Source organism: Phoxinus phoxinus, assembly GCF_949152265.1.
Source record: "Phoxinus phoxinus genome assembly, chromosome: 18".
Classification (NCBI taxonomy): Eukaryota; Metazoa; Chordata; class Actinopteri; order Cypriniformes; family Leuciscidae; genus Phoxinus; species Phoxinus phoxinus.
In genome coordinates this window covers 23,638,873-23,697,998 of record NC_136893.1, presented here as the reverse complement: position 1 = coordinate 23,697,998, position 59,126 = coordinate 23,638,873, and the positions used below count along the sequence as shown (strand labels likewise).

The following is a 59,126-nucleotide window of genomic DNA, read 5'->3' as shown; positions in this document are numbered from 1 at the left end:
TCTAATTGCATTTTTATGTTCTGATAGTCTGATCTTTAATTTTCTTGTAGTCATCCCTATATAGAAGCAGCCACATGGACACTCCAACCTATACACCACAAATGAAGTATTACAATTGATAAATGATCTAATTTTCAATTCAGAACCAGAGGTTACATCTCTAAACATGTCAGTCTTAACCATATTGTCACAGTGATTACAGTTGCCACACCTGTAATTTCCTGCTCTTAAACTTAACCAAGTATTGGATTTCTTAGAGGGAAGATGGCTTCTCACCAATTTATCTTTAATTGTAGGTGCTTTTCGGAACACAATTGAAGGAGATTCGGGCATAACTTCTCTCAGATAAGGATCACTCATAACTATTTCCCAATTACTTTTTATAATTTTCTTAATTCTATTTGCCTCTGTACTGTACTGTGTCGCAAAATAAACTGAATTATCTGAATCTTGTGATTTACATTTTTGTTGTAATAGCTCATCTCTACTAATGTTTCTTGCTTTATCATATGCTTTATTAATCACTCGATTTTTATACCCTCGTTCCTTAAATCGTTGAGTCATGTCTTGTGCCCTGATATTAAAATCTTCTTCCTTATCGCATATTCTTTTCAATCTCTGAAACTGACCAAAGGGAATATTTTCAGTCATCCATTTAGGATGAAAGCTGTCTGCTCTTAATATGGTATTTCTGTCAGTTTCTTTCCTGAAAATGGTGGTATGTAGCTCCTCATTACTTCCTTTAAAGATGTTAATGTCTAAAAAACTAATCTGAGTATATGAAAAATCTAGACTCAACTTCAAATTTACATTAGTGTTGTTCAGATATGTATGAAAAGCTAGCAAATCTGGCTCTGAACCTCTCCATATCAATATAATGTCATCTATGTATCTACCCCACCACACCACATATTTCAAATATGAATTTAAATCTGAAAATACAAATCTCTCTTCCCAGAGTCCCAAAAACAAATTTGCATAATTTGGGGCAAAGCAGGCACCCATAGCTGTACCTTTAATTTGTTTATAGAATTCATTTTGAAACAAGAAGATGTTGTTGTTCAGTGTCCATTCTGCTAATTGTACAATAAAACAAGCAGGTGTCCTTTCTGTAGATGATCTCATATCTAAATAGTGTGCTAATGCTTCCAAACCATCCTTATGGTCTATGTTTGTATACAGTGATTCTACATCCATAGTAACCAATATAGATGACTCAGTGATTTTAATTTTTTTGATGGTATTCAATACATGTGTTGTATCCTGAATAAATGATGGAAGTTTACCAACAAATGGTTTAATAAAACTGTCAACAAATTTGGAAGCTGGCTCTGTAATAGACTCATTTCCACTAATTATAGGTCTCCCTGGTGGATTTTCAAGATTTTTATGTATTTTCGGAAGCATATAAAAGGTAGGGATCCTAGGATTTTTACAAAATAGAAATTCACACTCATTTTTTGAAATCCATCCCTCTTCTTTAGCATGTAATAAAATGTCAGTCAGTTCATTTTTAATTCCTTCTGTTGGGTTGGATTGCAGGCGCTGGTAATACTCACAGTTCTGTAGTTGTCGCAAGGCTTCTTCAATGTACTGATGTCTACCCCATACCACAACCGCACCTCCCTTGTCCGCTCTTTTTATTACAAGATCATCGTTATTAGAAATCCAATTCAAAGCTTCTCCTTCTTCTTTTGAAAGGTTGTATTGTTTTCGTTTTTTTGATGCAAAAATCTTGTCAATGTCATACGTTACTTTTTTGTAGAAGGAATTCAAGGTTGGATTAGATGTACATGGCATAAACGTTGACTTAGGTTTGAAGGTTGTTATCTTCTTATCATACGTGCGAATAGCTGCTTCAGATGTATAGTACCACACTTTCAGTTGAAGACTCCGATGAAACTTGAATAAGTCCACTTTAGTCTGGAATTCTTTTGCTGTATTAATTGGGGCATAAGTGAGACCCTTTGACAAAACAGAAATGCAGCTGGCCGGTAGAGTAACTTTTGAAATATTGATCACTTCATCTCCCTTGTTCGGCTCCTTGTGTATCTGCCTTGAATTGGGAATCTTGGTCGATCTCTTTCTTCCTCGTCTCGTCTTCCGCTGTCTTGTCTTCTGAAACTCTGATTTGTTCTGGACTTGTTCTCTAAAAAATCTCTTCTAGGTGAAGTTCCTGCTGCTGAACGGTCCTCGTCACTGCTAGGTATATTGAATGACACTGATCTCTTTCTAGGAGTCTTTGCATTAGGAGCATAAGGTATATACCTGGTCACAATGGAATGCAAAGACTCCTAGAAAGAGATCAGTGTCATTCAATATACCTAGCAGTGACGAGGACCGTTCAGCAGCAGGAACTTCACCTAGAAGAGATTTTTTAGAGAACAAGTCCAGAACAAATCAGAGTTTCAGAAGACAAGACAGCGGAAGACGAGACGAGGAAGAAAGAGATCGACCAAGATTCCCAATTCAAGGCAGATACACAAGGAGCCGAACAAGGGAGATGAAGTGATCAATATTTCAAAAGTTACTCTACCGGCCAGCTGCATTTCTGTTTTGTCAAAGGGTCTCACTTATGCCCCAATTAATACAGCAAAAGAATTCCAGACTAAAGTGGACTTATTCAAGTTTCATCGGAGTCTTCAACTGAAAGTGTGGTACTATACATCTGAAGCAGCTATTCGCACGTATGATAAGAAGATAACAACCTTCAAACCTAAGTCAACGTTTATGCCATGTACATCTAATCCAACCTTGAATTCCTTCTACAAAAAAGTAACGTATGACATTGACAAGATTTTTGCATCAAAAAAACGAAAACAATACAACCTTTCAAAAGAAGAAGGAGAAGCTTTGAATTGGATTTCTAATAACGATGATCTTGTAATAAAAAGAGCGGACAAGGGAGGTGCGGTTGTGGTATGGGGTAGACATCAGTACATTGAAGAAGCCTTGCGACAACTACAGAACTGTGAGTATTACCAGCGCCTGCAATCCAACCCAACAGAAGGAATTAAAAATGAACTGACTGACATTTTATTACATGCTAAAGAAGAGGGATGGATTTCAAAAAATGAGTGTGAATTTCTATTTTGTAAAAATCCTAGGATCCCTACCTTTTATATGCTTCCGAAAATACATAAAAATCTTGAAAATCCACCAGGGAGACCTATAATTAGTGGAAATGAGTCTATTACAGAGCCAGCTTCCAAATTTGTTGACAGTTTTATTAAACCATTTGTTGGTAAACTTCCATCATTTATTCAGGATACAACACATGTATTGAATACCATCAAAAAAATTAAAATCACTGAGTCATCTATATTGGTTACTATGGATGTAGAATCACTGTATACAAACATAGACCATAAGGATGGTTTGGAAGCATTAGCACACTATTTAGATATGAGATCATCTACAGAAAGGACACCTGCTTGTTTTATTGTACAATTAGCAGAATGGACACTGAACAACAACATCTTCTTGTTTCAAAATGAATTCTATAAACAAATTAAAGGTACAGCTATGGGTGCCTGCTTTGCCCCAAATTATGCAAATTTGTTTTTGGGACTCTGGGAAGAGAGATTTGTATTTTCAGATTTAAATTCATATTTGAAATATGTGGTGTGGTGGGGTAGATACATAGATGACATTATATTGATATGGAGAGGTTCAGAGCCAGATTTGCTAGCTTTTCATACATATCTGAACAACACTAATGTAAATTTGAAGTTGAGTCTAGATTTTTCATATACTCAGATTAGTTTTTTAGACATTAACATCTTTAAAGGAAGTAATGAGGAGCTACATACCACCATTTTCAGGAAAGAAACTGACAGAAATACCATATTAAGAGCAGACAGCTTTCATCCTAAATGGATGACTGAAAATATTCCCTTTGGTCAGTTTCAGAGATTGAAAAGAATATGCGATAAGGAAGAAGATTTTAATATCAGGGCACAAGACATGACTCAACGATTTAAGGAACGAGGGTATAAAAATCGAGTGATTAATAAAGCATATGATAAAGCAAGAAACATTAGTAGAGATGAGCTATTACAACAAAAATGTAAATCACAAGATTCAGATAATTCAGTTTATTTTGCGACACAGTACAGTACAGAGGCAAATAGAATTAAGAAAATTATAAAAAGTAATTGGGAAATAGTTATGAGTGATCCTTATCTGAGAGAAGTTATGCCCGAATCTCCTTCAATTGTGTTCCGAAAAGCACCTACAATTAAAGATAAATTGGTGAGAAGCCATCTTCCCTCTAAGAAATCCAATACTTGGTTAAGTTTAAGAGCAGGAAATTACAGGTGTGGCAACTGTAATCACTGTGACAATATGGTTAAGACTGACATGTTTAGAGATGTAACCTCTGGTTCTGAATTGAAAATTAGATCATTTATCAATTGTAATACTTCATTTGTGGTGTATAGGTTGGAGTGTCCATGTGGCTGCTTCTATATAGGGATGACTACAAGAAAATTAAAGATCAGACTATCAGAACATAAAAATGCAATTAGAGTTTGTAACCTTTCATACCCTATGGCCGTACACTATAGAGATGCGAATCACGGTAGCCCAAGTACATTGAAAATAATCGGTATTGAACAAATACCAAAGTCAATAAGAGGAGGAGATAGAGTTAATAGGCTCTTACAGAGAGAGTCTTTTTGGATATATACATTGAAAGCAACTACATTTCCGGGCTTGAATGGAGAATTAGACTTTTTGCCTTTTTTGTAAAAAAAAGGTTTTTTTTTTTTTTTTTTTTTTTTTTTTTTTTTGTGGGTTGCGCTGTGTATTTATATGATTTACACACTGTATGATTTTTGATTTATGTATTTATAAAAAAAGAAGCTATGCTATGTTTACAATGGTGTTTGGAGCATTTTTTATTTGCATACTTTAGTGGTATTTATGATATTGGTGTTTTTTTTTTTTTTTTTTTTTTTTCATCGTATGATTTATATAAAGTTTAATTGTTTAATTTCAATTTACGTAATTTGATTTCTAAAAAAATGTTATGTATACAATATAGTTTGGCGCATTTTTGATCTACATACTTTATTGGTAATTTGGATATTAGAACAGAATTTTTTTTTTTTTTTTTTTTTTTTTTTTTTCCTCTCTTCTATAGGTCTATTTAGGCCAATTGTCTTGATTGTCTCGTTACACCGAGTGACCAGGTGTTTTTAATTTGATTAATTAACTGATGTTAAAAACAAACCTGAAATGCTGTTGGTTACACACCCTGACGAAGGCATGTAGCCGCAACGCGTAGGTGGATCTGTCACCATTTTTAATGTTTAGAGCCATCCATCAATAAAGGCTTTTTAACTTTTTTTCACATATTTCGAGTGCCTTGGACTTCCTAATTTAACTAACATTGCATACAACATTTAGATGCTCTGAGAACCCAAATAAAGTGTCTACGTGTTCATTTTTAAGTTTTCTAGTTTAAGTTTTGTTTATTGTTTTATCCATTTCTGTCAGCACTTTTCGGAGGTGCGTCTTTTACGCATAGGCTACTTTAGCGCCCCTGGGAACGTGAGGTGAACATTCATTCATTTGAACAAATACTCATTGATAACCATTTCCCTATATGCAGTTTGGAAGATGGATGGATTTCAAGAATCAAGGTGACCATTACACTATAGTAAAATTATGAAATTAAATAATGGTGAAAATTATTGATCATTCATGCAGCATGCGTGCAGAATTATTGAGCACGATTTTCTGATCATATTTTTTTTTCAGGCACATTTGACTAATTCCAACTGAAAAGTCCAAAATTATTAAATGCCCATGAGAAGGATATATACTTAAAGGATAATTCCGGTATTTAACACCTTGAGTCTATATTGTAGTTTGTTTTGGATGAACAAGAGTGGTGGACAACATTTTTTTGACAATGGTTCCTCTCTCGAGTTTTTGACTATAATAGAATTGGCCATGGACCCATTTAACATTGGAGTCAATGGGCATGTCCGAAAATGTCATTAAAACAGCCAATAATGTTCGTTTACAAAACTGTTAAACTCACCGAGTGATTAGTGGTGTTAGTTGATGTTCCAGAAACAAAAAGTGTTGCGAAATACAGTTTCTGTCGTGTTTTATTCGTCATTTTCGAGCACTCAGTCCTTCAACAGAATTCAATGGGATTTTACAAAATGACGAATACAACACGACAGAAACTGTATTTCGCAACACTTTTTGTTTCTGGAGCATCAACGAACACCACTAATCACTCGGTGAGTTTAACAGTTTTGTAAACGAACATTATTGGCTGTTTTAATGACATTTTCGGACATGCCCATTGACTCCAATGTTAAATGGGTCCATGGCCAATTCTATTATAGTCAAAAACTCGAGAGAGGAACCATTGTCAAAAAAATGTTGTCCACCACTCTTGTTCATCCAAAACAAACTACAATATAGACTCAAGGTGTTAAATACCGGAATTATCCTTTAACTGAGTAAATTAAAAAATGAATAGTAGTTATTTAGATTAATGTGGTTTGGAATTCGTCAAATGTGCCTGGAAAAAAAATATCAGAAAATCAACGTGCCTAATAATTCTGAACACACTGAGTAAGGTGATGTTAAATCTGGTGAAATGGGCCAGACACGTGTGGGGGGCATGTGCTCAAGTGAGAAAAAGGTCACCCCTTTCATAATTACTTAATTAAAAATTCATAAAAATAAAGTTAGTTACATACAGATTGGTGACTGACATTACATCCATGCATAGGCATAGCTTTGCATAAAATGAAATGGTTTACATCACAGTAGCCTAATAATTTTATAGATAAAATAAAATGCAAACATTTTACAGAGGAAATGCACCAATTCGATGGCCCTGAGAAGTTGAACTGCTCTCTTCTGAACACTAAAAAAAGTTGCTGCCTCAATTTTTTAAGTAGGCCTACAATCAATTTGGATGTTTAAGTTATTTCAACTTAAATTACAATAACATGACTTTAAAAAAATGAGTTGAATCATGTATAACTTAAGATGATGCACAAAAAAAGCATAAATAACTCAACCGCTGGGTTGTTACATCTGACCCAGGAGGTGGGTAACACAAAAACTACCCAAACAATGAAAAAATACTCCACTCCAACTGGGAGATGACAGACGATTGACATTCACCAAGCCATGCAGTTAAAATAAAATTTTTAAAATAAAAAGCATTTATCAAAATTTAAGTTTCAATATTTCCTGTGACTGTGTGACCATGCGCGTTGACCTCGAGCCTACAATCATCCGAAGGACTGAACTGCATTGCATTTCAAGCTATTTTTGCAACTGCTGTGATGAAATAAATCTGCTCTTCCACTTTCCGAGGATTGTGTTTCATATTAAATAAATCCAAAAGGCATATTTCCAATGGTTGACATTATATGCACTAGGCTAGCTAAATTGAATGAGCTGAGCTCATTTCACAAATATTTTCAATAAAAGGTAGCCAACAAAACATTTCACCTCTCACATCCATACAGGCATTTTAAGACTGTATGACAAAGTGAGGATTGCTTCTGCTGGAGCAAAAAAAAAAGACAGTGAATCAGATCAGTGAACAGGCAAGAAACTACAATACCCACAATGCACCTTGAAGTAAAACCGCGCGTCGGTCGCACAATGACGTATGCACATTTAGCGGGCAGAATCAAAAACAGGGGCTGTGTGTGTTTAGTGTTCAGCGTTCACAGTTTAGTCATAAAGCAAAACGCGGCAGTAACAACACTAGTAAGTCAAGATATCAAGGTAAATATCTCATATGATGGTCAATTAAATTATTAGCTTCAGCTAAAAACTGAGTTCGCACGCAGTCTTCATAGATAGATTAAGTTAACATTGGGCTGCTTGTAAGGGGAATGTGCCATTGTGTATTGTGAATATGGCAAGTAAGTATTGTTCGCTTAATAACCGTGTCGTGTTGATTCAGACTGGCGTTATGCAGAGAATCAGTCGCCTGAAGCGGGAGATGCAGCTCCTCAGCGCTGAACCTCCTCCGGGAGTCTCGTGCTGGCAGGTCGAGGGACGGCTGGACCAACTACAGGCCCGTCAGTCTGCCTTCACTTCACATCACATGCCATATCTAAGTACATCTTCAATACTGACAGCGTCCTCACTCCTGCGTTACTCCTGTGTTTGATATAGAGATTGTTGGAGGTGCAAACACTCCCTATGAAGGTGGCCTGTTCACACTGGAAATCAACATACCTGAGAGGTGAGCTTACAGAAGTTACAGTACACATCCTGATGTGCCACAAGGCAATATATGTAACTTTGTTTTCTTATTTGTTTATTTATTTATTTTAAATGAAAGCAATGTGCTATATTTTAGTTCAATACTAATTTATTCTGTGTTGTTTCATATTTTGAACGGATTTCATATATGGTATTAACCTTTAAAATATGCACAATTTATTTCTACATTAAATAATACAGACAGTATAAAACGTTTAAAATAGAGTGCAAGGAGACTAGTGTAGCATCTGATGTAAAAGCCATATGAAAATCATATGTAATACCATGGTTTAACTACTAACATAGGCTATATTAGAGATGCACAGATTGCAATTTTCCTTCAAATAACTATTGACAAACAAAAAGTTTATTTTCTTCAATGCACAATTTTATTTTCTTAATAAAAAATCACAAGATAAAGTCAGTAATAAAAATAAGAACAAATAAACTAATTGCAAATAACAGCACAAATAAAAGCAATAGATAAAATAAAGACAGATATGAAATAAACAGATAATTTTTTATGAAGGTTTTCAGGTGGGTCTAACTGTACGTTAGTATTCTGGAAAGAAATACTACAGAAATGAAAGTAATCAATTGTAAAATAACACTTGGAGAGTCTTCATTGTAAATATTAAATACAAGATTAATGCTTGCAAATAAATTTACAAAAGTTATTCAGTCGAGAGCAGTAAGTGATTTTCTGTTTGTCTTTTGTTCATTGATTAACATGACAGACAGCTGCTGGTTTATTAGGCCACTGTCACTTTAAGAGCTTATGCACAGATCCAATATACTGTTACACAACATGTTTTCTCAAATATTTACGTTCCAAAACTGACTGTTTAATACTCACCAATTCAGGCATTTTGCAGGCTTGTACTAATAGTGGATAAAAGCAAGATGACAAATTAAGTTATAACCGTAATTGAACAAAACTATACAATTATTCTATCTCCACACAGCATATATTCTCTGGCTCTGTAGGCGTTGTTGTCCCACTCCGGGTCGAACTAAACACAGCTAGAGTTACTGACGGTTTCTGTTCATGACATTTCCATTCCGTGAAATGAGATTGTCCTTACACACAAAAACGTGCGTTTTTGCTCACCCCCCAAAATTTGGCAATTTTAACTTGCTGTATAAAATGATCTGTGGGGTATTTTGATCTAAAACTTCACATACACAGTCTGGGGACATGAGAGACTTGAGAAAGTGGCATAGCAGGTGCCCTATAAAACAAAACGATTAAAGTCTACCACAGGGTTAAATGTTCTTAGCATCATTGTGCAATTTTATGAAATCGATTTTAGACGCGTTTAACACTTTTCTCACGTTTGAAGGTATCCGTTTGAGCCGCCGAAGATGCGTTTCCTGACACCCATCTATCACCCCAACATTGATAATGCAGGACGCATTTGTCTTGATGCTCTGAAATTGCCACCGAAGGTAAAGACTGAAAACATTTAATAACCTTTAATATAATTCTAGTGTGAATTATATATGTTTTGCAAAACATAATTTATATATGACACTTGTAGTGATATTAGCACTGACAGTAGACCTTTTCTATGCATATTTGTTGCTATTGTAAAACCATGCATTTTCTTTCAAAGGGAGCGTGGAGGCCCTCGCTCAACATTTCTACATTGCTGACTTCCATACAGTTACTGATGGCCGAACCGAACCCCGACGACCCCCTCATGGCTGATATAGTGAGTTCAGCTGCTGTGTGTTCCCTCAGTTGTTTTTGTGCTGCTTTCTTTACTTCACGAGGTGTTCTGACTGTGCTTTACATACTTTCCAGTCCTCAGAATTTAAATACAACAAACCACTTTATCTAGAGAAGGCAAAGAACTGGACGGCTGAACATGCTCTCCAGAAGAACAAGGTATGATTTGTGCTTTTTTTAGGTCTGTTGTGTTTTAACTGTCTGGCAAAGCCTGAGCTCAACACACACTGTCGTTACACACATGAGCCACTGCGGGGAGCCATTGTTATTTCACTCTTCCCTCTTGTGTTTGAAGGGTTGTGTGGAGACCGATGAAAAGACTTCAACCGAGAATAAAAATAAGAAAACTGCACACAAGAGAGAAGCACTTTCTGCACAGGAGAATTTAGAGCATACCAAGAAAGTATGCATGCAGTAGGTTTATATTTTACAAATGACTGATACTCGATGATTAAGTTGTTTATTATACAAATTGTTTATTTTTAGTATGGCTATTTTTCTTGTTTACTTTTCTTGTTGATTATGTGAATGTAATAAAATATATTTAAAGTTACACAAAGTTTCTATCTTCTCGAATTGTTCATTAGTCCTTAATACGTTTATAGCATCTGTTGTCTAAAGGGCCTAAAAATGTCAATATAAAATTATATCTAATCTTACACATTATACTTTACAATCTGTAAAAGATCCTAACAAAACTATATTGCAACCTGTTTAAATCACCCGTGGATCTGTTTATATCTTCAGTTTATGGCACTGACTTAAATGTTTGCACTTCTGCTGAGCATTTATTCACTTGTCTGAAAACAATGTGATTATTACAATAATTATAGCTGAACAGTAAAAAAAGTTGTAACCAATAAACAAGAAATATGTTTTGACAATGTAAACATAAATATAAACCAAACAGTGTTGGTAGGCAATACCTTTCAGCGCTGTTACATGATTATTTCTGAAAATGCATGACATGATTTTAAAATAAAAAAACATGAAAAAATGGTCATAGACTTATTTCATATTGTGTCATAGCAGAGTGAAATGGATTTTGACACAAGAAAAACATATATATGGCTGGATTTGGTCCATGGGGAATTGATTAGATGGTTGTGGTTTGCTATTGGTGGATCTCATGTGAGTGACAGGTCGCCCCGCCCTCACGAAGGAGCTCACCATCGGAGAAGATATGAGATGTTGCTGCAGGTAGGAGGGGAAGTTGTTTTGAATAAAGATTATGAGGGCACACGAATTAAAAAAAGTGCACGGATGCATCATTTATAATAAACTGCAACATTCAATAAAAAAAAAATAAGTATTGTGAATATTGATTTTACTGTGACTTTAAATGGCTACTTCTCGTAGGGACTCCTTGGGAACCTACTACAACAGTCAGAATGTAAAATATAATTTTGCTAGATTTTGGAAATAATTAAGCACTGTTCCAGTTATTTGGGGTAAGTAAATAACCTTTTAGAATATGTCTTATTGATGTTTTTGTCGTAACTAAATCAATGTATGGACGCTTCAGACGTGGCTCGCGCGGTCGCTGGAATTTTCACACGGTCCCTTATTTACTGCAGGAAAGGAAACACACACACACACACATCATACTGCCGTTTTATCAACTTGAACTCGCGTAGACTGTGTTTGATTAAATGTGTTAACTATATTTGTAGTAGCCTATAGCTATAAAACCGTCAACGTAAGTGTGCTATTACTATTTTTTTGTAAGACAAACTCGCTCCCAGCCCGTCCTGAAGAAAGTGAATATCGAAATAAATGTTACTTTACTACACTAAAGCCTTTAACCATACAACTATTTAAACATAGGCCTACATTTACCTGTATGGGTTTAAATTAGACTAGAACGCAGAGAATGGACATTGCCTTCTCATTTCATAGTCCAGCACATGTGGCAACTTTGTGTGTGTAAATAACATTACTATGTCCAGAAACCAATTTCAATACAAGCCTACATTAAGTTTAAATTCACGACATACTGTAGATCTAATGGGTGTTTAAGATTTATAGTAGCCTGCTACATTATTGATACTCGAGTCTAATACATTTTCATTAGGCCTAAAGTATTAGTACTTTTTTTTGCAGTTTTTATTAAAGCAAAAAAAAATAAAAAAAAATAATTACACACAAACACAATTATTTGAATTGCGTTCAATTCTGTTTTGGTCATAAATGTTTGTGTGTAAAATAAATGTTTTGTTTTGTGTGTCTAGAAATGCTGTCTAACAAAGTGGGCAAACAGCTGGGTCACCCCACATATTCTTTAACTGGATGGTTGGTGAGCAAGTTCTTTAAATGGCACAATCTGATTTTGGAGGAGAATGCAGTGAAATTGAGCAACATACAACCCAACGACACCGTGCTGGAGCTGGGTCACGGGCCGGGCTTCGGTCTTCAGGAGGCCTCGCAGCTCCTCATGGGCCCGAGAGGGAAACTGCTCGGTGTGGACTACTCACAGTACATGCATCGGATGGCCAGCAAGCGCATGCAGGAGCAGATCTCCAGAGGAAAGGTTGTGTTGTATTACAGTGATTTGGTGAACATGCCGATAGAGGAAAACACTGTTGACAAGGTGTTTCACTGTAACTGTTATTACTTCTGGCCGGATCTGAAAGCGGGAGCGAAAGCGATCCACAGAGTGATGAAACCAGGTGAGATGAGTGATTTAACCAAATCTCTAAACCAAAAGCGATATGTGTTTATTATAGGCAAACTTTAAGTAGGCATATAAAGATGAATTAAGAATAGACTGAGATTAACAGGGTAATGTGCCATACGAGTGAGGTGAATTCGAACGAATTAGCCACCTCGTAAAATTCGTGCTGAGAGGTCGGGTTGGTTTTGGAGCTAGTTGGAGCTAAACTCTGCAAGTCAGTGGGCCTACAGGAGCGGCGTTTGACACGTGTGCCTTAGAAGAACCATTTTCGGTTCCCCAAACAACCTTTCAGTGAACATTTCTTATAAGAACAATTTTTGTATAAAGTGTAAACACCATTCTAATAATCCAAAAACCTTATTCTGCGATAAAAAACCTTTTGTGGCTCCAAGGATGCTAAAGGTTCTTCATTGAACCATCCAACCCGATCTCACGGCAATTCGTACGAATAATACGAGGTGGCTATTATTGAGGTGGTTATTCGTACATATTTTATGAGTTGCCAAATTCGTACGAATGACCTACCCCTGACCCCGCCCCTAAACCTACCCATCACGTGGGTTTAGACAAATCGTACGAGTGAGGTCTTATGAATTAGCCACCTTTTAATCACTCGTACAAATTGGTCGTGAGAGCGTTGAACCATCAGTGCCAAAAAAACAAACTTCATTTTAACAGTGTATCATAACATAACACAATGTTTAACGTTCAGAACAAATTATTTCCTGTTCCTCAGGTGGAATTATGGTTACAACTCTCAGACTAGAGAGTGTTAAAAAAGTAGCCTCGAAGAACATGTTTAGCGGGGAGAGCTGGCGTCCTGAGGTCTACATGGAAGCGCTGGAGTCCTCTGGGTTCACAGATGTCCGAATGGAGAACAAAAGAGAGAAACTCGTCACATTTCAAGCTATTTTTGCCACTGCTGTGAAGTAAAATCACTGTGTAATCTATTGATATGTTAAAGTAAGATATCTGCCCTGTCAAACTTTCTCAGGATCCAATATTCTCCAATTCATTGTTAAAATTAAACGGTGGCTGTAAACGGACAGATTTATTCAATCATACAGTAAATAATAAATAATGAAGACAACTTGTCAATTAAAAATATATTGAATATGAAATGTACGGTAATGCATATATTTAGCAAAATTATTTTCTAGAAGATTAAGGTATGGACATTAAATGGTTTTCCTGGGGTAACACACCGATCTCACGAAAGTGCGTATCTATACGACAAATTATTTCTCGTGCCATTTATACGCCAAAAATAGTTTTTGCGTGCATATGATATGCACTTTATGGCGTGTAATATACACACACTCCCCACCTCTAATCCTACCCAAGGGTTTTCAGTGCGTAGCATATGCACGCAAAAAACATTTTTGGCGTATAAATGGTACGAGAAATAACATTCGTGGTATAGATACGCACTTTCATGAGATCGTGTTGGGTAATGACGTGTTTCCACGGTCGAAACACTGATTTAGCGATTAAATGAGACATGATACAGTTCAGTTGTACTGTTTCTTTCAACATTCCTTCTGATGTTCATTCATGATGATTTTGTGCTACAACTAGTAGGCCTAAAGATGATATTGTCATGGAAATTCTTAATACGAATACAACCTACTTAGGCTACGTTTACACGTCGTGGCCGGTTATTTTCATAAACGGACATTTCACCCCTCTCCGTTTTCAGAAAAGTGTTCGTTTACACAAACCCGTGTATATGCCGTCAAGAGCATGCCAAACCTATAGGTGGCAGTGTAACGAGAAGCTCAAGCCCACGTTAGCCAATCAGAATCCCGAAAATATAGGTTGCACTTTTGAAGCAGTGCAAGTTCTGTCGCATACTGTGACGTCGCTGCCTAAAACTCAGTTTTCTCAGTTTACATGCAAACGTGAAAACGGAGTTTTCCAAAATCTTCACTCTGGCCGGAGTTTTTAGAAAGAATCGTTTTCAGAGAAGAATTCTCAGTTTGCGTGTAAACGAGGGGCACAACCGAAGGGAAATGTCTCCGTTTTTCAAAATAACCATGTACGTGTAAACGGGGCCTTAATCTGACTTCTTCACCACGGACAATTTAAACAACTTCCAGTTGTTAAAAATAATAACTAGTATCTTGAGGTAATTACCTGAATACAATACATTCCTGAAGTAAGGTGACGCCGTCCCGTCAAGAAGCTACCTCAATCACACTGTTTCTTTTGTTGTCTTTTGAGCGTAGAATCTTTAGTACTTCTATCAATCGCACATAGATGTTCTGTTGTTGTCTTTTGAGCGTAGCATCCATTTCTCAGCTGCGCAGCATATATACCTGACACGACTCCCAAGTTGCTCTTTGTAGAAATTACATTTTATTCACGGCCGGGAGATCACTGGCCACAACAACCAAGTGAGTCTCCTGAATAGAAAGATACATGTGCATTTAAATCATTGAGTAAAAATCAATGTCACTCAAGTCTTCTTCACTGTGATTTGTTCTGGTGATTGGTTTGTAATGATCTAAGCTAATCACTGTTAGTTCACTGTGTTAATTAAGCACTTTTTGGGTAAGCATATAAGGACCTAAGCATCCTTAGTCTGCATTTCTCTGTACATTTAATGTTGAAAATACATATTACATCAAATATTTATATCACAATATGTTCACAAGCCGTCGGGCGCCGCTCTGCCACTTCAAAGGCTACAGCGGGATAAAGAGCGCCATAACTTCATTCATTGTTTGATCGGACAAGGGCTAATGAAGCACCACTGTTTTTAAGTCAGTGATTTGGCCCTAAACCATTTTGGTTGAATATGTTTCAGAATTTTTTGTTTATCCCGAGGTTTACTGCAGTCCGCCGGATCCAAGCCGTATCCAGATCTGATGAAGGACCTGCGCCTGGACACGACGGCATTGCAGTCCCAAAGTGTCAACTCTCCCCTGTGAAGGCCTCCTTCTCCCCTTTACCTCTGTACAGATAAAACGTCTAAATAATTATGGTTGCATTATGAATTTTTAAGGCCAGACAGGGAGTTTGTTGAGGTCAATTTGTAGAGAAAAACTACATACCTGCGCACATATTCAAATGCGCATACATAGACTAAACACTACGCACTTTATATATAAATATATATTATATATATAATATATATATATATATATTATTCAACGCCTGCACCGTGGAACCTATATTTCAAGGTTTTGAGTGTTTTCTGTTAGAACGGTGTCTTGTTGGCGGAGATCATTAGACTTTCCATTGCAAAGACTAATGATCTTTGCAACGGAAGTGAATCAATCAAAACTTACTTTAGCTGGACAATAACTTTAATCTAGAGCTGCCGTAAAGCCAAAACAATCTCTGTTACTTTAATTTCCTATTATCACTGTAAAGGTGCTTTGAAACAATCTATATTGTTAAAAGCGCTGTATAAATGAAGGTGACTTGACTTGTTCCTCCAATCGGGAATAAGCTACATCTATGTTTACATACACACCTTTTGTTTTGTTTAAATAAATAATTCCAATTGATGGGACATTATCCTGCTCCACTTCACACATGTTGATGAGTGGAAGGAGAATTTGAGATGCACGTTCCGCACATCATACGTCATTATAGCATTTCGACGGCATTGCACATGTCCTGTTAATTGGTTAATTAAATTCATGAAAGAAAAAGATAGTGTATGTATATACAATGATGTGTATACAGTTCCAAAACATGTGTTTAATATGTTTGTTGGTATAGATTTTTGTTGTGATGTGATTTTGAAATGAATAAACTGCTTGTGAAATTAGCTAAATTAATAATAAGCTTTATTGGCCTGGATGCTGGTGTTTAAGCCCAATTTCCCCCCAAATAAATGTATTATTTGGAATAATAGATGCATTCAATATAAAAATAGATCTCTCTTCTATAATAGTTGGTATGAAAATATAATATTACATTAGTTAGACAACTTTTAAACTCAAATGGTAATTTATTATATTCTTATAGTGAATTATTGGATACATTTGGGTTTCCAGTTACACCAAAAGAGTATGCTGTTGTATTTGGCGCCATACCTCAACAAGTTATACATTTTTCTATGCAAGAACTTGTGGAAGATATTATTCTGAGGCAATATACTGTATGTTAAAGACATCATGTTTCCTGGAGACATTGATATTCTGAAACACAGTTGTACTAATAAACATATTTTAACAGGTGAAAACAGCTACTCATTGTGGAACAGTGTATTTAGAAATATAAACTGGAACAAAGCTTGATGTATTTGTGTTTGAATTATAAAGTAAAAGAGGTTACATTTAAAATTTTACATGGTATATATCAAAAAGTGTGTTAGAGAGATTTAAAGATATTGATTATTCACGTGATTGTTGTACCATAGATAAAGTATCTATAATCCATCTGTTTTGTAATTGTTCTTTTTGGGCTGGATCTGGAAAATTTAATTAGAAGTAAAACAAATGTTATAACTAAATTAAATAATGTTGATATATGTAGTAGCCTATGTATTATTCCAATACAAGTAATAATAATACTTTTACTTTTGTTGTATAACTTTTTATTATTTTGGGAAAATTTCATATACACAAGAAGACTTCGTCAGTCACCAACTCATTCCAATATAAACCCGGATGATGGATAATGATATCCTTAATAAAAAAGGTTGATAATTCTACAAAACATTATGATCATGTTATGGACATTATTATTTTATTTTTTTACCCTTTGATGCAGAGAAATAAAGGAATTTGTTCACACTTTTTTATTTTAATGTAATTAAATGTTTTAATGTATTTTGTTTTAATATCCTCAACATTTTATAACTTAACACGAAAGTGTGCTTAATAATTCAACAATGCAATAGGATAAATATAACAGTTATTATTATCGATCACGTAGGCTTTATGCCGTTGCACTGGTCAAATGTAGCCAGGGCGCCACACGTTTCCCGCGTGATCAGAACCGATCGGAGCGCACGGATTTATCTCTGAAGTGATAGTAAGTTAGTTATAAACTCTCCAGATGATTTGTATGTCGTTAAAAAATGTTTATCAAACATGAAATATTTTCAGAAAGCCGTCTGTTTACCCAGAGAGAACTAATACCGCTGCAACATATTTTTCTTTTGCAAATATTTTGGTGCAAAAAACACTTGCATAGCCAGCTAGCCTGAATTAGCTTTCTTGGTAGATTTTGAAATTAAGTTTGATGGCAATAGTCAGCTAGTCATCTTCTATCTGTTTTCTAAAGATCATGTTCACTTAAAGGTGCCATGTGTAATTGTCTGGCAAAAAAAATCAAGTCATACTCCACATTCCATATAAATATGTGATGTAGGATATGGTATTTTATAAATCACACACTATAAATATGATAAAGAAGCAGAAACAGATAGTTGCAGTAAAGTAAGATATTTTAATAAGTTGAAGAAACAATAATGATTTGTGACACACACACACTCGATTTGCGCATCGCCATCATGTGTGTATTACAGGTAGCCTAACGTTATTACATTGCTTCCTGATATCACGTGCGCAAACACAAATAACCTATATATATATATATATATATACACTACAGGGCCGTTGAATGCTCGTATCTGATATCCGTGAAGCTCTTGTAATTATTACTTTACCCAACCTCTCCATGTCGAGTGATGCAGTAAACATCAGACAGCGCACGTGAACCGATCATCTCTACTATAGTAAAAAAAACACGAACACTGTTGAAAGATACAGTAGGCTACACATGACCTGTTCGCGCCACAAATTGTTCTCCGTCCTTAGCGACCGAGTCATTGAATGTGAATCAGCGGCTGCTGTCGTCAGCGAGCAGCACTCTTCAGACAACGAGGGCGCGCGCGCCGCGTTGATACCTCCGTTTCAGTTTCTCGAACCCGCGCAGTGCGGCGGTCAGAACACGGAGACCATTCTGCCCCTAGCTATGCGTGTGAAGCGATCCCGGGCGTGTCAGAATGGGTGCTGAACGTTGTAAAACAGGGCTATGCGCTGCAGTTCGCTCGCCGTCCCCCGCGCTTTCGAGCCGGGACCGTGACGAGCGGTCCTTTTCTTATCTGATCTGATTTGTGCTTCTCTTGCCAAAGGCTTCAGCCATCCTTCCGCTCTCTTCCCTGAATTGAAATGAAGTAGTGGGCTGTACTTTCCACACGATAGACATCAGGTTCAAGTACGCCCACAAGCCGTGCGAGTTATTCATGTATTGCAGGTTGGCTGGTGGTTATGTGCCCCGCATACCGCCTCCCATGGCCGAAACTGGTATTACGACACCTGTCGGGCCGTGGCTAGTTATGCTAATGCTAATTAAGGTTGATATCTCTGCAGCACTATAACTTGACATTTTTTTAATGACATCATTGCCCTTATTTCTTCTCATTCTTTTGATGCGTGTAGCTCATTTTTTGGATATTTTTACCTCAATTTTTACACATGGCACCTTTAAAGGAATATTAAGATTTACACTAAATAAACTTTCAAAAGCCAGGACTAATTGGATGTGTTTGAGGATACCAGGGCTAACATTTCCCTTGCCACTAGCATTCCAGTAGCCTGTTGGTTAATTACTTACTCCTGTCCCACTATCCTGTGGTGCTATACTTTAATTTTCTACAGTGAATTGAATTTGATATTAGCTTCTGGGGATTTAATTCTGCCTTTGTCTATTGTAGTCAATTCCAGCACTGTGATGTGTAATTTGCTTTAAAAGTAGATTTCCTGACATGATTCATTTTCATTTGCAGAAATGACAAATCCGAAAACCAGACCATGCCCTTCCTGCCAGACTTCTAACAGGCTGAACAGAAAGACCTGCGTTGCCTGCCTATGCTGCCTCCAAATCAATCTGGATCTAATAAAAAAACACCAAAAAGTTAAGAACAGCAACTGGGCCTCGTCAGTTAAAAAGAACCGAAATTTTAGCAAAATTGTAAATTCTGCCCAGCTGTCGGTAAGTTTTCATAATTCTGATTTAACAAGAGGTAGGCCTACCAGATAATTAAATATTCATCACAGTTGTAAATGCATTTAATATCATTAAGAGTTAGAAGGTTTGTGTTTTGGTTGCCAGAAGGGCAGGACAAATATAGTTGGGGTTTAGGACAATTTTAGCTTCTAAAGCTGAAAGCATCCACACTTATACAGGCTACATTGACCTGTCAGAGGAAACTTTTGCAAACTGTGATCTATACAACCATTTTTGCTTTCACACAAGTGAATCTGCCCACTTCTTTGCCATCATCAGAGCTGCAATGAACCACGATTCCTTAACAAAGTTGCAGCTCTTGAGTTGGTGCTGTTTAAACTGGCCTGTACACACCTACACTGTACCATAATCTTCTGTAATACTAATTTGTCAAACCAGAGGATACAAATATTTGTCTTCATTGTTGTTCTTGCAGGTTTTGAAACTCAACGCACTGGGTTACAAGGCCATCCTTTTTCTGGGCCATCAAGACCGCAATGGCCAGATGATTGGAGATATGATCCACTTTCTTGAGCCAGCAGAAGGGGCTGCTCAAGATATCATCATGAAGATGAGCAAGCTGTATGAGCATCTACTGAGAAGTAAGTTGTCCTTAGTTTAACATGAAAATATATACTGTATTTATGAAAATAATTGATATACTTTAATTTCCCCCATATAAAGTATTTAGACTCTATTTAGTAGTAAAGATTTTGGGTTCGCACTTTGATGATGACTGCTAGCTCCTCTATTCGTGCCTGCAATGCCCCAAGGCTGCCATCACCTGGATCCGTTTCTAAATCAGAGTCACATTATTGAGGATACACAATCACAATCATTCTATTACATTCAGCAATAATTTTTCTTTAAGCATAATTAGGCTAAACCTATGGTTCACGTTGGCTCTGTTGTGTAACCCCATAACCTTCCCAGGAATTTTTATGACAAGACCACTGCTATACAGTGTGTGCTATTTAACATAATTTCACGCAAATGTGCCGATAAAGCAAGCAAAGCAACCTTTCAACCAGCCAACTCACCCTCAGCCCATTGCTGCACTTCAGACACCCATAGCTGCAGTGTGTCGTCATCTACACCAAGCTCATCTTTGGTAGCATTCAGGATGTCCACTTGTTCTTTGAGCATCCTTACGGTCTACAATAACAAATGTCCGTACATGTACGCATGTACATTATTTGTGTTTATTTTTCATTATGATATCAACATCACTGTTAAAAAATTTACCTTGGCATATCTCTGGCTTAAAGTGCGGCCCATATTCTTGACTTTCTTTTTATTCCACCCGGAAGCCAGAAGGGTCAGCATGTTTGTTCTTCCTGAATTCAATGTCAGTACAAATTATTAACAACAACAACAAGTCCCCCCACCCCCCACACCACACACACCTGCTTTGGACATGTACTTGGTCGTGATTGCTGCTCTGGACAAGAAACTGTTCACTTGCTCAACCTCTTCTCCAATTGTTGAGCCTGCACCTTCCTGAAATGCGCCTCCCCATTTGATCTAATAAGAAGTGCGTACAATAAATGTTATTTCTAAATTATTCAATGACTACTAACTTAGTCATTAACGTTGCAATGTACCTCGCATTTCCCAGTGTGAGCCTTTGCATGCATTACAGACAGGAAAGGACGCATGGACAGGAGCTTCCTCATCTCAGGGCATTGCTGAGCCACCTTGGACAAATATGGGAAATATTTGCATGCCATATCAGTTTCCTGGGGCATTTTCTGCTAACGTCCTTTGTAGGAAAAGAGGGTAGGCAAAAATCTCCCCTCGATACATATTTAGTGCTCCAAGGAGGACTCCATGGCGACAGACAGCAATTTCAAGCCCTTCCTCATCCAATTTGCTGGTATTTTTCCTGGAAGACTCCTTAGCTGCTCTCCAACTTGAAGATCCACACGACCCTTTTCCTGAGATCTATAAATTCAAAGATTATAACATAAAACTAAATGAATTTTTAAACCCTCTAAGATTTGTGACTGTCAACTAGGCCTGTCGCGATAGTCAGTATATCGACTTATCGCACGATATATGTAAATGAGCGCGATAATTTTTGGTGCCGTGATATATACATTTTTTTATAATTAAAAATAATGAAAATATTTATTTTTACATAAAAATGAATGTCACAAATATTCTAGTTCTTGTACCTTGCACTTTTTTGTTAACAAAAGTGTATTTATTATTTATTTGGGATATATTTTTTCACATTCCGATTCCAATGTCAAAATTTATTCTTACAGAATAAGAATAAAACGTTCTTTGAAAGAGTGTACTTCAGGGTGGGAAATTAGCACCCGCCACCCGCCGAGGGCGGGTACTTTTTCAAAGTGGCGGGTCACTTTGTCGTGTATACCAGCCACAGTGGCGGGTGGATTATAATAATGCTGCGTTCGCACCAAAAGCGAATACAGTTCGCAAAAATTCGCATCCACCGACGGACCAGGACAGGACCACCATACGCGCGTAAACGCGTCTTTACATTGACTTAACATTGAATGTAACCAATAAACACATGCTGCGAGTGATTTCATTGTACGGATTGGACAGCCTTTGTCAAAGAAAATGCGGTTGCTAAGTAACAATAATACACTTTTGTCGAGTAACTCTTTTGATTGGTTTTCAGCGCTGTGTGTCACGGCGCTGAAGAGACCGTTAGCTAAGCTGAGAATATATAAAAAAAGTGTGTATTTGAGATTTTCTACTTAAATTAAAGTGTCATTCAGTCGGTCTGTGTTCTGTCACGAGCCGCTTGCGCTGTTTGTGCGACTAAATCTGCGATCAAAATGCAGGCTGATATCCAGCAGTGTTTTTAATGTTGATCATATGAGCAAGAATGCAATGTTTCCCGAATATCCACACGATTTCAAATGTGACATTGATTTTATACAACAGTAAAAAAAAAGGGGTAACATTTAACTGATGTACTGCATTTAAAACAGTAGTCAGGCTTATTGCTCTATTTTGCAACGAAATCTGTGGCTTTGAACGAATCGTGAGATTCAATGAATGAATGACTCGATGACCGCCACCTACTGGCTATTTTAATATAATATTTTTATTAATATTAAACGTTTTTTAACATTGCATATTTATTGAACATTGTTTTATTTAAAGCATTATTTATTTTTAAAAGGTATTATAAAGGTTAAAAATTAAATGGAAAAATGTATTAAAGGGGGCGAATATTGTCCCTTAATGGAAAAGGTGTGACTGCAGTCTAAGTGGAAGAGAGGGGGGTACCAGGGGGTACGGCACTCAAAAAAATTGGAGAACCACGGAACTTAGGAAAAGGGATATGTAGAATTGCACAAGTGCTACTGCTAAAGAGTGCAATGTAAATAATTTCTCATAAGCTTAATTGAATGGCCTAGACCCCTAGAGAGAATAATTATGACATTTTCTGTCTAAAGACTACATATAAAATAGCTACCTAAAGTAACTGCAGTTTACTAAAAGTAATGACTAAAAGTTTGCATTCATAAGCATTTTCGTCTGAAGATGAAGACTAAGACTGAATCAAAAATGGTTGCCAAAATGAACACTGGCCTACACACAAGCGCACTACAACGCTGTTGCGTATGTATTAAATATGACTGATCATTTAAATAAAATTTTTTATTTAATTCAAGTAGCCTATATAGTAGCCTACATAATTATTTTCCAGGGTTTAAAATGTATATTTTCCCCTCATACTTATGTTGGAATGGGTACGAAGTTGGCATTGAATTTCATTTGAAATGGTATTAAAAAGGTCTTAAAAAGCCTTGAATTTAAGCTGGAGGATCCTGGGGGTACCCTGAAATAAATAAAAAACATATTGAAGCAATTTCTTTCTTGCAATTTGAATTCCGGAAAAAGTGGCTGGTAAAAAATATAAGTGGCTGGTAAAATTGGGCATCCACCAGCCACTGTGGCTGGTAGACAAAAAAGTTAATTTCCCACCCTGGTGTACTTGCATCATTATTATGCTATTATATTGTCATAATGTAATCAGTGGCATAAAATGGTCTGAAAATTACAATAATATCGTTTATCGCAATTAATTTTGGTGCAATATATCGCACAACAAAAAGTAGTTATCGTGACAGCCCTACTGTCAACAGGTTCTCAAAGTTACAGGACTGGATGATGTGTTCTGTTTGCAGAACTAGGATAAACTAGTTTAACACGTGTGGAACCTCCAAATGTATGGATATAAAAAGCCATCACTGTCCTTTTGAAATAGATAGAAAAAAATTAATCTGAGCTTCATAAAGTTTTCAGGTATGCCTTTTCTTACCTTAAAGTAATTTTAATAAGACATTAAACCCTGGAGAAGCCTAAATCAAGCAAGTCTAAAAAATATCAGTAATTTCCTGCACAGGTTACACTTTCTGTTCTTACTCTTTCATTAATAAGTCTGTATGATTATGTTATTGTACTTAAAGTAAATAGTGTCAAGACTGCAGTGAGACAAAAACAAATATTGAAACTTGCATGATTTGTTTGTCTGTGGATGTTGTCAACAAACTCAGCAACCTCCTCATCTTTCTGAATAAAGACCTTCAAAGTTGCCTGGCTCTGAAGTGCTGAAACAATACAATACAATACTCTGAAGTGCTGAATGTTGACATGGGCTACTAGTTAACTTAACCCTTATATCTAATGCATAAAATATAATTTCATATTAAAATTTCGACATTTTGGCTCCTTAACCTGATTTGGCTACTAAACATTTGAAGTTTAGGAATCAATAGTTAGGAATACTTTTTTGGTCTAAAACCCTAAATGTGAAATACCTTGCACTTGATTTGAAGCGATAAAGCTTGCGGTTTCCGTCAACTGACACTGCAAGCATCTCTGGAGTGCAGGCAGGGCAGTCAAATGATTTATCACGGAATATCTTCTCCACCTCGTACGTCACAGCGACCCACTCAGAAAAGCTTTTGCTGAAGGCATCAGCTGATATTTTGCCAGCCTTTTAGATATAGGACAAACATAAGAGAAAAGTCTAAGGAAAATAATATTTGTGTATGTGTAACTCACCATAAACACTAACTAATAAACATTGCATGCATCTTCATTAAGCTTGGCAAAATTGAAAACGTACTCTTCCGAAGCGCCCTGTTCTTTCATCAAGCATTTTGATGTACGCCTTAAGTGATACACCTGGTGCGGCCATCTTAAGGTCATAGAAAGACTGAAAGACATCAGTGGTATACAGGGTGCAGAAATTCATGGTGCCAGGCCAGTATCCATCACGCTGGATGTCCTTAATGGTGGGGGACCATGTTAGGAAACAGCTGGTGCAACTCACAGCTGGCAATACAAGGTTGTAGCGGCCTGTAGGGAGCATTAATTCAAATGAATAAATTAAGTAATACTGTTAATTTATCTCAACAGAACAAGGAAACAGGCCGTTGTTTCTAATTCCCTCTTTCTGATAAGTTTAAATGGTTATAGGAAAAGTTCATGCAATTCTCAGCGGGCACAACTCGGCACAAGACTGGCAAGCGAGCAGAGCAGATGTCAACTATATGCCTCAGTTTAGCTGTGGTAAGTGTACAGGGTGAGTTACAGTGACTAAATAATAGAGACTGCAACTCTGCAGCTTCTCAAGATTAAAGCGAAGCTACCATGTGTAAAATGTCCACTTACCATTTATGGTAATGACAGCCACATTTCTGCCAGGTGACACATGAATGTTGCCTGTTGAACAGCCACACACACGATCTGGTCTCTGTATAGGTAACAGCCGTGCTATCAAAAAAATAAATTGTGTATTGTTTAGATACCCCAAAAAAAGCACACACACTAACTTGTTCTGCAAATAATAACTATTTATTCAACTAAAAAGATGCATTGCATAGAGAATTTGAAAAACATCAACATTTGGTTTCTTAATGTGAATCCAGTAACAGGAATAGCCCATGTTTCATACATAGTAAGGCATAATACTTGGAAATGGTCTTACCCATTTGCTGATGCAACTCTGACAAAGGCTGCAAAAACCCTCCAGTTAGTGACTCTCTGTTGTGCAAGACAGCGCGTGAATGAACAGCAGTATCACAGTCCTCACAAAGGAACGGGAAAGGCAGGCAGTCCAGACACCTCACAACAGCTTGCTTGCCGCACTGGCACCCACAATGTGGATGTGGATGTTGGGTAGCCGGCATATTTTCAAGAAGAAATGGCCTGGCCTCTTTCCACTTTTGTGAGGACACTTTGTTTCTTATCTGCTTATTTGTCACTGCTGTATCCTCTGTACTGTCTACTTCGTCTACTCCATCCTCAAGCAGCTCAAGCAGCTCCTGACGAAGCACCTCAGTTTCAGATCCTAACAGAAAAAGAATTAAAAAAATAAACTTTGCCAATAAACCAACTCTATTGTTTCAAATTGACAACAGCTCATTCATTTCTACCTAAACCAAAACTGTCAAGAAATGACATATAAACTAATTAAAAGTATAATCTATCCAGGCAATTACAGTACACTGTGCTTTAATTATGTACCTTTTGTTAGGTTGACACTGGCAACAACATCAGTTGGTGCCGCACATCTGGGCTGTTCTGTGTTAACACATTTTTTTTTAAAGGAAATACAGGTGGCAAAGACATGCAGATTTTATAAGGGAGACTATCAGTTTTCAGTACAATTCTGACAACAACATTTGCTCTGTTTCATTAACTAATGGTATTGCTGATGAGACTGCAACCCCTTCAACGTGACATAAGGAGAGAAGAGAGACAATCTGGAACTTTGAAACTCCTTTTCACAGACTTTAATAAGGTTATGGAGATTAAAACCATGTCAATATCAATCTTTATTAGTTTTTCATTAAATCACAAAATTTGTTTTTGCTTTACCTGTGCGTTGATGTTGCTTAGTAGTTGCCGCTGAAAATGACATTGAGACTAATTTAGTAATAGAAATTGTTAAGTAAACAGAAAGGAGAAATATAAGTATGACTACTAACCAGATGGCATTCCACTGGTTTTCCTACTACTGGATGAAGGCCTTTTAGGAATAACAAACCCATGCCTGTCACACTTCTTCCATTGGACAGGGGTTGGGTTGTGTTCCCTCTGTGCCTTGAGTTCCTTCTGAGCCTCACTCTGTGTAATTCAACAAGACACAAACACGCAACACTCCAAATAATGAGTCAATAACTGAGGTGTAAAATAATTTTCTTCAAACGTTTTGCCATAATGCAACACTAAACTTACCTCCAAAACCCGAAGAACTCTGTTGACATCCTGAAGCTCATCCTCTAACTCCAAATCTTCAGCATCGAAATCCAAACCACTCATTTTCAACAAACTAAACAGAGATAATATTGACAGAACATGTCTGTAACATAAAAATAAAGAGATAGCTTACTTAATGAAAACCTATAATCAAATGCATCTTCATAGTTTGTACTCGGGTGAAAATGTAAAGTAAAACAAATATGAAAATACATGCAGAGTTATAACGTGAGGTTATAATGTCATTCACGTTGGCAATTTTTTTTTTTTTTTTTACAAAAATACCTGAATTTTAATTTTACACACTCACTTTAATAACGTTACAATATATAATATTGTAATGCTCGTTTTGTGGCCCGTACAATTAATTAATTTTGCCTCAACTTCATAACAGATTGCATCAGTCTTCTCAACAGATTAACCTGCAGCCATGTGTTTCCTTTACGGTAGAATTTAGCTAGCAAGCCCGTTAGCTAGTTTAAATTGGCTTAAACTACTTTGAGAACGAGTCAAAGATTTACATTTAAATTTTTTACTTCTTGAAAAAGGTTTGCGAGATTTTAGCAAATCAAGCCAGACATGTTGTCTTTCTAAAACAGCTGTATATCACCTTCAGAAAATAAATGATAGCCAAAGTTTGACTTACCTGTCTCAGAAATGCTCATAAAGAAAAAACTCCCAAACTCTGGTGCATTGGTTGCAAATGACCCCGTCAGAGTCTCCATAGCAACGGATTATGGGTAGTTCTCTTGTGCCAAATATTTTATCGAGATTAATTGATTATTAATGGTGAAATGGTAACGTTTGTGTGCTAATGGTATGCTGAATATAAATATATTATTAATAAAATAATCTTTAAACTAATCAATGACGCTGTTGTAGAGGTAAAAAAAATAATGACCATAACATTTTAATATTGTATTGTAGGATTATCAATCACATGATTGTGTTGAAATATATAAAAATAAAATTATATATTTATAAAACATCAACACTCAGTTCGCCATGCCCTGGGCGTCCAATAGTAGCGCGGATGGGTTAACATTGGAGTTAGTGGAGCTCTGTGCGTTTCCTATAGACGCTGAAGGGTGCCATGTGCGTTGGAAGTAGACGCCGACGCCCTGGGAATGAGAACGGGTTGCCATGTGACACTCCTTCTGCAAAATTACATTTCAAGTAAAAAAAAAAAATAACTTTTTAGGAGCGAAAGTAGCCTACAATATTTCAGAAAAACTTGATTTAAAAGATAATGTTTTAGACATAGATATATTTTTGCTGTGGTCAATAACTCACAAGTGTGGTCTATGTAGGCCTAGGTATTTTGAGAAGGGTAATTTCACTTTTAACATCAGTCGCTCATGTTCCGACCCCGTCAGTTGGGACAAAAGTATGTAACACGCAGGTGGGTCAAACGTAACAACAATTTACAAGCTAGATTTTTTGTTAGTCTTGCTTTTTTTATTTTAATTTTTTATTAGCCTAAATATAGCCTACATGAGTATGACCTTGTCCATATATTTTGGCCTTTATCCTTTCAAAAACATATTAAATTACATTTTCATTTTAAATTTCACTTTCATTAAATGTTTCAAAAGTAACCCGACAGAACAAACTTTAATAAACGGGAAACGATGACCAAATCACGTGATATTTGGCAGCTCCGTCAAGAAGAGATTTCAGAGCTTGGAATGCAAATCAAGGCTCTGAGAAAATCGCTGTGTTACTTTCGTATTGCGTTAGTTTCAGTTTAATTAGTTCTAATTAATTAAAAAGCAAAGCACACCTGATGCACATTTTGTTCTTCATTGTCTAGAACTAGAGTTTAAGAACCTTGCTGTTATTTTGTGTAATTAATTAAGAGAAAGTACTCCGCCATCTTACTCCGACGAAAGTGACTTAACGCAACGCACCTGCCGCGTAAACACGACTTCCCATCTTGAACGCACTATAAGTAGGCCTGGCCCACCTCTTCCTCATTTCCTGTCTATTGACTGTCGCCATATTGTAAACTAGGCCTAGTAATAGGCCTACCTGTGTTTGAGGTAAGTACATTTTAATTTGTGGTTTTTAGAATATGTCGTGTGGCTGTTTTTGTTATAGTAACTATGTAGGCTACACGCCTCAGATGTTGTTGCGCAGGAATTTTAACACGCTCGCTTGTTTGCTCGCATGATGCAGACATAACTGCTGCTAACAACACACACGTTGACCGTTTTTTGATCAATTGTTTTATGTAGACTGTTGCTCCCAGAGAATATGGCCAGGAGAAAGTGAATATCGGAGCTAAATTTGACTTTACCACGCTAAAGTACTTTGACCAGATTTCTGAAATGACCGCGGACATTTCCTATTTTGAGTGTCAAAATATCTCTGAAATCTCATTTATCAATTAATATAAAAAAAAGGGGGGACAACAATTGTTTTTTTATTGTTTTGGGTTTCCTATATTATTACGTTAATAACTATTATGATTTAGTTTGATTTATTAGGATATTTTTGTATCCAAAGTTTTAATACAATTCACCTGCACCTGAAAAAAAAGAAAGTTAGTAACCATTGTATAACAGCAGTTCAAAACAATGTTATAACAATTATGACTTTACAAAAATATGTTTAAAACAATAAAGCAACAAATATATGATAAATAAACCTGTGTAACAAGTATTTTTACATTTCATAATTATATTTAAAACCATTTTCGCAAGCTGTTTATATAGTATACGTAAATTACAACTTTAACTTCAAATGTTTGTGCTTGAAAATTATTCATACTACTGTGACTTGTCCTTAACCCTTATGTGCTGTTGGGGCTGTTTTCAGCCACTATGGGGTATTTTTGAGTCTTATTTTGGCCATAACTTTTTCCGTGTTTCAGCAAATGGAATGATTTTTGGTGACAAAGCTTATTTTTACACATATTTTAGGAAAATGCTTTGAAAATTTTCAAAAACTTAACAGTACACTCTGGGCAAATTCACTACCCTTTCGTTATGTTCGTGGCTGAAAACAGCCACTACTTTAAACTGCTGTAAAAATTGATCAGATAAATATTTTTTTGCCATTTTTTTTGCATAAATCTATTAATCAACATCAGTCCTGTTCAAAACTACTAAATGTTTTTAAAAAAATCAAGATTTTAACTCTTTAATTGCCAAATTCATAAATTATGTCACTGATTTGGGAGGGAAAAAAACACAAAATTACTTATTTTCAATATAAAATGTGATTGTGGACTGGATTTTTTTTTACCTTTTATCACAGTCTTGGACATGTCAAAGATTAGAAACAACATTGGTTTTGATGCATTGTTAGTTTTTGTGCAGCATCAGATTTTAACGTTTTCTCCCTCATTTACTGTTCGTGGCTGTTTTTGCCCCATTGACTTCCATTATAACCACATTTTTTGATTGCAAAGCCATGACACCATAAAATCATGCATTTTTGATTGTTGGTGGTTTTCCCTGTTGGGAAGAGGTTAAATTAGTAATTTTTACTGTTGATAACCAGGTGGCACCATTAACCCTTTATATAGGCCTGTGCAAAAAAAAGCTTAGTTTCTGGCTTTTACATGGAGTTATATGGAGTATAATAGCATAATAAAGTGAGTGTGTGTGTGTGTGTGTGTGTGTGTGTGTGTGTGTGTGTGTGTGTGTGTGTGTGTGTGTGTGTGTGTGAGAGACCTCACCTTGATGCGTCTGAGAAAATCAAAATATGCACCTCAGCTCTCAGAACTACATGGAGTAAACAAAAACAAAGTAAGTGTATTTATGCATCTGCCTTTTGATGGTGAGAAATGCAGACTAAACAAAAACTAAGCAAGTGGATTTGAACAATTGCATGCAAGCCTGCTGGTCATTTGATGGTGAGAAGAGCAGCAAGCAACATGAGAAAGGGCTTGACTTGTAGTGAAGTTTTAGAGATGATTCTGCAGCCGGACCCCAGCGAGCTGCAGGATGTATTGTCTTCTCCCTCTGACACCACAGACTCAGGAGAGGCAGATCCTGATTTGGATGTGGCACCCTCATCATCCTCTCTAGCTTCCACTGAAGGCGAGGAGGATTCGGAGGATCCTGGGTCTGGGTGGATTGGGAGAAACGGCGAAGTGTGGTTTTCCACCAACGCGGAGACAACTCCCTTTCTTCAGCCTGCCAGAGGCATGACTTCATGGCCGACGAGATGATTGACCTCATTGTCAGCATGACCAACCTCCAAAACGCAGAGCTCTGCTGATTTCTTGAATCTTGAGAGGGACATGGTGGCTCTAAAAATCGCACGACCACTGCGATCATCCCACAGGCAACGTGTGGACTCCTCTCTGGACCTGTAGACACCGGCCATAATCAGTAGCCCCATGTATGCACGGAGATCTGTGGAGTCCACCCCGGTCCAGTTTCTCATTGTGCGGCGCCCGTAAAAAACAGATTGAACACAGAATCAATGTTCTGGACCCTTGCGATGGCATAGCGCGTCGGCCATGAAGTCACGCCTCTGGCAGGCTGAAGAAAGGGAGTTGTCTCCGCGTTGGTGGAAAACCACACTTCGCCGTTTCTCCCAATCCACCCAGACCCAGGATCCTCCGAATCCTCCTCGCCTTCAGTGGAAGCTAGAGAGGATGATGAGGGTGCCACATCCAAATCAGGATCTGCCTCTCCTGAGTCTGTGGTGTCAGAGGGAGAAGACAATACATCCTGCAGCTCGCTGGGGTCCGGCTGCAGAATCATCTCTAAAACTTCACTACAAGTCAAGCCCTTTCTCATGTTGCTTGCTGCTCTTCTCACCATCAAATGACCAGCAGGCTTGCATGCAAGTGTTCAAATCCACTTGCTTAGTTTTTGTTTAGTCTGCATTTCTCACCATCAAAAGGCAGATGCATAAATACACTTACTTTGTTTTTGTTTACTCCATGTAGTTCTGAGAGCTGAGGTGCATATTTTGATTTTCTCAGACGCATCAAGGTGAGGTCTCTCACACACACACACACGCACACGCACACACACACACACACACACACACACACACACACACACACACACACACACACACACACACTTTATTATGCTATTATACTCCATATAACTCCATGTAAAAGCCAGAAACTAAGCTTTTTTTTGCACAGGCCTATATAAAGGGTTAATGGTGCCACCTGGTTATCAACAGTAAAAATTACTAATTTTACCTCTTCCCAACAGGGAAAACCACCAACAATCAAAAATGCATGATTTTATGGTGTCATGGCTTTGCAATCAAAAAATGTGGTTATAATGGAAGTCAATGGGGCAAAAACAGCCACGAACAGTAAATGAGGGAGAAAACGTTAAAATCTGATGCTGCACAAAAACTAACAATGCATCAAAACCAATGTTGTTTCTAATCTTTGACATGTCCAAGACTGTGATAAAAGGTAAAAAAAAATCCAGTCCACAATCACATTTTATATTGAAAATAAGTAATTTTGTGTTTTTTTCCCTCCCAAATCAGTGACATAATTTATGAATTTGGCAATTAAAGAGTTAAAATCTTGATTTTTTTAAAAACATTTAGTAGTTTTGAACAGGACTGATGTTGATTAATAGATTTATGCAAAAAAAATGGCAAAAAAATATTTATCTGATCAATTTTTACAGCAGTTTAAAGTAGTGGCTGTTTTCAGCCACGAACATAACGAAAGGATGGGAATTTGAACAATGCACAAGGGTTAAAGGATAATTCCGGTATTTGACACCTTGAGTCTATATTGTAGTTTGTTTTGGATGAACAAGAGTGGTGGACAACATTTTTTTGACAATGGTTCCTCTCTCGAGTTTTTGACTATAATAGAATTGGCCATGGACCCATTTAACATTGGAGTCAATGGGCATGTCCGAAAATGTAATTAAAACAGCCTTTAACATTAGTTTTCAAAACTGTGCAACTCACCGAGTGATTAGTGATGTTAGTTGATGTTCCAGAAACAAAAAGTGTTGCGAAATACAGTTTCTGTCGTGTTTTATTCGTCATTTTGTAAAATCCCATTGAATTCTGTTGACGGACTGCGTGCTCGTTAATATAAATGCGCTACCGGAAACGGAAAGGGGGCTGTTTACATTTGGTCGATGTAGTCTTTTTGCTCGCTTCCGTTTCTCATAAGGCTAGCGAGCAGAGCAACTGTGCTCCGGGAGAGTAAGCGAAATAAACAAACAAAACCTTCATTAATTGTTACTTGTAATATGAAGTTGAACTCGACTGTGACCGTGAGTGTCCCGCGAGACATAAACATCGGTTATCGCCATCAAGTGGTCGGGAGTGTGCTAACGCTTCAGATTCAAATATTGAGCGGAAGTTACACGGTTGTGAAGTGTCTGAAAAAATAGTTCCACCATAGCAAAATAAACGGATTGGAATCATATATTGCGACGATATATTGTTTATAATCATCAACGAACACCACTAACCACTCGGTGAGTTTAACAGTTTTGTAAACGAACATTATTGGCTGTTTTAATGACATTTTCGGACATGCCCAGGGTGGGAAATTAACTTTTTTGTCCACCAGCCACAGTGGCTGGTGGATGCCCAATTTTACCAGCCACTTATATTTTTTACCAGCCACTTTTTCCGGAATTCAAATTGCAAGAAAGAAATTGCTTCAATACGTTTTTTTATTTATTTCAGGGTACCCCCCAGGATCCTCCAGCTTAAATTCAAGGCTTTTTAAGACCTTTTTAATACCATTTCAAATGAAATGCAATGCCAACTTCGTACCCATTCCAACATAAGTATGAGGGGAAAATGTCAAATCTGTATACATTTTAAACCCTGGAAAATAATTATGTAGGCTACTATGTAGGCTACTTGAATTAAATAAAACATTTTATTTAAATGATCAGTCATATTTAATACATACGCAACAGCGTTGTAGTGCGCTTGGTGTGTGTAGGCCAATGTTCATTTTGGCAACCATTTTTGATTCAGTCTTAGTCTTCATCTTCAGACGAAAATGCTTATGAATGCAAACTTTTAGTCATTACTTTTAGTAAACTGCAGTTACTTTAGGTAGCTATTTTATATGTAGTCTTTAGACAGAAAATGTCATAATTATTCTCTCTAGGCCATTCAATTAAGCTTATGATGATAAATTATTTACATTGCACTCTTTAGCAGTAGCACTTGTGCAATTCTACATATCCCTTTTCCTAAGTTCCTCTCTTCCACTTAGACTGCAGTCACACCTTTTCCATTAAGGGACAATATTCGCCCCCTTTAATACATTTTTTCATTTAATTTTTAACCTTTATAATACCTTTTAAAAATAAATAATGCTTTAAATAAAACAATGTTCAATAAATATGCAATGTTAAAAAACGTTTTTAATATTAATAAAAATATTATATTAAAATAGCCAGTAGGTGGCGGTCATCGAGTCATTCATTCATTGAATCTCACGATTCGTTCAAAGCCACAGATTTCGTTGCAAAATAGAGCAATAAGCCTGACTACTGTTTTAAATGCAGTACATCACTTAAATGTTACCCTTTTTTTTACTGTTGTATAAAATCAATGTCACATTTGAAATCGTGTGGATATTCGGGAAACATTGCATTCTTGCTCATATATGATCAACATTAAAAACACTGCTGGATATCAGCCTGCATTTTGATCGCAGATTTAGTCGCACAAACAGCACAAGCGGCTCGTGACAGAACACAGACCGACTGAATGACACTTTAATTTAAGTAGAAAATCTCAAATAAAGATCGCTGAACTCCAGCTTGTCTGTGTTTTCAGATCATCCGCGCTTCAGCAGTGTAGAGAGCGCGCGCGCATGGTTAAAAATAATTTCCCTTTCTTCTGCACCAGCTCAGCTCAGCTATATATATATATATACACTTTTTATTTTATTTTTATTCTCAGCTTAGCTATGTGTGTAAGTTATACAGTTTAACGGTCTCTTCAGCGCCGTGACACACAGCGCTGAAAACCAATCAAAAGAGTTACTCGACAAAAGTGTATTATTGTTACTTAGCAACCGCATTCTTTGACAAAGGCTGTCCAATCCGTACAATGAAATCACTCGCAGCATGTGTTTATTGGTTACTACTTAATACATTAAATGTTAAGTCAATGTAAAGACGCGTTTATGCGCGTCTGGTGGTCCTGTCCTGGTCCCTCGGTGGATGCGAATTTTTGCGAACTGTGTTCGCTTTTGGTGCGAACGCAGCATTATTATAATCCACCCGCCACTGTGGCTGGTATACACGGCAAAGTGACCCGCCACTTTGAAAAAGTACCCGCCCTTGGCGGGTGGCGGGTGCTAATTTCCCACCCTGGACATGCCCATTGACTCCAATGTTAAATGGGTCCATGGCCAATTCTATTATAGTCAAAAACTCGAGAGCGGAACCATTGTCAAAAAAATGTTGTCCACCACTCTTGTTCATCCAAAACAAACTACAATAAATACCGGAATTATCCTTTAATTGGATTTATTTTGCATTTCAGGCTTATTTTAAGCAGAAAGTATGTGTATTCTACGAATTTGTTGCAAGTATAATTTAGGCCTAGTTTTTAGGGCCCAAGCCTTGAAAAGGCGAAGGCCCTATTGTTTTCCTTCGGATGATTATTATTATTATTATTTTTCTTACGAATATTCGGGCACTTTTGGGTCTCTTAACATGCTCAAAAACTCTTGAAACTTTGCACATGGGTCAGAACCCGCGGCCATTAGGGCCGGGCTGAAGTTGGGACCCGGGCGTGGCAGGGGGGCTAGACAGCGCCCCCTGGAACGGGGTCCGAAAACTTGGTCCATAAATCAAACACGCTTGCAAGTAAAAACTTTGACGTTTTGTTCTATAACCAGGGGCGAATTGGTTTTGAAGTCATCCCTCCAACACTTTATTAATGGTCAAATCTGTTCTATTACTGCATTTTCATCCACCATTGTAATACATTTTAGTTAAATATAACATTGGGTGTACATGGTAAATGAGGATATTATTCCTTTATTACACGTCTACTCAAGGCCTCTGCTTTAGTCATAATACATTTCCTTGTGTAAAATAAATATTTATTTGTTTTTTTGTGTCTAGAAATGCTGTCTTACAAAGTGGGCAAACAGCTGGGTCACCCCACATATTCTTTAGCTGGATGGTTGGTGACCAAATTCCTTAAATGGCACAATCTGATTTTGGAGGAGAATGCAGTGAAATTGAGCAACATACAACCCAACGACACCGTGCTGGAGCTGGGTCACGGGCCGGGCTTCGGTCTTCAGGAGGCCTCGCAGCTCCTCATGGGCCCGAGAGGGAAACTGCTGGGTGTGGACTACTCGCAGTACATGCATCAGATGGCCAGCAAGCGAATGCAGGAGCAGATCTCCAGAGGAAAGGCTGTGTTGTATTACAGTGATTTGGTGAACATGCCGATAGAGGAAAACACTGTTGACAAGGCGTTTCACTGTAACTGTTATTACTACTGGCCGGATCTGAAAGCGGGAGCGAAAGCGATCCACAGAGTGATGAAACCAGGTGAGATCACGAGAACTTTATCAATAAAATCTCTAAACCAAAATCCATAACTTAATTTTTCATCTGAACATAAACATTTGTGAGATTTATTGTAATGTATAAAAAAAAGTCATTAATTACTCACCATCATGTCGTTCCAAAGCCGTAAGACTTTCGTTCATCTTCAAAACAAATCTTGAGAGATTTCTGTCCACACAACTACTACTTTGTCACTTCTAACTAATCCATATGAATCGAGAGGTTTAGTCAAAATTTTCTGTTAAATATTAAATTGCTTTATACAGTATGATGATTGAATTTAGGCTTTTATTCACATATAAATATTGATCGGCAAACATAAACCAAAGGCTTAACCGTTCTTTGACATGGAAGAAAAACCTCATTGGTTCTTGCGGAAACTCAATCGTGCTGCGTTACACAAGAATTAACCTCATTGGTTCTTGCAGAAGCTCAATCGTGCTGCGTTACATGAGAATGAACCTCATTGGTTCTTGCGGAAACTCAATTGTGCTGCGTTACACGAGAATGAACCTCATTGGTTCTTGCAGAAGCTGAAACGTGCTGCGTAACACGAGAATTAATGCTAGAATGGTTGAGCTCCTGTTTTAACTGTAAATAAAAATGTGAGTAAAAGCCTACACTAAATCTGTTCATCATATAAAGTGATACTCTTTAATTTGTGCTTTATTTGGATTAAACTGCTCAATTTATATATATTTTTAAAAGACTTGTTATTGTCCAAACATGTATTATTTGAACTGTGAAATTGTTTAAATAGTAATTTTTAGCCATTTTATGTTTTAGGATGTTATCATAAACACTGATCTCCCCCCAAAACCGTATTTATTTTATTTGTGCAGGTCTTAAAAAGCCTTAAAAGGTTAGGGAGATTGGCAGTAACAAACACACCTTTGTTTTGCTTGATATAGCCTAAAATAAAAGGGTCTTTAAAAAGTCCTTGAAAGAGTGGGAACCCTAAACAAAATATTGCCAAAAAAAATTGGTTGGGAAAGATGAATGAATATCAGTGAGGTAGCAAAGGTAGTTAAACTAAAACGTTGAGTTGAAACTCAAATACAGTTGTGTAGAGATGACTAAAACTATTGTGACTATAAGTTAAATGGATGGAAGAAAGACATTATAACTTGGGGCCCTTTCACACTACCTTGTTTGATCCGGATTTTCGGACTTTTCAGTTTGATGCGAACCAAAATGACAGGTGTGAAACCTCCCCCAGACCACGGTCCGGACCAAACAGACGGAATTTGGTCCGATGAATAGAGGTAGTCTCGGTCAGGATCAAACTGAACAAAGGTTTGGTTCATTATAGTGTGGAAGCTTTTTTTGTAAGGTTCGGACTTTCAGACCATTTACAGGAAGTTCCGGTGGTTCCCGTGTAGCCGAAGAAGACAAAGATAGCAGGAAAAATGAGCCGTGGTGGCACATGGGCAGGACACAAGGTTTTTATTTGAAATATGGTCTGTCAACATAATATGAAGTCAACTGGAAATACGCTTGCAGTCTTCTCCTTTCCTGCCGGCGACAATCAAATGTTTGCTCAACGAGGACGTTCATTTGCCGAATTTGAACTAGCCTCGCGTATAGTTGGTGCTGCAGGTAGTAATACCATAATAATAACAATATAGTTTCAACGATATGCGTCTGTTCATTCATTGTTGTCAAAGTTACCCGCCGATTGACAACACTCTGATGTCAGACGCACATCCGTTTACAAACCAATCAATGTCGAGATGCAGCGCACATAGACGATGGCGACAGGACGCAAGCATGTCATGTAAACTTCTTTAGTGCTTCAGTGCGCTCGCATAATTGCAGTGTGAAACCAAACCAAAACTTACCGAATGTATAAAATGTTTCAAATCATGAACTTTGGTTCGGACTTTGGTGCGGACTTACAGGTGTGAAAACGCCCTTAGAAACTTAATTTATACTGTATTTATACAATTGCATATAAATTGTGACCGATCCACTGATCTGTTGGCTAGGCCATAATGATCCATATGCTGAGGTGTCTAGTCCGCTCGCCGAGCTGATGTTCACTACTGTAATGAATATGAATGTAACTTTTTAATAAGCAGGGGAAATTCCCGACTTTAAACAAATAACCATTTACATGCTTGGGACGTTTCGTTGTAAGAATGTACAGGGAGACCTCAGATATAAAAAAGGTGTCTGGTTGGGCAATGTTTTCTCAGTGAAATCATATAATTTCCTATTCATTTAATAGAATGCGTGATATTACTAGGGAATACCAATATGGCGACGCGGTGGATTCACTTTTTATGACGTCATGAGCAATCCAGTTAGATCAGTGGACCGATCGCAGTTTTACAAATACAACACTGTTCTGATAATGTTCGTGTATGTCGTCTTTATGAAGTCATTCGTTTTTAAAATGATTGAAAATTAGCAAGTCTTTAAAACAGATAATAACAGACCACAAGAGAAAATCTAATTTGATAGACTTTTTCATTAAAATAATAGTACCAGCAAAACAATTAGTGAAAATGTTATTTTAGTTAGTAAAATGTTTTGCATTAATGACAGCATGTAGTTCACAAGTTTGTGCAAACCTGATGATTCATACGAGCATGATTTGAAAATGAAACTTTGGCCCTTAACTTTTAGACTCACTGTAAGCCAGCCTGACCCAACATTTAATCATTAAAACAATGTGCAAATTATTTTCTGTTCCTTCAGGTGGAATTATGGTTACAACTCTCAGACTAGGTAATATTACCAAAGCAGCTTCTGTGGGAGTGCTTACTGGAGACAAATGGAGACCTGAGGTCTACATGGAAGCGCTGGAGTCTTCTGGGTTCACAGATGTGCGAATGGAGAACAAAATGGAGAACCTCATCAAATTTCAAGCTATTTTTGCCACTGCTGCGAAATGAAATTCCTGTGTAATCACTGATACGTAATAAGATATCTGTCCTTCCACACTTTCTCAGGATCCAATCTACTCCAATTTGTTGTTGAAATAGAAACATTTAAACTGGTTGTAAAAAAATACTTTCATGACAGACTTACTTTATTCAATCACACATTAAATAATGTAGTCAACATGTCAACATAACAATATAGAATGCAATATAGTGCATATAGCAAAATTATTATAAGCTGACTAACAACAATGGACATTGAATGGCTTTCCTGTGGTGTTGACATTTTTCTGTTACATTCCGTCATTAAAGAGTGAAAATAACATTTATTGTTTGAATTTCTTCCTAAAACTGAAAGAATTTGAAAGCTTAGACTTGGGCTATTTTCACACTCCAAGCCTTAGGGCTCAATTCTTGTCAATTGCTCAGGCCCGGTTTACACCTGGTGTTAAGATGGGTTTAGGTCGATCGGATCACAAGTAGATGATGGAGACACATTTCCATTTACACCTCTTTTCCTGTTTACGTCTCTCTTGTCCACTTTCAAACACTTCTGGCCTGATTTGTTCGAGGGGAGGGTCTATGGGGTAAATATATGGGCTTTTTCAGATCTTTCGATCTAATGGACAAAATAAGCTTGTTTACATATGAACGAGCAGAGTCAATGGAAAAACATACAGAGAACAGCAGCTTTAGTTTCTGCTCTGAGCCGAAATCAGGAATTGTGCTTGATACCTTTTTCATTTTCAATCCAAAATTGGGTCTTCAGCTGACAGTTTAAATCCTGGATAGAGCTCTTCCCATAATGTTAACACATTCGGTCAGTAGATAGAGAGTATTCTTTTGTGGCACTACGAAAGCAATCCCTATGACTTTCTGTCTGTAATCTGGAGTCTTGAAGTCGATGTTTTGTTCACACTATGTGACACTACGTAAAAGATCCCCAACACACACCACACGAGCTGATGACATTTCTGTCACCCAATGAATCTATCCGGTCCCATGTTTTGTCATGAAAACACACGCGAGGAGTGGAATGGGAAATTACGCGAAACAGTTGTTTATTTGAAAATGGATGTCAGGACGAAATTAGCACTGCAGGGATGAACTGTTCTGAAAAACCCAGTGTAACGAGGTTCGTTGTTATGGGAAGAAGGAGGTGGGAACCGGCGAACATTCAAATATTTAAATAAAACAAATACAAACACTAAAGTATAAGCCAGCAGCATCTCGCGGACGACTGCTGGCCACACAAAACATAAACAACATAAAATTAGGCCTGTCCCTCTCTCGATCTCCACTGTCGTTGCTCCTCGCTTTATGCTTCCGCTCCTCCGAGAGATACGAGACCGGTGCGTCGCGCAGGTGTCGCTCATCATCAGCCATTACGCACACCGGCCTCGCGCCGTCCTCCCACGGCCCTCGACCTCGTCCTGCTCGCTACATACCCCAGAGGGGGTACTCCCGAGACTGCACACTTCAGAATGTCACTGGAAGTATGGAAGATGCACAAGTTTTTATTGAATGATTGAAATATGAAGGAGACAATTTCATTACAAAATACAAAGAGATACAAATATGGCGGATCGGGCGTGTCGTGGCTCAGTTGCTCCTGGGTAGATGTTTAGATGGTAAAATAATTGTTGAGGATGAGTTTCTGAATTTCCTCTCTGTGAAAATAAAACCGATGAGCCAAGATCAAATAGATGAGCCATAGTCCTCAAGTATGTTTGACTCCGAGTGGATAGAGTCGTCGAAAAAGCTGCTGTTTGAGCTCTGCCCAGGCACTAAGCAACGGTGCGTGAGATGTAAAGGAAGTCAGAAGGATGCCAACAATATAAAAAGTTGCTTAAAAGTGCTAAACGTGTGTGGAGAAAATATTCCCCATTTTGTGTCAGACTTTCTGGACGAGTTACCACCAGTGACATTTGACAACGTGGATGTATCAATCTTGCTTTGTAAGATGGAGCGTTTGCACAGTGAAATGAGCGCACAAGAGATACAGTGAAACTGTATATACAGTTATTGTCACGGTGTCTGGTTGTGTTTCCCCGGGTGTCCACTGGAGGTCCTCGTTCCCCACGGTGTCTGTCATTGTTAACTACATTCCCCACAATCCTTGTCTGCACTTATCTGTTCATTGCACTCAGCTGTTCTCGTCATTGTTCCCAGCTGTCTCTTGTTATCATTGTTAGTTCTGTGTGTTTATATACCCTGGTTGTTTCTTTGTTTGTCATGGATTCCTTATTGTATATCACACCACTTTGGTTGCCTGTTTAGGTCCTGTATCTTGTTTCGGTCTTGTCTTGGATTGCTATTTTTTTTTTTTTTTGCCCTTGCATGGACTGGATGACGATTTACCCCATTCAATTACTGCATTATTGGATCTATCCCTGTTTCCCTCGTGTGTGGGTCGTGACAGTTATATATAGGCAGATATAGGGGAGATCTACATGCTGCTACTGCAACCATTGATAGCATTGTTTCCAATGTGGAGAGGCGGCTGCAGAGTCGCAGAAAAGGCCATGGTTTGGATACTGTGAGTGGTTTCAAAAACTCCTGCGTCTGAGAAATGGCAGGTGAAAAGCAGGTTGGAAGCGGAATTGTCCATTTCTGCTGTCGTAAATAATTTAGCCTACCGCAACCTGTCGCACACACGCTCACTGTTTATCCAGCACCGGCTCTGGAATGAACGATTTCCACAGACAAGGTAGAGTATGATGCATGATTTCATGAAAGTATGATGTATTGCAACATCAGAAACGAAGAAAAACGAAAGAATTACTATTGTAACACTTGACGAAAAGCAAGTCAAATTTGTAGTTTTCTGATGTCTCATTAGAACTACAGAAACGTGACCCGATCTGGCAATCTTACATAGTGTGGTTATAGCAGATAAAGGACCGCAAAGCGGAGCCGGAAGTTACGACTTGATACAAGTTTCACCCTGTTACGACTTGATGAACCACTGAAACGATTTTGGAAACATTATTTTAAGGTAAAAAATCTTCCTTAGTGTTGATTTGAACACACAGTATATTTCAGTGCTTGATAAAAAAATAAAAATTCTAGTTCAAATGTATTGTAATATTTAGCCAAAACATGGTTGTTACTTGAAATATTTTCTTATTTCTTTTGCTAGTCTTTGCATTTTCAGCCAATTTAACTAGTGAAGACCCTGTCTGTGCACAAATAAAATAAAGACACAAAATAACGTTAAATAATTAATTTTAATGAATGTTGAACTACCCCTGTGGACTGTTGCAAGTTGCAAGTGTCTATTCAAGCATACATTTAACATTTATTATACATGTTGCAGAAGTGTGGTTGGGTAGCTGACAGATGTGGGTTTAAGGCTATTTCAATTTTGGCCAACCAATAGAGAAACGAAAGGAAATGCAAAAAGTGTTGCAACTCTCCCCACTAGGCTAGTTATCCAAACCAAAAAATGATTTTATTGCATGACAGTTAAAGTAACCTATTTAATCTTAAAATTTGTTAATAGTCAATTAATAGCTCTAGTTAATTAAATACAAGTATGTTAACAAGTAGGCCTATATGTAAATTTTTCATCTCTTTTTTGTGTGTGTTTATTTAAAATTAGACCAATCTGATATTATTTTAATTGTATACATGTTATTTAACAGTTTATATAGTTATTTAATGATAATCTAAACCGCAGAAGATACTCCGGTTTAAATCCCAGTTGTGCAGGTGGGGCGCGTAACACTGCAACTATGTGCCCCTATAGAACTAAGCTATTATTTACTTTTATGAATTCTATTGAGAAAAAAAGTGAATAAAGACAGAGTCAATGTTCAGAAATGATTAATTATTTTGTTTTGAACTATGCTGGGGTGAGTTTCCCAAAAGCATCGTTAGCCAATGTTTACAAGTTCCACGTCGTTATCGGCATTCAACGAGTCGGTGTTTCCCGAAACCATTGTTCCAACGAACATTCGCAAACAGCATCGCAAACTTGTGAGGTTACGACAGCTCTCGACCTGTCGTCAGAGTAGTTTCTAGTTTACATGACATGTAGCCTATAGCCTACTTAATAAATCCTTATCTTAAGCCAAACAAGCAAGCTGACATTCAGTGCAATCTGTAGGCTATGTTTTATTTATAATTCAATCAAATGTCATAACGTCTTTCAGTTTGTCAAGTCAAGAGATTTAAGCGTCGTTTTTCGAAGAGTGCGCATGTGTGAACGTGATCAATAGGCTATAGGCTACTATAAGAACGAGCCTATGATCGAATCTGGAAATAAAGCTAAATAACCGAGATAAATGAGAAATAGTCCTCGGATACCATGTCTTTAATACTGTATGTTTGTTTTTTCAAAACATTTAGCGTTAATTCGATCTGAAACAGTTTTATTAAAATAATGTATTACTCCACCACGTACGTGACGTCATAAACCAAGGTGGTTGAACGTTGGAACAATGGTTTCGGGACTAAGCTGTCATCAACTATGACAAGCATCAACTATGCTGATAACGACGGAACTTGCTTTCGGGAAACGCACCTCTGTAGGCTATAGCTGTGTTTTCCGGTGTGTTCGTTGTCAAACTAAAAAATTCATTGAGGAACTATTTTAGTTTGTCTTGTATATATTTTTTTATTAGATCAGATAACATTTTAATCCGACATATGGTCAAGTTAATATGCCCCTCACGTTACAATGTAGGCTACCCCACCTATGGGGCATGTTGTCACATTTCACTTCCATTCTTTCGATGTAAATCAAGAAAAAAGTATTAATGAAACAATGTATCTAGGCTACTAGATGTGTAAAATGAATGCGGGGAAACAATCTCAGAACCCATATGTTTAGGCTAAATAAACGGAGAAAGTCAAAAAGTGTTCTTGTGCCCCACTCTCCCTTACATAATGCAAATGTATTATGTAATTTAAATTTGAAATTAAAGTAAAATACGCTATGTTGGCTATATCATAATCTGCACGAGGCCGTCTTGCCTTTCTTTGATGATGAAAGGCTACAAAGGGCATTCCAATTCTAAATGAACGATCTTCCAAACGAAGTACTTGCAGATGCCGTGCTTGGGGAGTAGTGAACACTATGTAGGGAGCATGTCATTAGAAACGCACCTTGCCTTGGGACAAAACAGCGCGACAAGAAGTAGGCTAGGCCTTCCTCTTCCCCACTTCCGTTCTCTGACTTTCGCCATATAGTGCAGGCATAATAATAGGCGTTTGAGGTAAGTACATTTTGACTTGGGGTAGGATATTTAGTGTTGCTGTTTTTTTTTTAACTATAAATTAATGCACGTCAGATGGGTGATTCTATAATTGGAGATACATTTTGCACTTCAAATTTTTATTTTTTAAAGGTTGTCATACAGAACCATTGTTTAAGAATTACCTTGAAAACACTTTAAAGTTGATATATTCAGTGCTATACAAATACAGATAGTTTATTATTTTCTCTATTTTATCAAAATATCACCTGTTCATAGTTTTTCTCGTCAATTCTGTTACGGACGAACAACCAAATATATAGAAATAACAGTACATCAAAAAATTATAAATCTTTTTAGTTTCATTTGTCATTTAGTCCTTTTATTCAGGCCTTTAAAACAGATATTAAATGTTATATTTATACAACTTCAAAATTAGATTCACCCCCAGGCAATAGTGGATTATCCAAAGGGTGCACTAGTTTTTTTATCAAATTACTTGAACATTACAGGCTGTAGGAGCCATTTATGTTTATTGTTGGCATATGTTATTTTGTTTGGATATATTTCTATTATTATTTTGGACACTAGGTGGCAGTGATTAGATGCACATGTTTGTATATAGGGGGCATAGGTTACAGGAAGTGGGAGGCACAGGTAGGGGGAGCACACACAGTTCTCACCAGGCCACAGACTACAGATCACACGCAAACTACTGGAAACAAGTTGGCAAAGGAACTGGTATGTTCATGTACTATTTACTGCAATAAACCACAAACCTCAACTGCAATAATCTCTGGAAAACATTTGTGTGTCTGCGTTGAAACTTCACTCCTACCTGTGTATAATGGCAAAGATAGGAACAAAAGGCTAGAGGTACAGCAAAACAAAGATTGCCATTACACAGGCTAGAGATAAAACTATAACATATATCTTACTCTTGCACAATATAAAAATAACAATATTAAGTAGTTTGATATTTCAATGTATTATCTCATTAATATTCAAGATGAAAGACTAAAAACAGAATTGACACATCTGGCAACAGAATTGACGGGGGTAACAGAATTGACCCAAACCAACCAGAACATGCCTATAACAAGAAAATAACTGCTGAGTTATTGAGAAATACTCGACCAGATATCCCTCTGGATCTCTACATGCCGTGTCGCAACCTTGGTCGGGGGTGGAATTAATCTGAGGATGTCCTCATGTGGGTACCAATGAACATCTTCACGACCAGGCCAAAAGAATCAATTTTTTCCTATTTGGTGCATGCACTTGACCCTCACATGAGTCTCATTGACCATAGTTGATTGTGTATCAGCAAATTACATAAGAATAATGTTCTCTGATCAAAAGTAAAATTTAATTCTCCAATATACTAAACTCTGTGCATTCCAAATACAAAACATACTCCATTAACTTTCATTGAGGCACACATTTTTACATTATATTACATTGTATTATATTATTGTACGGTAGCATGACAAATAACCACACATACTTGGGTGGATGGTGCATGTGTGTGTCTGTGTGTGTTGAAATCCTCTGATCATGGTAGAATAACCCAATTGATCAGTGTGTCTCGGTGTGTGTGTGTGTGTGTGGCTATAAACACACATTATGCATTTTTGTGTGTGTTTGTATCATTGTGTGATTGTAACCAAGGCAGGGGCAGTGTGAAAACCAAGGCATTGGTCAATTCTGTTACCGTACCTTGGTAACAGAATTGACAGTAACAGAGTTGACATTTTTAGCATTTTTTTACTAATAACACCACATGCTAGCATAAAGGCTAAGAGCACATGGCCTGATACTAGAGATGATTTTAAAAACTTTTAATACCTCCTTTTGTTAATATCTTTGAACTTTGCTTTCCCTATGAGATTGTTGAAACTGAAATTGTTATATAAGAACTCTTGGTGGAAGTGCCTGTAAGATTACATGGCTTCAGAGAGAACAAAACACATACCTCCTAGTTCTTCAGAGTTTAATACCAAAAGGGAAGTGACATCATCTTGCGTTGCTTAGGATACTGATGCGACAGATAAGCATAATTTAAAGAGACAATAACATGTAGTAACAGAATTGACACAGGATTTATGGATTGGTATTTTTCAACAATAAAAGTTACTTTTAAACAAATTAATTTAGCATAATTTGGAAACTGTCACCAATAATAATTTATAAACAAAATAATTAAAACCCCAACCTGAAATTTGTAATTTAAAACATGTTTAATGCACATTTTACCCTTGTTTGAAAAAAGTACCACCCACTAAGGACAGTATGATATCATGACTTTCAGCATCATTAAATAGCTTTTAAAATAAAATATTTTCTAGTTTTACACTCTAACATTTTGTGACTCTTAAAAAGAATTAAAACAAATAAAAATGTGTTTTTGGAGTAAAATTTTGGTAAAGCTGTTAAAAATAAATGGCTTCGGACTTCAAATGTATCTCCAATTAAAGAATCACCCAGATGTTGTTGCGCAGTGGGTGGAATTGTAAAACTCTCGCAACCGTAATGCTGCTATAGGCCTAGGCTATGCATTGACTGTCTTCAAATGTGTTACGTAAACTAGCTACTTATAGTTGTTAAAGTAGCCTAGTTGTAGGCTACTGTTGCTATCTTTTATAAGACTGTCCAACATGACCAGTTGATAGGAGCTAAATTTTACTTTACCACGCTAAAGATGACCAGATTTCTCAAATTATGACTTTATAAAAAAACATCACAAAAATAAAACAACATGAAAAATAAAACTGTTTAACAAACATTTTAACATTTCATTATTATAATTTTCACAAGATGTTTATTAGGTCTAGTAGCCTATACAGAAATCAACTTAATTAACTTCAAATGTTTATTGTGTTAAAAAAATTATTAAAATTATTCTTACTCTTCTTACTATTCTTATTCTTACTATCCTTAATGGGCTGGTTATTTTGCATTTTAGGTTTATTTAAAGCAGCAAGTAGGTGTATTCTCCCAATGTGTTTGTTGCAAGTGTAATTATTTAGTTTTTTTTTTTAAATATATAGTTAAGAAGTGTGGAAATTGCTTTGTGACTGCGGAACTTTTGGGGACAAAACAATCCCGACCCGCACTCTGTGCGCTTATACTGATAGTTTAGGCTACACAAAACTTTTAAATTCTATAATCATTCACCCTCAAGTTGTTCCAAACCAGAATGAGTTTCTTTCTTATGTAGAACACAAAATAATATATATTTTAAAGAATGTCAATTGACTTCCATAGTATGAAAAAAATGTATATGGAAGTCAATAGTGCCGTCGACTGTCTGGTTAGTTACCAACATTCTTCAAAATATTTTGTGTTCAACAGAAGAAGCTCATACAGGTTTGGCACAACATAAGGGTTAGTAGGCCTACTTGGGCTAAATGATGAATTTTCGGGTGAAATCCTTTAATAGAGTAGCGACTCGTATTGTATCAATATCATAGGCTACTGCTGATAAAATAAATAATATTAATAATGGCTAATTTGAGTGAGGTGATTCAATCTCTGCTGGATTTGTAATAGAGGAAAACAGAAATAAGTAGCCTATTAGGGGTCGAATTTCGGCGCGGGTATTGTGCATCATTTTAGTCATTCACAATCGGACCAGCGTTACATGATCATTGCATGATCATTTGGGCGATACAGATAATTCGTTTTTTTTTAAACAAAGACCAATATTTAATAGGTTAACCATTTGTATTTGTAGGCTATGTATTTTTTATTTACCCAAATTTATAGGCTAAAACACAAAATAGGAAAATGTATATTTTTTTTGTCTTATTTAGTCTCTTGGGGGCCACAAGAGGGAGCAGTGAGCAAATATTAATATAGGCCTAGCGCATTCATTTGTTTATTCAAAGGATTGAAATAACAATTTGAACAAACGGCATTGTATTTATGCATAGCTTTACAAATCTGAAGCGCCGATCAATAAGCCATGGTGATGCACTTGGACCTGTCTGTAGATTGAAGATTGTTGGGATGGCTGTATTGGCTGTACAAGGCACGCCGGAATGAGTAGTTCCTAGCCATATAGGCTTGGAAAATCGCAACTTTTCATTTTCCGTCGATCTTAGTACACGGTTTAACTACAGAAGAGTGAAGTTTTAAATAGGAAAAATATTGAAACTCGTTGGTCATTTTGAAAGAAATGCTACTGGACCCATCAGAATCAATGATCTATGCTAAGCTATGCTAAAACTGGTACCGTCAGAACCGAAATTCGGCTGAATGGATTCGAAAACGGTAAAACTCGACTGTTTAACTCTGGGGGAGTTGTAAAATGAGCCTATTTCCAAAAAAGTGGAGTATCCCTTTAAGTGCGTAGCATATGCAAAAAAAAAAAAAAAAATTGGCGTATAAATGGTACGAGAAATAACATTCGTGGTATAGCTACGCACTTTCACAAGATCGTAATGTTGTTATTTCTCGAATATTTTGAATGAGCAGCAATTAATTCATAATTACAAAATACAAACTTTTTACAACAATCAATTTAAAGCACAACTGTTCGACTCTTAAGCCCATCATGGGTATTCTTGCAGTAAGACCTTTATCCTTTCAACAAAATGTATAGCCTATCTCTACTTTGACAAATGCAAAAACGTGCACGCTCACAATGCCTGGTTTTCATATAGAGAAATGCACATTCCAAAGAATCCTTGTTCAAGGATTTGAATTTCATTATTAAATACAGTATATTTCACATTAAATGCCCATTCAAAGTGTCTTTAAGTGCTATTTGTAACAACATGAATATGGAGGAAATAATATTATCACATAGTAGGCTATAGTCAAATGGGAATTACTTTTTGCAGCACTGTTACACTTTTATTAGTAAACCTATATATTTTTTAAACGAAAAAGGTTCATGCAGTTAACCAACAACATACTTGTATTTGTATCCACCATAAACATTTAACATTATTAATAGGCTGTTTTAAAATATTTCTAATTGTATGGCTCATATCTTATGCATGCGCAAATTGAAAAGTGATCTTAACGTATTTAACAAAAATATTGTTTAATTAAGTACGCATTTAGACAGTATAAGCCATGCCCCCCACTTCTGCTCTGTGGCTGCTGGTCTGAAACTGCGTTTCTGCAGCTGGAAAGTATTGAAAGAGCCTTGAGTTGACCGAAAATTGTGTGATCTTCGATCTCTCCAAAGGACAATTTTTTTACAGCAATGGAGTCTCTCAATAAATACTAGCAGCGCAGTTGAGTTGCAGCAAATCAGACTACCGGTATCTGTGATTAAAATCAAATTAACTTTAATTCATGCTATAGTGGATTATTCCTAACTAAATTAGTAGATTTAGGGGATGTTATCAGATAGGATATGCTATTGGTGTAACGGTCACCAGCTGGAGTGCCCTTGAGAGCCACCAGAGGGCACTCCACATAAGACTATCACTCACAAACTACATTTCCCATACTCACTCCCCGAACTCATCATCACTTATCATTGATCACATTGATCTCATCATTCTGTTAGTCTGTCTATTTATACCATGTTATTTCATTCACTCACCGCAGTTTTCCCTGGTTTCTTGCCATTTGGTTTTTGGATATCATCCTCTGGTCCCTGGATTACTCTCTTGCCTCTGGTCCCTTACTCTCTTGCCTCTGGTCCCTTACTCTCTTGCCTCTGGTCCCTGGATTACTCTCTTGCCTCTGGTCCCTGCCTGTTTTGTTTGCTTGTTTGTTTCTTTGTTTGACTGCCTGTCTGTGTATGACCCTTGCCTGTACATTGGATTACCCCTGTGGATTGCCCCATACAATAAAGCTGCGTTTGGATCTAAAACCTCGTCTCGGGGCAGTTCATAACAATTGGATAAAGTTAGCAACACAACGCACAAACAGCCAATAGAGTAGAACAGGAACGTCAAAAGCCCGAAGAATAATTCCCCACTGGTTCCCTCAAGATTTTCCTATATTTTATAATGGGGGTTTATGATGGGGTTTTCAATTTATTAGTAAACCTAACTTCACTTTGACGTTTTGCTCTATAACGTAAACTGCACACACTCACACCGATAATAGTCTTATCTAGTTACTTATTAGAAACATGCGTTTTCAAAAATTTTAAAAATTTGCGTCCAAGTATCGTCAAGTTGTGTTTACCACAGGCTTTATTTTACTCATACATTGGAAATCCCCGTAGGAATATCTCGAGGGAACCAGGTTTTGACGTCATCCCTGCAACACTCTATTAATGTATTAGTTAAATAAAACATTGGGTGTACGTGGTAAAATGGATATTGTTCCTTTATTACACATGCAATAAAGAGTAACATTTCTTATTGTAGGAAGAGCATAGTGATATAAATTTAGAGTGCCTATATGTGAGGAAGCAAAAACGTATGGGTGGAGTGTTTTTAGGCACTGTGATTCTGTTGACTATTACCTGTCTATCTATATTATGTTTAAGCTCAGCTGATATTTGGATTGATGGCAAAGGGTGAGGGAAGTTGATGGACCAGGTGAGATTGAAAAAAACAAGGTTTAAAAAGTTATAAAAGGCAAGCAATTATGAAAAACAAATCATACTAGGTTAAATAATACAAGTATATTACATACTACTACTGTATTATAGAAGTAATCATACTAAACATGCATTTTATTATGTCTACTCAAAGCCTCTGCTTTAATCATAACAAATGTCCTTGTGCAAAATTAATATTTATTTGTTCTGTTGTGTGTCTAGAAATGCTGTCTAACAAAGTGGGCAAACAGCTGGGTCACCCCACATATTCTTTAACTGGATGGTTCGTGACCAAATTCCTTAAATGGCACAATCTGATTTTGGAGGAGAATGCAGTGAAATTGAGCAACATACAACCCAACGACACCGTGCTGGAGCTGGGTCACGGGCCGGGCTTCGGTCTTCAGGAGGCCTCGCAGCTCCTCATGGGCCCGAGAGGGAAACTGCTGGGTGTGGACTACTCACAGTACATGCATCAGATGGCCAGCAAGCGCATGCAGGAGCAGATCTCCAGAGGAAAGGCTGTGTTGTATTACAGTGATTTGGTGAACATGCCGATAGAGGAAAACACTGTTGACAAGGCGTTTCACTGTAACTGTTATTACTACTGGCCGGATCTGAAAGCGGGATCGAAAGCGATCCACAGAGTGATGAAACCAGGTGAGAATTTTTCATCTGAACATTTGTGAGATTTATTCAATCTAAACAGTTTTGAGGTTAAATTATTTAATTTTTTAAAATTTAATATTAATGTTATGTTAAAATTTTGTTGAACAATAGTTATCTCTGTTGGTTAAAGGGATAGTTAATTAATTACTCACCCTCATGGCGTTCTAAACCCATAAGAAGTTCATGATCTTAAGATCTCATGAGATCTTAAAACTAATCCATATGAATCAAGAGGTTTAGTCAAAATTTTCTGTAAAGACTCGATCGCTTTATATGATGATTGAATTTAGGCTTTTATTCACATATAAACATTGATTAGCGAACATAAACAGAAGCTCAACCATTCTTTGACGAGAAAAAAAACATCATTGGTTCTTGCTGAACCTCAAACATACAAGAAAATAATTAATTTGCTCTTGCTGAAACTCAAACATGCTGCGTAACACGAGAATGAACGTCATTGGTTCTTGCAGAAGCTCAAACGTGCTGTGTAACACATGAGAATGAACGTCATTGGTTCTTGCTGAAGCTCAAACGTGCTGCGTAACACGAGAATGAACCTCATTGGTTCTTGCAGAAGCCCAAACGTGCTGCGTAACAAGAATGAACGTCATTGGTTCTTGCAGAAGCTCAAACGTGCTGCGTAACACGAGAATGAACCTCATTGGTTCTTGCAGAAGCTCAAATGTACTGCGTAACACATGAGAATGAACGTCATTGGTTCTTGCAGAAGCTCAAACGTGCTGCATAACACGAGAATGAACCTCATTGGTTCTTGCAGAAGCTCAAACGTGCTGCGTAACACGAGAATGAACCTCATTGGTTCTTGCAGAAGCTCAAATGTACTGCGTAACACATGAGAATGAACGTCATTGGTTCTTGCAGAAGCTCAAACGTGCTGCATAACACGAGAATGAACCTCATTGGTTCTTGCAGAAGCTCAAACGTGCTGCATAACACGAGAATGAACCTCATTGGTTCTTGCAGAAGCTCAAACGTGCTGCGTAACACGAGAATGAACCTCATTGGTTCTTGCAGAAGCTCAAATGTACTGCGTAACACGAGAATGAACCTCATTGGTTCTTGCAGAAGCTCAAACGTGCTGTGTAACACATGAGAATGAACGTCATTGGTTCTTGCAGAAGCTCAAACGTACTGCGTAACAAGAATGAACGTCATTGGTTCTTGCAGAAGCTCAAACGTGCTGCGTAACACGAGAATGAACCTCATTGGTTCTTGCAGAAGCTCAAATGTACTGCGTAACACATGAGAATGAACGTCATTGGTTCTTGCAGAAGCTCAAACGTGCTGCATAACACGAGAATGAACCTCATTGGTTCTTGCAGAAGCTCAAACGTGCTGCGTAACACGAGAATGAACCTCATTGGTTCTTGCAGAAGCTCAAACGTGCTGCGTAACACGAGAATGAACCTCATTGGTTCTTGCTGAAGCTCAAACGTGCTGCGTAACACGAGAATGAACCTCATTGGTTCTTGCAGAAGCTCAAACGTGCTGCGTAACACGAGAATGAACCTCATTGGTTCTTGCAGAAGCTCAAACGTGCTGCGTAACACGAGAATGAACCTCATTGGTTCTTGCAGAAGCTCAAACGTGCTGCGTAACACGAGAATGAACCTCATTGGTTCTTGCTGAAGCTCAAACGTGCTGCGTAACACGAGAATGAACCTCATTGGTTCTTGCTGAAGCTCAAACGTGCTGCGTAACACGAGAATGAACCTCATTGGTTCTTGCAGAAGCTCAAACGTGCTGCGTAACACGAGAATGAACCTCATTGGTTCTTGCAGAAGCTCAAACGTGCTGCGTAACACGAGAATGAACTTCATTGGTTCTTGCAGAAGCTCAAACGTGCTGCGTAACACGATAATGAACCTCGCTGGTTCTTGCAGAAGCTCAAACGTGCTGCGTAACACGAGAATGAACCTCATTGGTTCTTGCAGAAGCTCAAACGTGCTGCGTAACACGAGAATGAACGTCATTGGTTCTTGCAGAAGCTCAAACGTGCTGCGTAACACGAGAATGAACCTCATTGGTTCTTGCAGAAGCTCAAATGTACTGCGTAACACATGAGAATGAACGTCATTGGTTCTTGCAGAAGCTCAAACGTGCTGCATAACACGAGAATGAACCTCATTGGTTCTTGCAGAAGCTCAAACGTGCTGCGTAACACGAGAATGAACCTCATTGGTTCTTGCAGAAGCTCAAACGTGCTGCGTAACACGAGAATGAACCTCATTGGTTCTTGCTGAAGCTCAAACGTGCTGCGTAACACGAGAATGAACCTCATTGGTTCTTGCAGAAGCTCAAACGTGCTGCGTAACACGAGAATGAACCTCATTGGTTCTTGCAGAAGCTCAAACGTGCTGCGTAACACGAGAATGAACTTCATTGGTTCTTGCAGAAGCTCAAACGTGCTGCGTAACACGATAATGAACCTCGCTGGTTCTTGCAGAAGCTCAAACGTGCTGCGTAACACGAGAATGAACCTCATTGGTTCTTGCAGAAGCTCAAACGTGCTGCGTAACACGAGAATGAACCTCATTGGTTCTTGCAGAAGCTCAAACGTGCTGCGTAACACGAGAATGAACCTCATTGGTTCTTGCAGAAGCTCAAGCGTGCTGCGCAACACGAGAATGAACCTCATTGGTTCTTGCAGAAGCTCAAATGTACTGTGTAACACATGAGAATGAACGTCATTGGTTCTTGCTGAAGCTCAAACGTGCTGCGTAACATGAGAATTAACCTCATTGGTTCTTGCTGAAGCTCAAACGTGGTGCGTAACACGATAATGAACTACATTGGTTCTTGCTGAAGCTCAAACGTGCTGCGTAACAAGAATGAACCTCATTGGTTGAAGCTCAAACGTGCTGCGTAACACGAGAATTAACTTCATTGGTTCTTGCTGAAGCTCAAACGTACTGCGTAACACGATAATGAACTACATTGGTTCTTGCTGAAGCTCAAACGTGCTGCGTAACAAGAATGAACCTCATTGGTTCTTGCAGAAGCTCAAACGTGGTGCGTAACACGATAATGAACTACATTGGTTCTTGCTGAAGCTCAAACGTGCTGCGTAACAAGAATGAACTTCATTGGTTCTTGCTGAAGCTCAAACGTGCTGCGTAACAAGAATGAACCTCATTGGTTCTTGCAGAAGCTCAAACGTGCTGCGTAACAAGAATGAACCTCATTGGTTCTTGCAGAAGCTCAAACGTGCTGCGTAACACGAGAATGAACCTCATTGGTTCTTGCAGAAGCTCAAATGTGCTGCGTAACACTATAATGAACTACATTGGTTCTTGCTGAAGCTCAAACGTGCTGCGTAACACGAGAATGAACTTCATTGGTTCTTGCTGAAGCTCAAACGTGCTGCGTAACAAGAATGAACCTCATTGGTTCTTGCAGAAGCTCAAACGTGCTGCGTAACAAGAATGAACCTCATTGGTTCTTGCAGAAGCTCAAACGTGCTGCGTAACACGAGAATGAACTTCATTGGTTCTTGCTGAAGCTCAAACGTGCTGCGTAACAAGAATGAACCTCATTGGTTCTTGCAGAAGCTCAAACGTGCTGCGTAACAAGAATGAACCTCATTGGTTCTTGCAGAAGCTCAAACGTGCTGCGTAACACGAGAATGAACCTCATTGGTTCTTGCAGAAGCTCAAATGTGCTGCGTAACACTATAATGAACTACATTGGTTCTTGCAGAAGCTCAAACGTGCTGCGTAACACGAGAATTAACCTCATTGGTTCTTGCAGAAGCTCAAACGTGCTGCGTAACACGAGAATGAACCTCATTGGTTCTTGCTTAAGCTCAAACGTGCTGTGTAACACGAGAATGAACCTCATTGGTTCTTGCTGAAGCTCAAACGTGCTGCGTAACAAGAATGAACCTCATTGGTTCTTGCTGAAGCTCAAACGTGCTGCGTAACAAGAATGAACCTCATTGGTTCTTGCTGAAGCTCAAACGTGCTGCGTAACTAGAATGAACCTCATTGGTTTGTGCAGAAGCTCAAACGTGCTGCGTAACAAGAATGAACCTCATTGGTTCTTGCTGAAGCTCAAACGTGCTGCGTAACACGAGAATGAACCTCATTGGTTCTTGCTGAAGCTCAATACGTGCTGCGTAACACGAGAATTAACCTCATTGGTTCTTGCAGAAGCTCAAACGTGCTGCGTAACAAGAATGAACCTCATTGGTTCTTGCAGAAGCTCAAACGTGCTGCGTAACAAGAATGAACCTCATTGGTTCTTGCAGAAGTTCAAACGTGCTGCGTAACACTAGAATGAACCTCATTGGTTCTTGCTGAAGCTCAAACGTGCTGCGTAACACGAGAATTAACCTCATTGGTTCTTGCTGAAGCTCAAACGTGCTGTATAACAAAATTATAGTACCAGCATAACAATTAGAGTGAACATGCTTATTTAAATTGCTATGAAAAGGTTTTGCATTAAAGGGATACTCAGTCCCTCCAGAAAAACGTTTTTTTGTGATTGTTGCGGGCAAAAATTCTTGATTATGCGGCACGTTTTCTTAAAAAATGCAATGGAATATGCGGGATATTTTTGCAATTTTATGCGATGAAATTGCGGGAACTTGCAAAAACTGCGGTTTGATGAAAAAGCCTATTCACTATTCACTAGGCTACTACTTTAATGTAAAGAGTCATTTCTTATTACTTCCTATGATAAGCAAGCATACTACATCACATAAAGTGCTGGGAATTTAAGTTCTCATCTTGTTTTATTTCAGACCTTAATAAACACATGGCTCAAACTTACAAAACATTGATGAGTCAAACAAGTTCTATAGCGTTACAAAATGGATATGCTACAACTTCTGTAAAAATGACAAAGTGGTTGTCCAGCGTCGACTTCCGCCTGTGGTCCAACACGCCCCCACTGTCTATACGCCCCTAATTTGCCCCCACTGTCATGTAACACACTGGGAAACTGCTTTGCGCGGTCTTTGGCGCTTATGTTTGTTGGCAAATGAGAATGATTTGCGGGCTTCATCATGGTTTCATCAGCATTGCGGGGTTTGCAGCTTTTCAATGATGTCGTGCAATTATGTCACTTCATAACGTTCCCATGGCAACAGGGGAGATGGCTGTGCTTGTGTGAAGTAAACGCAATATTTTTCAACTTTCTGCTAAGATATATGTGACTTTTTGCAACGAAAATGTGGGGATTATGAAATCATGAAAGCCCGCATATTTTGCGCGCGGAAATCTGCAATTTATGCAGCGAAAGTGCGGCGTATTTGAAAAAATGCGCCCCCCGCATAAATATGCGGACTTTGGCTGATTATGCATTGAATCATGCGATCGCATAATCGCGTTTTTCTGGAGGCACTGGATACTTCAGCATTTAGCATTAAGCTTTCTATCAGTAGAAAACCTGTAGTATTTTCAAATTAGCATGCTTCCCTCCCTCATGTCATCCCTCTGAGACGAGAGATTTATGTATTTTTTGTCTGGAAAAATCATCATTTTGGGTCATTGGAGGCTTTTTTGGCCAGAGGCTAAAAACTACAGCCAGTAAAAGGTTTTCAACCCGCCCATAGAGGGTGGGATCTCACTCACAGAATGTACAAATAGTGTCAGCCATCTTTATTTGGAAGCTAAGCTAACAGGCTCTTGTTCTCTGGAGAATAGTAGGGGTTACCATACATCCTTTTTCCCGGACATGTCCGGCCGTCGAGATCGTCCAAAATATCCGGGATTCGGCTTTTGCTTTCTACAGTTTACATGCACACCTTTTGTTTCAATCTAACTGAATTCATTCCGATTGGTAAATCTGAATGTAGTGTTTACATGAACACTAAACAAGTGATTGGTTGATGTGCGTTTTAGCATTGCTAAGAAAATTCCCGCTCCTCCCTGAGAGATAGTCTACGAGACTGGTGCGTCTCACAGGTGTCGCTCATCAGTAATCACGCCACCGGCCTCGCGTCATTCTCCCCCGGCCCTCAGCCTTGTCCTGCTCGCCAAAGTAAACATAATGAATGGCGACTGTAGAACTCAAAAGCCAAACCCCGGGCCAATTCCAGACAATCCCGGGCAGACATGTCACGGAGACTCACTAGTAGCCTAGCCTAGTTGTTTAACTGCGCTCTTACCGGTAGGCGTGGCTTGGGAGTGGCTTTGTAGGGTAGCGAAGCAAGTGCATCCTGGGAGTTGTTGTCTTTCATCCACATGAGCCAAAAAAATATTTTCTGGCTTTTCTCAGTCTAGAAGGCTCCAAATTAAAAAATAACTTCACATTTCTAATACATAAATGACCCATTTTAAATGCACATTATATTTTCCAGAGGTGAGGTATCCCTTTAATGACAGCATGTAGTTCCCAAGTTTGTGCAAACCTGATGATTCATGTGAGCATGATTTGAAAATGAAACTTTGGCCCTAAACTTTTAGACTCACTGTATGCCACTCTGACCCAACAAATAATAATAAAACAATGTGCAAATTATTTTCTGTTCCTTCAGGTGGAATTATGGTTACAACTCTCAGACTAGACAGTCTTAAAAAAGCATCTTCTTTGGGAGTGCTCACTGGAGACAAATGGAAACCTGAGGTCTACATGGAAGCGCTGGAGTCTTCTGGGTTCACAGATGTGCGAATGGAGAACAAAAGAGAGAAACTCATCAAATTTCAAGCTATTTTTTCCACTGCTGTGAAATGAAATTCCTGTGTTGTGTATTGATATGTAATAAGATGTCTGTCCTTCCACACTTTCTCAGGATCCAATCTACTCCAATTTGTTGTTAAAATATAAACATTTAAACTGGCTGTAATAAACTATGTTCATGACAGATTTATTCAATCATTTATTAAATTAAAGTTAACATGTCAAGTAACAATATAGCATGCAATATAGTGCATATAGCAAATTATTCTGAGCTGACTACAAACTATGGACATTGAATGGCTTTCCTGTGGTATTGACATTTTTCTGTTACATTCGGTCATGCCGTATTAAAGAGTGAAAATAACATTTATTGTTTGAATTTATTCATAAAACTGACAGAATTCGAAAGCTGAGACTTGGGCTATGTTCAGACTGCAAGCCTTAAGGGTTAGTTTGCCCATTTAAGACATGAAGTTGTATGCAATCCTTACCAGCACTATAGTGCATACACACGGACCCACTCTGTGGTCACCTCCCTGGTCAGAGTTCTGGCCCCTGGAAGTTTTTCAAGAAAGTAGTCCTGGTGTCACGGGTATGGTGCGGATGAAGACAGGCAGAGGCCTAAGGTTCCAATTCAAACTTTTACTATAATAAAACTTAAACAAAACTGGTACAGGCAAGGGTAACACTCTCCATACAACGTAACATAAACAAACAAGCATTAGCATAAGCATTAGCAAACATAGACCGACCACTGAAGGGTGAGAGACAGGAACTTAAATACA

General features: G+C 37.7%; 7 protein-coding genes across 13 annotated transcripts; 4 read left to right on the top strand and 3 right to left on the bottom strand.

Moving 5' to 3' along the window:
• The first annotated feature begins 7,632 nt into the window (after positions 1-7,632).
• Positions 7,633-11,098, top strand: ube2t (ubiquitin-conjugating enzyme E2T (putative)). Of its 2 annotated transcripts, none has more exons than XM_079588983.1 (7): positions 7,633-7,776; positions 7,958-8,075; positions 8,173-8,242; positions 9,606-9,711; positions 9,879-9,977; positions 10,070-10,153; positions 10,290-11,098. In XM_079588983.1, the coding sequence occupies exons 1-7, from the start codon at positions 7,651-7,653 to the stop codon at positions 10,410-10,412; spliced, it is 726 nt and encodes a 241-aa protein (XP_079445109.1). In that variant the 5' UTR covers positions 7,633-7,650; the 3' UTR covers positions 10,413-11,098. The 2 variants fall into 2 exon arrangements, with proteins under 2 accessions (XP_079445109.1, XP_079445110.1); XM_079588984.1 differs by having other exon boundaries at positions 7,641-7,758; positions 10,290-10,969.
• Positions 11,099-11,144: 46 nt separating this feature from the next.
• On the top strand, positions 11,145-15,083 carry LOC306985345 (putative methyltransferase YdaC). 4 transcript variants are annotated; one of them, XM_079587497.1, is made up of 3 exons: positions 11,145-11,194; positions 12,226-12,663; positions 13,405-15,083. In XM_079587497.1, exons 2-3 carry the CDS (start codon positions 12,228-12,230, stop codon positions 13,599-13,601), a joined length of 633 nt encoding a protein of 210 aa, XP_079443623.1. In that variant the 5' UTR covers positions 11,145-11,194; positions 12,226-12,227; the 3' UTR covers positions 13,602-15,083. The 4 variants fall into 4 exon arrangements, with proteins under 4 accessions (XP_079443623.1, XP_079443622.1, XP_079443620.1 ...); XM_079587496.1 differs by lacking the exon at positions 11,145-11,194 and adding an exon at positions 11,203-11,445; XM_079587494.1 differs by lacking the exon at positions 11,145-11,194 and adding an exon at positions 11,549-11,693.
• Positions 15,084-20,338: 5,255 nt separating this feature from the next.
• On the bottom strand, positions 20,339-21,369 carry LOC306986032 (uncharacterized protein; the record flags this gene model as incomplete). The annotated part of the gene is made up of 5 exons (XM_079588873.1): positions 21,245-21,369; positions 21,047-21,164; positions 20,886-20,977; positions 20,681-20,795; positions 20,339-20,436 (listed from the first exon to the last, which is right to left on the bottom strand). The coding sequence occupies exons 1-5, from the start codon at positions 21,314-21,316 to the stop codon at positions 20,339-20,341; spliced, it is 495 nt and encodes a 164-aa protein (XP_079444999.1). The 5' UTR covers positions 21,317-21,369.
• An 11-nt stretch (positions 21,370-21,380) lies between these two features.
• On the bottom strand, positions 21,381-25,881 carry LOC306985341 (uncharacterized protein). The gene is made up of 6 exons (XM_079587486.1): positions 25,624-25,881; positions 25,308-25,409; positions 24,760-24,992; positions 24,449-24,627; positions 24,147-24,238; positions 21,381-21,584 (listed from the first exon to the last, which is right to left on the bottom strand). Exons 1-5 carry the CDS (start codon positions 25,823-25,825, stop codon positions 24,193-24,195), a joined length of 762 nt encoding a protein of 253 aa, XP_079443612.1. The 5' UTR covers positions 25,826-25,881; the 3' UTR covers positions 21,381-21,584; positions 24,147-24,192.
• LOC306986030 (uncharacterized protein) lies at positions 25,830-27,533 on the bottom strand (the record flags this gene model as incomplete). The annotated part of the gene is made up of 6 exons (XM_079588862.1): positions 26,877-27,533; positions 26,627-26,765; positions 26,517-26,546; positions 26,163-26,219; positions 25,901-25,986; positions 25,830-25,844 (listed from the first exon to the last, which is right to left on the bottom strand). The coding sequence occupies exons 1-6, from the start codon at positions 26,958-26,960 to the stop codon at positions 25,830-25,832; spliced, it is 411 nt and encodes a 136-aa protein (XP_079444988.1). The 5' UTR covers positions 26,961-27,533.
• Positions 27,534-28,541: 1,008 nt separating this feature from the next.
• On the top strand, positions 28,542-39,873 carry LOC306985346 (putative methyltransferase YdaC). The gene is made up of 3 exons (XM_079587498.1): positions 28,542-28,939; positions 35,963-36,400; positions 39,122-39,873. The coding sequence occupies exons 2-3, from the start codon at positions 35,965-35,967 to the stop codon at positions 39,316-39,318; spliced, it is 633 nt and encodes a 210-aa protein (XP_079443624.1). The 5' UTR covers positions 28,542-28,939; positions 35,963-35,964; the 3' UTR covers positions 39,319-39,873.
• A 1,668-nt stretch (positions 39,874-41,541) lies between these two features.
• On the top strand, positions 41,542-58,710 carry LOC306986087 (putative methyltransferase YdaC). 3 transcript variants are annotated; one of them, XM_079588971.1, is made up of 4 exons: positions 41,542-42,016; positions 42,149-42,304; positions 51,247-51,684; positions 58,199-58,698. In XM_079588971.1, exons 3-4 carry the CDS (start codon positions 51,249-51,251, stop codon positions 58,393-58,395), a joined length of 633 nt encoding a protein of 210 aa, XP_079445097.1. In that variant the 5' UTR covers positions 41,542-42,016; positions 42,149-42,304; positions 51,247-51,248; the 3' UTR covers positions 58,396-58,698. The 3 variants fall into 3 exon arrangements, with proteins under 3 accessions (XP_079445097.1, XP_079445096.1, XP_079445095.1); XM_079588970.1 differs by lacking the exon at positions 42,149-42,304; XM_079588969.1 differs by lacking the exons at positions 41,542-42,016; positions 42,149-42,304 and adding an exon at positions 45,104-45,248 and having other exon boundaries at positions 58,199-58,710.
• Positions 58,711-59,126: the final 416 nt, after the last annotated feature.

Excerpts from the sequence above, each read along its gene's own strand:
- LOC306985345 (XM_079587497.1), top strand. The coding sequence starts at position 12,228 with ATGCTGTCTAACAAAGTGGGCAAACAGCTGGGTCACCCCACATATTCT. Across the intron at positions 12,664-13,404 it reads CCACAGAGTGATGAAACCAG|GTGGAATTATGGTTACAACT; the intron begins GTGAGATGAGTG and ends CCTGTTCCTCAG.
- LOC306985346 (XM_079587498.1), top strand. The coding sequence starts at position 35,965 with ATGCTGTCTTACAAAGTGGGCAAACAGCTGGGTCACCCCACATATTCT. Across the intron at positions 36,401-39,121 it reads CCACAGAGTGATGAAACCAG|GTGGAATTATGGTTACAACT; the intron begins GTGAGATCACGA and ends CTGTTCCTTCAG.
- ube2t (XM_079588983.1), top strand. The coding sequence starts at position 7,651 with ATGACGTATGCACATTTAGCGGGCAGAATCAAAAACAGGGGCTGTGTG. Across the intron at positions 7,777-7,957 it reads TAGTAAGTCAAGATATCAAG|ACTGGCGTTATGCAGAGAAT; the intron begins GTAAATATCTCA and ends GTGTTGATTCAG. Across the intron at positions 9,712-9,878 it reads CTCTGAAATTGCCACCGAAG|GGAGCGTGGAGGCCCTCGCT; the intron begins GTAAAGACTGAA and ends TTTCTTTCAAAG.
- LOC306986087 (XM_079588969.1), top strand. The coding sequence starts at position 45,113 with ATGCACATGTTTGTATATAGGGGGCATAGGTTACAGGAAGTGGGAGGC. Across the intron at positions 45,249-51,246 it reads ACAAGTTGGCAAAGGAACTG|AAATGCTGTCTAACAAAGTG; the intron begins GTATGTTCATGT and ends TTGTGTGTCTAG. Across the intron at positions 51,685-58,198 it reads CCACAGAGTGATGAAACCAG|GTGGAATTATGGTTACAACT; the intron begins GTGAGAATTTTT and ends CTGTTCCTTCAG.
- LOC306985341 (XM_079587486.1), bottom strand. The coding sequence starts at position 25,825 with ATGCCGGCTACCCAACATCCACATCCACATTGTGGGTGCCAGTGCGGC. Across the intron at positions 24,993-25,307 it reads GGCTGTCATTACCATAAATG|GCCGCTACAACCTTGTATTG; the intron begins GTAAGTGGACAT and ends TGCTCCCTACAG. Across the intron at positions 24,239-24,448 it reads CGCTTCAAATCAAGTGCAAG|CACTTCAGAGCCAGGCAACT; the intron begins GTATTTCACATT and ends GTATTGTTTCAG.